The following is a 72,089-nucleotide window of genomic DNA, read 5'->3' as shown; positions in this document are numbered from 1 at the left end:
TCGATCGTTCAGCAGATTGTGTCGATCGGGGGGACTCAGGAAAGCATCGTTTGGGGGAGATTGAGGAGCAGGCCCGGCCGGTAGTGCCAAAGACTAGCTGAGGAAGCCCAGTTACGTGCTAGGTCTGAAGAAAGGGCCCAAAACGAAAAACAATATACTAAGGTATTGGCCCAAATCGGGGGCCCCTGAAATTTGGGGGCCCTGTGCGGGTGCACAGCCTGCACAGGCCCCTGGACGGCCCTGTACATGAGGCTTGCGGACTTGTCGAGGAGGAGCACCGTATAGCCGTTAGGTCAGTGGGGTTGGCCGATAGAGTACACCCGGCCCTCATAGGCGGGTTCGTTAGAGATGGCAGGGTGATCTTGTTATTGTCGTTGGGAGCAGCATGTGGGTCCCACAAGAAGGTGGTGAGGGTGTCCGGATCCCACACGAGTACCCAGCCGTGCGAGGTCACCCAGCTCCGCTTGCTGCTGCGCAACTCGTCGACGTCGCAGGGGTGGCGCGCGCCATCGGACACGCTATAGAGCGTGGCCGGTTGCCTGTCGCCGTAGTCCAGGAAGAGGCACGGCAACGACGAGGCCACCGGCCGCCGGGTCGTCGACGATGTCGCCATGATGGATTTGGATGCTTTTTGTTCTTCTTTGAGGTATATATATATACCTAACCGCTGCTGGGTTTTCCTTGTTCAGCGGCTTGGGTGACGATCCCGTCGTTTTAAATAGACTCATTGTGTCAGCTCCGGCCGTGTCGGTTTCAGGCTGCCGGCATGTGTTTACATCTCGTGTTCGGTTTCAAGCTGCCGACTAGTAGTATATGGTTAAATCACGTGCAAGATATACGTGTGTTCAGTACGTTTCGTGTTCCACGTGACCACCCATAGGCCGTTTCACATGACTTGGTGACCACGTCAGGTCTCCTTCCGGTCACCGTGGACTTGTTCGGTTTGTTCGGCTCGGCGGGTGACGGGACTGACTGACCTAGCGACTGGTACGTGCGTGCCCGACACGTCCTACGCCAAAACATAATCTTCAACATCTATACCCCATACCTATACCACCTTGCTAATAAAGTCTCCAACGCTGACCTGTAAATTTTCTCTGCCATCCGTCCGTGGACAGGGTGGAACCAATCCACGGACACGGATGCGGCAGTTGGCCATCAAGCGTTGCATGCATACATTTCGAATATGGTTTAAATTAACTGCACGAAATTCAGGCAAATCGGGCGAATTTCATTCAAATTCGGATATAATTTATATAAAATAGCCAATACTTTGACCGTTTAACTAAAAACTAAAAAGAATCCTAAACTCTATAATGGAAAAGCAAGCGTGGTCATCCTGTCCTGCCGCACCACCGTCGCCGTCCGTGCCGCCGCCGCCGTCATCCCTACATCGGCGGAAGGGCACCCGAGGGCCGTGGCAGCATTGTCCGACGGTTACCTGTCGCTCGTGACGTAGCCCCCGCTCTGCCTCCTGCTGCGCGGTGCGACTGCCACCGAGGTCACTACCGACGCCGACGGAGCCCTCTGGCCGCCTTGCCCTTGCTGGTGTAGGTGGAGGTCTGGCCAAGAGACCACTCCTAGCTGTACTTGACGATCTCGCTGTCGAGACGACGGCAGCGCCTGGTGCCCTTCCGACTGGTGATGACGGAGTGGTCATGGGCCCATGCGGCGGCGAGGTCCGATTCGTTGCGGACCCTTTCCGGCTCCGTGTTGGCCTTGGCGAACGAGAGCGACAGACGGCGTTGCGCCAGTCTTACCGCACCCGCTGCCGCGCCACACGCTCCTCCTCAAAGACGACGGCCCTCAAGCTCGAGGAACCGTCGACACGGCCACCTTGAGCTAATGGAGGATGCGGCCACGCGCCTTTCTTATCGCCGGCAGTAGCTCCTCCTTGATGGACCAAATGTTCGAGCATCCAGCCGACGAGCGACCAATGCGATATTATCTCTGAGTATCCCGCCAACCAGTGAGCAAGGAGTGATTGTTGGTGCTAATCTTGTTACAAGATCAGGTTCAGATATTGCATTAGTCATTAGCTCCGTGCACTAGTTGTGTAGGCTAGTTTGTACGTGCATGTGTTTTCAATTTGTAGCCTAAAACGTCTTGAGATTTACGAAGTCACTGTAGATGCCTCGTCGTCGACGGAAACGTCTTCTCCCACTGAAAGCGCATCGCCGGAAATCCTGAAATAAATTCAGGAATAATGCAAGCACCAGGATTTGAACCCTGGTGGGTTGGGGATATCACTGTCCACCTAACCAACTCAATCACAGATTGATTCGCGTTCGCATTGAGGGTTGCTTTCTTCTGTTTTGTGTTCAGTTTGCATGTAGTTGACACTGTACATGTAACGTGCTGCATGCATTCGTTATGGGCTGACGTGGGAGTGCACGTTTGGCCGGGTCGTGCGTGTGTTGTTGGGCCACAACGCCAAGTCATGAGATGACACGATTCATCTGGAATTGTGGCGTAATTATAGGATCTCAATCCCAGTTTGTTTTCTCGTTGAATAAAAGGAAAGAGGAGGGTAAGCCGAGAAGGATACGCGACACAAATATCATCTCCTTCGTTGTGTCATTCTGCTGTGTGCGTCTCTTGCCGTCACCGTGATCATGTGTGTTTACTGCCTGCGATCTGACAGTGATATCGTGGAAATAATACCATCTTTTTGTATTGAGCGAAGACTATCTTAAACCGTGTGCTAGAGCGAAGTTACACTAATAGAAAAAGGCTTATACATAAAAGTTTATCAGTAGCGTGTGTTTATGACCCAACGCTACTAGTAGTTAGTAGTAGCGCTGGCTAGAAAGAGCGCTACTGGTATACGTTAGCAGCAACGCTTGTTATATAAACCCACGCTACTGCTAAGTGTAACACACCACAATATCTGATCAATAAATATTACCAGCGTTTGTCACTCAACCAGCGCTACTGTTAGTTCTGGATCTATGGCGCCTGTTGGTATAAGCGCGCTACTGCTATTTTTTCTATTTATAAAATTTTACCAGTACCGTGTTTTTTTTCCGCGCTATAGGTAGTGCACCACCAGCCATAGATATTTTGCAAGCTGCCATAGCAGTAGCGCGCATAGGAGACCCGCGCTACTGCTATGCCCGCCACCCACCTACCACCTTTCCCCTCCTTCCTCCCCTTTCTTCTTCCCCCCTTTCCTTGCACCTTTCTTGTTCCAATGCTCCCCCTCCACCACCCCTCCATTAGAGCCCTCCCTTCCCCTCTTCTTTGCCCTTCCATCACCCCCCTCTTCTTTGCCCCTCCACCACACCCCTCCATTAGAGCCCCCTCCTTCCCCTTCTTCTTTTCCCTCCACTACCCCCTTCCATTAATGCCTTCCCTCTTCTCCTCTCCCTCTCCTCCCACTCTCTCCCTAGCTAGCTAGCTAGTTAGAGCTATATATATATATATATATATATATATATATATAGCTACTAGGTATACGAAAATGCCTTTTGGAGCTCGGCCTTCATGGAGGCCGGTTTTTGAAAAACACAAAAATCATGAAAATTCATATTTTTACAATTCAAAAAAATCTGAAAAAAATTACAGATATACATGGAGGCATAACACACATGTGTGTAAATTTTTAGGACGAAATACGTTGAAATGAAGGCTGTGCAAAAAAGACAAATCTGAGGCCTTTTAACACATGTTACTATTCATCCTCAAAGTCCAGAAATTTGTCTTTTTTCTATAGGTCGCATTTCGAAGTATTTCATCTTGAATTTTTACACACACATGCATTTCATCCGTGTATAGTTTCATATTTATTTTCAGAATTTTTTGAAGTCAAAAAGTTTGAATTTTGAATTTTTCAAAAATAAAGGGCTTCATGGAGCTCGGTCACCAAAACGAGCAAAAAATGTGTTTGTGTGGATAGGACCGAAACTATATATATATATATATGGGCGATATGAGAATATACCGAATTGTGTGTGGCATAATTTGGGTTGCCTACATTGTGTATTTGATGAAATAATGTGGGTGACATGAGTTGCCTATGTTTTGCCGAATTGTCGATTCAATTCCGTTTCGGCGAATTTTGGGCAAACTCAATATGTCCTATGTTTAGGGAAGGTCATGCCGAAATTTTGTATGAATTTGATCCATGCATGCATATATACGTGGTTATAATATTTGCTCCGCCCGCAGGTGATCATGAAGGTCAATGGAAGGAAGGTGGAAAGATACTGGCAATCCGCTGTAGATGACATGTATGAAAAAAGACTGAAGGATGTTTTATGTCCGTGTCGAAAATGCAAAGGAAGAGTCAGGCTCGACCCCTTTAAGGGTGGTAAATTCAAGGCGCACCTGCTCATGCATGGTTTCATGCATGGCCATACTCGATGGATAAGTGAAGACGATGATGATGATGATGATGATGATGATGATGATGATGATGATGATGATGATGATGATGAGGACGTCGACGGGGCAGGAAATAACTACATGGGGCCACCAGACGAAGAGATGACCGATTATGTGCCCGAAGAGGAAGACGGCCTCGGAAATGTCGATGGCGAAGAGGCAGTTCAAGGCAGAGAAGACACGGACACGCCACCGTCTTCGTCGCTACTAAATTCAGCCATGCAGGACCTGCATGTTCGAGACCTGCTTCGCAAGAAGACGACTAGCGACAGAGCTGCTTCTAGAGAGGAGGCCAAACTGGCGCAACTGGAGGTAGACTCGATGACTCCTTTGTATGATGGTTGCAATAATCCTGAGGTGATCCGCTTGAGTTTCACACTAGAACTTCTAAAGATGAAGGCAAAAAACAAATGGACAGATACAAGCCTGGATGAGCTTCTGAAGTACCTAAAGAAGATTCTTTCCGCGGGAAGCCTGTGTCCTACTAGTGTCGAGGAGGCAAAGAAAATCGTGTGCCCTCTTGATCTGCCACATATTAGATATCATGCATGCATCAATGATTGCATCATATCGGAACGAGCACGCAGAAAAAACCGTCTGTCCAAAGTGCAATGCTTCACGATATAAAAAGGCTGGAAAGAAAGCTCCACAGAAAGTTGTATGGTACTTTCCGATCACTCCGCGTCAACAGCGGTATTTCGTAGATCCTAAGGAAGCAAAGCTTATGCGCTGGCACACGGAGAGGGTGAAGCCAGATGACGGAGATGAGCCGAAGCTGAGACCTCGTAGATGCTAGCCAGTGAAGAGCATTAAATGCTGAATTTGATTTTTTCGCAAATGATCCAAGGAACATCGTGCTTGGCGCTAGTAGTGATGGCATGAATCCATTTGGCAACCAGAACACCAATCATAACACATGACCCGTGTTTGTATGGATGTACAACCTCCCCCTGGTTGTGCATGAAGGAAAAATACATACACATGGCTATGCTTATTCATGGGCCGAGACAACTGGGAAATGATATAAATCTGTATCTCGGGTTACTGAAAGAGGAGTTACAGACCTTATGGACAACGCCGGCCAAGACATGGGATGCAAGCAAAGGAGAGTATTTCTACATGAGAGTCACGCTGATCACGACGGTGCAGGACTATCTCGGTTACGACTATCTCTCCGCCCAGGTGTGCCACGAATATTGCGGATGCACGAGGTGCATGGATGATACAACTTCTCTGCAACTATCGAAAGATGGCGGGTCTTCGAAAATCGTGTACATGGGGCATCGAAGATGGCTCGAGAAGGATGTCCCATGGAGAAAGCGTGGAGATCTATTCAATGGTAAGGCTGAGCATCGAGGTCCTCCACGTAAGCATAGCGGTGCAGAAATATATGAGTTATTGAAGAACTGGAAAGAGTGCCCCTCGCCGGGAAAGACGAAGAAAAAGGCGCCGAAGCCCCTGCTGAAGGTATGGAAGACGAGATCTGTTTTCTGGGACTTGGAATACTGGCCCATACTCGACACGCCTCATACCCTTGATCAAATGCATATCACAAAAAATATCCTTGAGAGTTTGCTTGGAACATTGATGAACATGCCGGAGAGGACCAAGGATGGGCCGAAGGCAAGAAAAGACTTGGAATTTTTGAAAATCAGGAAAGATCTCCAAATGCCCGGTAAAATGTCGTCAGAGGAGACCGAGACAGAGACGGAGACAGAAGATAGGGGCAAAAAAGTAAACAAGAAGGAAGAACAATATTGCCCCCCCTCTTGCTTCACCTTAGATCCGAAGGAGGTCGATCAATTGTTCAAGTGCCTTGCCGGAATCAAAGTTAGTTCCGGATAACTGTGGGAAGATAAGCAGATATCTGGACACTAAGAAAAAAAGGTTCAGTGGGATGAAGTCTCACGACTGTCATGTGATGATGACGCAGTTACTCCCCGTTGCACTTAGAGGGATTATGGACACACATGTGCGTGAGACGCTTACTGATCTATGCCACTTTTTTGATGCTATCTCTCGAAAGTCGATCAGTGTGAAGCAACTCCATAGGCTACAGGAAGAGATTGTTGTCATACTGAATGAGCTAAAGATGTACTTCCCGCCTGCGTTCTTTGATGTCATGGTGCATCTATGTGTCCACATCGTGGACGACATCATCGACCTAGGGCCGACATTCCTGCATAGCATGATGCCGTTCGAGGGGATGAATGGGGCCATCAAAGGATTCGTTCGTAACATGTCCCGTCCAGATGGAAGCATAGCCCAGGGATATCTGACCAAAGAGTGCATCTCTTTCTGTGAGAGTTATCTGACCAAAGACCGTGTTGTTGGTTTGCCCGTCAACAAGCATTGTGGAAGGCTCGAAGGCGAAGGTCACACCAACGGTCATAGGGATGTGAATGTGTTACGCTCGGGCCGACAAAACGACATTGACAGGGCAAACTTAGTAGTGGTACAACACCTAGATGTGCTAGAAGATTTCGTGACACTGCACAAAGAGACCATCGCAAACAAATACCGTGACCGTGGGGTGCACAGGACGGACGCTGAAGTTATTAGAGAGCACAACTCCACTTTCGTGCGTTGGTTCAAAGGGTGAGTTCTGGCTAATCCCCGGGAATAGGGTTGTCCGAACGGAACACTCATATACGCCTTAGCACATGGCCCCTCGACCAACCTCGCGACTTATCAAGCATACGATATCAACGGATACACGTTCTACATGGAGAAGAAATATATAAACAGTGATGACCAAAACTTAGGGGTGACGATGGAAGCCATGACCGGGAATGTAATTGAAAGATATTACGAAAGGGCCGAAGAGATATGGGAGCTTAACTACTCTGGATTGCATAGCGCGATGATGTTCCATGTCAGATGGGCTAAAAATGTACATAGAGAAAACCGACATTTCACTACCATGTGCATACCCGACTCCGATGATAGCGGTACCGTCAACGCCATCGCCAAAAATGAGCCATGGGTACACGCTAAACACGTGACACAATGTTTCTTCATAACTGATCCGATCAATTCCAGCCGTGTTGTCGTGAGGAGAAGCAAAAGGAGCATCGCCGGAATGGATGGAGTCGCCAACGAGGACGACTATGACCAGTACGGTGATCCGATGAGGGAAGATGATGCTGATGACGACGAAACATATGTCAAAAGAAGAACGAAGACTACATTACCTACGAAAGATCGTAATCCTGGAGAAGGAAAAGTCAAGACCATGGGCTCAATTATTCGGCAACGAACAAAAGAGGGAAGAAGATCAGTCTGAAGCGTCGTCGTCGCCCAAGCTGACAAACTAATTATTATCCGGAGGGTAACAGTGGTATTGCTCTAACGACATACCAAATTAAATGAAGGAAAGTGCAAAAGAAAGATAATAAAATGAAATGCAAGAAAAATAAAAATAGAAAAATAAAAAGGAACTAATAAATTGTGGAAAACGAAATGCAAGAAAAATAAAAAAAAGAAAAAGAAAAATAAAAAAAGAAAAAGAAAAAGTTAGCAGTAGCGTGTTTTATCCTGGGAAGCGCTATAGCTAAGAAAAAGTTTTTTAAAAAAAAAAACTAGCAGTAGCGCGTTTTTTCTGGACAAGCGCTATAGCTAAGAAAAAGAAAAAAAATTAAACAAACTAGCAGTAGCGCATTTTTATGGACAAGCGCTATAGCTAACTTAGCTATAGCGCGTTTTGCCAACAAGCGCTAGCTAATTTAGCTATAGCACCGATCCGCTAGCCCCCTCTTTCTGTCTCTCTCACTCGCGCCGCTCGTCGATCCCCTCTGACGCCACCACCGACGCCAGCCCTGCCCCGCCCACGCCGCCGCCCACGCCAGCCCCGCCCGGCCCCGCCCCGCCCACTGACGCCAGCCCCGCCCCACCCCACCTCGACCCCATCCCGCTCCGGTATGCCTCCTGCCCCCTCGTCCTTCCTCTCCGACCCCTCAGCCCTGGCTCTCTCTCTGACCCCCTCCCGCTCTCTGCAGATCAGCGACCCCGGCGACCCTGACGCCGGCCATCGACCCCGACCCCTTCAGCGCCTCCCTCCGTGAAGCAGCCGGCAATGCCCAGCAACGCCAGCGAGCACTAGACAGGTTAGTTTGCTTAATTTGCTTAATTTGCTCTTAGTGTTAGTTAGCTTAATTTGCTGTTAGTGCTAGTTAGTTAATTGTTGTTAGTGTTAGCCCAGTGATAGTTAGTTAGTGTTAGTTAGCTTAATTTACTGTTAGTGTTTGTTTTTAAATGAAAATGGAAATGAAAATTACAGTTTTTGAAAATTAGCTTATGTAGTTGCTGTCCATTTTGAAAATGAGGATTTTTAATGGAAGTGTTTGAAAATTTGGTCACTCTCTCTCTGCAAACCCCCCCGGCCCCCTCTGCCCCGGTGAACCCGACCCCGAGGTGCGCCACCCCCTGTTCCCTCCCTCTTCATATGTCAGCACATAATGATGCAAGGGGGAGTGTTCATAATGTGGCTGTTAAAGTGTTCATAATGATGCAAGGAGTGGAGCTGTTAGATTGGTATAGTTGATCCTTTTTGCATCAGTTGGGCAGCAATGTTCATGATTGTGTATATGTCAGTAGCAACAAAGTGACCTATGTTTTGCCGGAAATGTTGATTCATTTCCATTCCGGCAAATTTCAGGCGCTCTATATGTGCACTTTCTAGCAAAGGTCATGCCGAAATTTTTCGTGAATTTCGGCATGACTTGTGCTAGAAAGTTGGACATATCGAGTGCTCGAGATTTGTCGCTTCGGGAATGAAATGACATTTCCGGTAAAACAAATGTCACTTTTTTGTCATTATTCACTTTATTATATAAAGCTCGATAATTAAACCACTACGACATTGAACCCTAGGAAACATGACCGACACCGATGAGGCCGGAGGTTCTCAGTCCCAATTAGGTCAAGCACACGCCTACCTCGACTTTCTGGCGGATCAGGAGAGACAGGAAGCTGGGTGTCCGAACCGCCTTGTCATGACGGATGACGACGTTGGTGGCGCCAACGCCGACACTGATGCCACCAACAACACTGACACTGAGACTGGCGCTGATGATGTTCCTAACTGCAGCACGGAAGGTGGGACCTCCCAAGCCAGTGAGGGACAGAAGGAAAAGAGGACACGACGCCCAAATGAGCTCGGCACCAGAAGAATGGTGGTCATGGCAGTGCACCCTGGCGAGTTCAAGCCAATAGAGCCGCGAGAAGTGGCAGCGTGTTACGGCAACCGACTAGGATGCATCCTACGGGATACTGTTAACATCAATGCCACAAAAATACGGAAGGATTAACATTTGAGGAAGCTGCTTCTAACTAGGTTGCACGCAAGATTCCAGTTCCCCGGTCGGAATGACGATGTCGACCCATGGGCTGATGAGGGCATGAAAAAAATCAACAACAAAGCCCTAGGGAAGTTCAACAACGCATTGAGCGCTTGGAAAACTAGGGTGAAAAGGGCGATTCAAGTAGACCATGAAACCTATGCCGAGATTGTTGCAGACAATCTGAAAATTACTATAGAGGACTTTGAAAGGTTCAAGGAGACTTGCAATGAAGAAGCTGCCAAGGCCAGGTCGGAGAGAGGCAAGCAGCTGCAGGCAAAGAACATGGGGAACCACCGCCTTGGAAGTCGTGGTTACACAGGAAAGAGGCCCGTGTGGGCTAAGGAGGACGCATAACTTGAACGTCAGGGGATCCCAGACCCATTGGCTGAGTTCACTGACCAGCAGGAGCACGACTTCATCAGGGCCCGATTCTCGTGGGACCCCAAGAAAAAGATTTTTTTCACCGACGGGCCGACTAGGAAATTCATGAGATTACTGGTAATTATCCTTTTTACCACCTTACATATTCACTAGTAGAAAACAGGGCTATGGTCCAGGCCGGCTCAGCCCATTAGTCCCGGTTCAGTGTAGAACCGGGACCAATGTGGGCATTGGTCCCGGTTCGTTAGCCCAGGGGGCCGGCCGGGCCACGTGGGCCATTGGTCCCGGTTCGTCTGGACCTTTTGGTCCCGGTTGGTGTGACGAACCGGGACCAATGGGCCTCGCTCCTGGCCCACCACCATTGGTCCCGGTTGGTGGCTTGAACCGGGACCAAAGGCTCCCCTTTAGTCCCGGTTCATGCCACCAACTGGGACCAATGAGGTGCCTATATATACCCCCTCGCGCAAGAGCAGAGCACAGTGCTCTGTTTTTTCTGGCCGAGGGGGAGAGGGCTTTGTGGTGCTCTAGCTCACCTCCTATGCACATGAGGTGTTCGATGGAATGCCCGAGCCACACTACTTAAGCTTTCTCCTCTCGAAGCTCGACCTCCAAGCTCCATTTTCCTCGAGATTTGTCTAGATTTAGCGGTCCGTCACGCCCCGTCCCCGTCTTCACCGCCGTCGATCACCCGCGCCGATCTCATCACCGGCACCACCGTGGTGAGCCTCTTGTTCTTATCTTCTTTCTGAAAGGAAAAATATTCTTACTTGTATGTTTAGATAGATACTTGTATCATTTTCTTACATTTATTATTGCATCTTATATAGTGCGATGGTTTTGGTATCCGCCCCCGTCGGCCCTCGTCCTGTCTATGATTCGGATTTGGTATGTATATTATCTTTATAACTATTGATTCATTTATTGTTTATGAAAATTATGCCGACCAACGTGACATAGATTTTATTTATCTAGGATGTATGTGAATCGGAAATGCCAACCGACCCTATTGTCGAGAGGTTAAATTTAGTTGAAGAAGAAAACAATTTGTTGAAGGAAAAAATAAAAAAAATTGAGGAGGAGAAGATGATATTGGAGTTGCATGTTGCGGATGTCGTCGATGATCACAAGATCAAGATGGATGCAATGCGCTTGAAGATTAGAAAGATTAGAAAATATGCCATTCATACCGAGGCTTGGTATCATTATGCCGTTGGATCAATTGTTACCTTGGTTGCGATTATGATCGCATTTGTTTTCGCATTAAAATGTTTTACATAGTTTCAATGTATGGTTTAATTAATTAGATGCTCTGGAGAGCTATATGTTGTTAGATGAGAACTATGTATGCACTTTGGTTTTAATGTGATGATGAACTTCTATTAATTTGGACACTTGATTATATATAATGCACGCAGATGAACCGGCAATGGATGTACGGTGACAGACACACCCGCGAGTACATTAAGGGCGTGCATGAGTTTCTTGATGCGGCTGAGGCAAACAAGCAGAATGGTTTTATGTGTTGTCCATGCACTAAATGTGGGAATACGATGTCTTACTCTAACCGGAAAATCCTTCACTCCCACCTGCTTTACAAGGGTTTCATGCCACACTATAATGTTTGGACGAGGCACGGAGAAATAGGGGTTATGATGGAAGACGGCGAAGAAGAAGAGTACGATGACAACTATGTGCCCCCTGAATACGTAGATGCTGCAACGGGGGGAGCTGGTGAAGATCAAGAGGAACCAGACGATGTGCCCAATGATGCTGCAACGGGTGAAGCTGCTGAAGTTCAAGAGGAACCAGACGATGTGCCCGATGATGATGATCTCCGCCGGGTCATTGTCGATGCAAGGACGCAATGCGAAAGTCAAAAGGAGAAGCTGAAGTTCGATCGCATGTTAGAGGATCACAAAAAAGGGTTATACCCCAATTGCGAAGATGGCAACACAAAGCTCGGTACCGTACTGGAATTGCTGCAGTGGAAGGCAGAGAATGCTGTGGCTGACAAAGGATTTGAGAAGCTACTGAAAATATTGAAGAAGAAGCTTCCAAAGGATAACAAATTGCACGACAGTACATACGCAACAAAGAAGGTCGTATGCCCTCTAGGATTGGAGGTGGAGAAGATACATGCATGCCCTAATGACTGCATCCTCTACCGCGGTGCATACAAGGATCTGAACGCATGCCCGGTATGCGGTGCATTGCGGTATAAGATCAGACGAGATGACCCTGGTGATGTTGACGGCGAGCCCCCCCAGGAAGAGGGTTCCTTCGAAGGTGATGTGGTATGCTCCTATAATACCACGGTTGAAACGTCTGTTCAGAAACGAAGAGCATGCCAAGTTGATGCGATGGCACAGTGAGAACCGAAAGAAAGATGGGAAGTTGAGAGCACCCGCTGACGGGTCGCAGTGGAGAAAAATCGAGAGAAAGTACTGGGATGAGTTTGCAAAGGACCCAAGGAATGTATGGTTTGCTTTAAGCGCGGATGGCATTAATCCTTTCGGGGAGCAGAGCAGCAATCACAGCACCTGGCCCGTGACTCTATGTATGTATAACCTTCCTCCTTGGATGTGCATGAAGCGGAAGTTCATTATGATGCCAGTTCTCATCCAAGGCCCTAAGCAACCCGGCAACGAAATTGATGTGTACCTAAGGCCATTAGTTGAAGAACTTTTACAGTTGTGGAATGGAAACGGTGTACGTACGTGGGATGAGCACAGACAGGAGGAATTTAACCTTAAGGCGTTGCTGTTCGTGACCATCAAGGATTGGCCCGCTCTTAGTAACCTTTCAGGACAGACAAACAAAGGATACCATGCATGCACGCAGTGTTTAGATGACACTGAAAGTATATACCTGGACAAATGCAGGAAGAATGTGTACCTGGGCCATCGTCGATTTCTTCCAACCAACCATCAATGTCGAAAGAAAGGCAAGCATTTCAAAGGTGAGGAAGATCACCGGAAGAAGCCCGCCATGCGCACCGGTGATCACGTTCTTGCTATGGTCAATGATTTACACTACGTAATCTTTGGAAAGGGTCCCGGTGGACTAGCTGTTCCGAATGATGCTGAGGGACACGCACCCATGTGGAAGAAGAAATCTATATTTTGGGACCTACCCTACTGGAAAGACCTAGAGGTCCGCTCCTCAATCGACGTGATGCATGTGACGAAGAACCTTTGCGTGAACCTGCTAGGCTTCTTGGGTGTGTATGGGAAGACAAAAGATACACCTGAGGCACGAGAGGACCTGCAACGTTTGCACGAAAAAGACGGCATGCCTCCGAAGCAGTATAAAGGTCCTGCCAGCTACGCTCTTACGAAAGAAGAGAAAGAAATCTTCTTTGAATGCCTGCTCAGTATGAAGGTCACGACTGGCTTCTCGTTGAATATAAAGGGAATAATAAATATGCCAGAGAAAAAGTTTCAGAACCTAAAGTCTCATGACTGCCACGTGATTATGACGCAACTGCTTTCGGTTGCATTGAGGGGGCTTCTATCGGAAAACGTCCGATTAGCCATTGTGAAGCTATGTGCATTCCTCAATGCAATCTCTCAGAAGGTGATCGATCCAGAAATTGTACCAAGGCTAAGGAGTGATGTGGCGCAATGTCTTGTCAGTTTCGAGCTGGTGTTCCCACCATCCTTCTTCAATATCATGACGCACGTCCTAGTTCATCTAGTCGATGAGATTGTCATCCTGGGGCCCGTATTTCTACACAATATGTTCCCCTTTGAGAGGTTCATGGGAGTCCTAAAGAAATATGTCCGTAACCGCGCTAGGCCAGAAGGAAGCATCTCCATGGGCCATCAAACAGAGGATGTTATCGGGTTTTGTGTTGACTTCATTCCTGGCCTTAACAAGATAGGTCTCCCTAAATCACGGTATGAGGGGAGACTGACTGGAAAAGGCACTCTTGGAAGAGACTCAATAATATGCAGGGACGGATATTCTTGGTCTCAAGCACACTACACAGTTCTACAGAACTCTACCTTGGTGACCCCGTATGTCGATGAACACAAGAACAGTCTGCACTCCAAACACCCAGAGCAGTGCGACGACTGGATTACATGTGAACACATCAGGACTTTCAGCAGTTGGTTGGAAACACGTCTCAGAGGTGACAACACTGTTTGTGATGAGTTGTACTTGTTGTCCAGGGGACCATCTTTGACTGTATTGACTTACAAAGGATACGAGATAAATGGGAATACATTTTACACGATCGCCCAAGATCAAAAGAGCACCAACCAAAATAGCGGTGTCCGCTTTGATGCAGCAACCGAGAGCGGAAAGGACACATATTATGGTTACATAGTGGACATATGGGAACTTGACTACGGACCTGATTTTAAGGTCCCATTGTTTAAGTGCAAATGGGTCAATCTGTTAGGCGGCAGGGTACAGGTAGACCCACAGTACGGAATGACAACAGTGGATCTGAAAAATCTTGGGTACACTGACGAACCGTTCGTCCTAGCCAATGATGTGGCACAGGTTATCTATGTGAAGGACATGTCTACCAAACCGAGAAAAAGAAAACATCAGGAAGCGAATACATCATACGATGAGCCAAAGCGCCACATAGTTCTTTCAGGAAAAAGGGACATCCTGGGAGTGGACGGCAAGACAGACATGTCTGAAGATTATGAAAAGTTTCATGAAATTCCTCCCTTCAATGTCAAGGCTGACCCAAGCATCCTGATAAACAATGAAGATTATCCATGGTTACGGCGCAATAAGCAAATGACACAAGCGAAGAAAAAGTGAAGACTTTCTCCCGCAACTATTATGATGATACCATGCCAAATTTGTAACAGACGAACATGCTACCATTGTCCGTTTTGTACATGCACATCCTATGTGGGTGAAATTATGATACCATCCCAACTTTCAACTTTTTCAGAGTTCATTTGAAATGCTTTCATGTCTTATGGTTTGAAACTTTGATACTTCGAAAGTGATTGTCCATTTTGTACACGAAGTGCATCAAGTTTTTGTCGTAACCCTCTCTACTTTTTGGAACATGCTATGTGGGTGAAATGATGATACCATGCCAACTTTCAACCTTTTCAGAGTTCATTTTGAAATGCTTTCCAATTTCAGAGTCATTTAGCTCAAAGAATGAATTAATAGCAAACAGAATAAACTACAAAACTTTTATGAAAATAAAAACAATCAATTAAAATATTATGTTATGATCAACTAAAATAAAACTATAATATTCTTCAATAGCAAAAAGAATATAATTTTTGTGACCTAAAATCAAACTATAAGTATTTAATTGTAAGTATAAATAAAAAATAAATAGCAAAGAAGAAAAAATTTCTAATTTTATAGTAAAGTTATTCATAAACTAGTGATTCACACAAATTTTTAAAAATTCAAATTTAAACTATTTAAAATTTAAAACTAATGGCACTAACAGAAAGTTTATAATTTTTGTGACCTAAAAGCAAAAAGAAATCACTAAAAAACTGTAAGTATTTAGTTGTAAGTAGAAATAAAAAATAAATAGAAAAAAATTTCTATTTTTATAGTAAAGTTATTCATAAACAAGTGATTCACACAAATTTTGAAAAATTCAAATTTAAACTATTTAAAATTTAAAACTAATGGCACTAACAGAAAGTTTATAATTTTTGTGACCTAAAAGCAAAAAGAAATCACTAAAAAACTGTAAGTATTTAGTTGTAAGTAGAAATAAAAAATAAATAGAAAAAAAATTCTATTTTTATAGTAAAGTTATTCATAAACTAGTGATTCACACAAATTTTTAAAAATTCAAATTTAAACTATTTAAATTTTAAAACTAATGGCACTAACAGAAAGTTTATAATTTTTGTGACCTAAAAGCAAAAAGAAATCACTAAAAAACTGTAAGTATTTAGTTTTAAGTAGAAATAAAAAAATAAAAAACCAAAAAAATATAGAAATAAAAAAGAAAAAACTAAAAAAATGCCTCCTACTGGGCCTCCACGGCCTAAATACGACTAGAAACCCTACATGGGCCAGGATTCAGGCCCGCAGAAGGCCCAATAGGCCCACAGGCAGTAGCAAGTTTAGGTCCGAAAGCCTGCATTAGAGAGGAGCTCGAATTGGTAGGAACACCAGCGCTTATAAACCAGTGCCGGCGCCCTTCAGCTAGCGATGTGGGACTAAACTTTTTGGCTCGGGGTAGCAAAGGGCATTGGTCCCGGTTGGTGGCACCAACCGGGACTAAAGGGGGCATTGGTCCCGGTTCGTGGCACGAACCGGGACCAATGCCCCCTTTAGTCCCGGTTGGTTCCACCAACCGGGACTAAAGGCCGCCGCTTCCCGTCCTTTGGGCTGCTGAAAATTGGCCTTTGGTCCCGGTTCGTGGCACCAACCGGGACTAAAGGGGGCATTAGTCCCGGTTTGTGCCACCAACCGGGACCAATGCTCCGTCTATATAAGCCACACTTGCGAAAATTTTGGTTCAGTTTCTTCGATCCCGCCCCGATGTCGCCGCCAGGCTGCCCCTGTGCTCGCCTCGCCGTCGCCTCCGTTGCCCCTGCCCCGCCCCCGAGCGCGCCCTGCCTCGCCGTCGTCGCCGGCCGCCCGTCCACCGCCCCCGAGCACCCCCTGCGCCGCCGAGCCCATCCGCCGCCCCCGAGCACCCCCTGCGCCCCCGAGCCCGTCCGCCGCCGCCGAGCGCGCCCCGCCGTCGCCCTCGCCCTCGCCGACCCCGAGCCCGTCCTCGTCGCCGTCGCCCCCGACGCCGGCCGCCCGCGTCTCCTCCCCGATCCCTCCGGGAGAGGTAGCTACCGCCCCATCCTCCCCCTTCCTTCCTTCACTGCTCCTTAATTTGCAAAATATTGATATGATGTAGATGTATGTATGTATGTATGTATGTATGAGTTGGGGAGAAAGTTTATAATTTTTGTTCATATATACTGTACATGTATGTATGATGAATTTTGATATTTTTTTGTTCATATATAATGTAGATGTATATGTATGTATGGAATGATATCGATGGATGTATGTATATAGACCATTCGTAGAAAAAAATGTCCCCCTCCGGTTCACTCGGGAACACTAACTATCTCGGAGAAAAAAATGTTATCGGGGAAAAAAATGTTATCGGGGTCGAGGGTCGTCGAACATGAGAGGAAGAAGAGGATAAAAAAGAAGAGGAAGAAGAAAAAAAAGAGGAGAAGAAAGAATAGAGGAGCTTCTCCTCTATTCTTTCTTCTCCTCTTTTTTTTCTTCTTCTTCATCTTTTTTTTATCAGGAGGGGTCGACGGTCGCCTAGGGGTCGAGGGTGGGGGGGGGGTCGAGAACGCCGGACATTCATGAGAGAGGCGAGGAAGAAGGGGAAGAAGAGGGAGAAGAAGAGGAGAGGAAGAAGAGGAAGTCTTCTCCTCTATTCTTTCTTCTCTTTTTTTCTTCTTCTTCTTCCTCTTTATTTTATTGGGAACGAGGGTCGTCGAGAGGTCGAGGAGCGGTAGAGGAGAAACCCTAAATAGAAAGTATCGTCGGTGTGAGATACATGTACCGTCGGTGTCGGACACTACACCCACATCCCACAAGTGGCGCGGGCTTCGACGCCCACGTCACTTGTCGGACGTGGAAGTAGTGTCCGACACCGAAGGCCACATGTATTTCACACCCACGATACTTGCTAGCTATTTAGAGTTTCCTCTACCGAAAAGAAGAGGAGAAATAAATAAGAAGAAGAAAAAAGAAGAAAAAGAAGAGGAGAAGAAGAAAGGAATAGAGGAGAAGAAGAGAAAAATAGAATATATATTCTATTTTCTCTTTTCTCCTCTATTCCTTTCTTCTTCTCCTCTTTTTTTTTCTTCTTTTTTTTCTTCGATACGTGGGGGGGGGGGTCGAGAACGCCGGACATTCATGAGAGAGGCGAGGAAGAAGGGGAAGAAGAGGGAGAAGAAGAGGAGAGGAAGAAGAGGAAGTCTTCTCCTCTATTCTTTCTTCTCTTTTTTCTTCTTCTTCTTCTTCTTCCTCTTTATTTTATCGGGAACGAGGGTCATCGAGAGGTCGAGGAGCGGTAGAGGAGAAACCCTAAATAGAAAGTATCGTCGGTGTGAGATACATGTACCGTCGGTGTCGGACACTACACCCACATCCCACAAGTGGCGCGGGCTTCGACGCCCACGTCACTTGTGGGACGTGGATGTAGTGTCCGACACCGAAGGCCACATGTATCTCACACCCACGATACTTGCTAGCTATTTAGGGTTTCCTCTACCGAAAAGAAGAGTAGAAATAAATAAGAAGAAGAAAAAAGAAGAAAAAGAAGAGGAGAAGAAGAAAGGAATAGTGGAGAAGAAGAGAAAAAAGAGAAGAAATCCATGCCTTCCTCTTCTTTTTCTTCTTTTTTCTTCTTCTTCTTCTTCTTCTTCTTCTTCTTCTTCTTCTTCTTATTAGCCGGAAGTAGAGAGAGGTTTCCTAGTGTCAAAGTATTGAAGAAATCCATGCCTTCATCATTAGCCGGAAGTAACCAGGGCATGTTGGTACGAAGTTCTGCAAAGTTGTTCTGGAATGGAGTCCCGGATAGAATAATCCGCCTTTTGGTACGAATTCAGCAAAGGCCTTCCAAATAGCGATATTCGGAAGGCTCTTGCTGAACTTTGTACCAAAAAGCGAATTATCCTATCCGGGACTCCGTTCCAGAACAACTTTGAAGAGCTTCGTACCATCATGCACATGTTACTTTCGCCTAATGATGAAGACATGGTTTTGTTGAATCCCTTGACACTAGGCAACCTCCCGACCCCTCGGCGATCCTATCGAACATGAGAGGAAGAAGAGGATAAAAAAAGAAGAGGAAGAAGAAAAAAAAGAGGAGAAGAAAGAATAGAGGAGATCTTCTCCTCTATTCTTTCTTCTCCTCTTATTTTTCTTCTTCTTCCTCTTTTTTTATCGGGAACGTGGGTCGTCGAGGGACATAGATGTAGTGTCGTCATTGTCGATATATACCCCCTCCCGATAGCTTACTATGATTAGGTAGCTAGTTCTACGTTTGGAACTAATATATCCATCTGTCATGTTTGAATAATAATTGCCATGTTGTAAATATTTGTAGAAACTATGGACACCGCCCTAGACGAAGCAACAAAAGAAGCGTTGTTGAGGGACATAATCGCAGAAGGAAGTGATGCCATCTCGTTGTTTCTCAACAAAACCGATGGTATGGAAGGAGAGGGTGAACAAGCTGGCTACGGTGACCTAATGCCGGTGCAAGAAGAAGAACATGAGGACGGCTCCGGTGACCCAATGCCGGTGCAAGAAGGAGACCGTGATGACGACTCCGGTGACCGAACCGAGTCCGGCCAGGTATATATATTAGTTAAGCCTATGCTGACTAGTTGATTGATGCATTCATTGTTTTGGTATGTACACATATTAATTAAGTCTTTGTTCTTTTTTCTAGCCCTCCGAATCGAGCACAACTTCGGTAAAGAGACGAGGCCCGAAGAAAAAGTTGAGCTCGGATGAAAAGTTTGAGATCATAGCAATCGCGCCCGACGGCCAACCTATTGAACCCCTCCGGACAAAGAGCGCATTTGTTGCTCAGTGCGGGGTTCTGGTTAGGGACAAGATCCCGATAAGCATCCAACAATGGTTTAAGCCGGCTACAGAAGACCCTGAGGTGTCTTATGTCAATGATATGCAGAAAAATGATCTTTGGACTGAGCTGAAGTCAAATTTCACCCTACCGCCTGAGGATAATCCAGAGAACCCAGTTAAAGAGAAATTAATCAAGTCTTTTGCTCCAAAGAGGATGGCAGAACTATTCAGGAGGTGGAAGAAAGAGCTGAATAAGTTTGTCGAAAATAATGAGACACCAGAATTCAAGGGCAGATATGAGAAGATCAGAGATCACTGGCCCGCATTTGTGGCCCACAAGACATCAGAAAAGAGTAAGAAGATGTCGGCGACAAACAAGCAAAATGCTGCGAAGAAGAAGCTTCACCATCACACGGGGTCAGGTGGCTACCTCGTAGCCCGGCCTAAGTGGTCCAAGACTAAGAATGATCTGGTTCATAAAGGGATCGAACTAGAGACAATTAACTGGCCAGACCGTTGCCGGACTTGGTTCTTCGGGGCTGGCGGAACACTGGACCCTGTAACAGGGAAGTGCATTTGGACGAACGATCAAATGGACATACCAGTCAGTAAGCTTAAGCAGTATATCGAAGCAGCGCAGGAAGGGACGTTCTTTCCAGACAGAGAGAACGACGAGCTCACAATGGCCCTCGGGAATCCTGAGCACCCTGGACGGACACGAGGCACGCCAGGCTCCATTCCGTGGAAGGTTGGGTTTCCGGACGCAGGCGGTTACAAATCCCATGAGAGGAGGAAAAAAGTGCAACAGACCCAAATACAGGCGCTACAAGCAAGGGTAGACGCGATAGAGGAACGAGAAGCAAATCACAGCAAACGTACTGCCGAAGCCTCCCCCGAAGCTACCCCGCCATCTCAGCGCAGAAGCAGCGTGGCTTCCACCGAGCTGCTTCAGCTGGAGCATGCCTTGACGGCTCCTGCCAGCTATCCCGTGGATGCTATAACGGAGTCTCAAAATTGCCACCTTATGACGCAATGGATGAATTTGAAGGTCAAGGCGGCTGTTGGCTCTGTTTATCCTACTGAACCCAGCGCAACTTTTCACTGCCGGCCGATTCCAGAAGGATATGCTAGGGTGATGGTGGATGAGATAACAGGGGGATTTGAGGACCTCTAGCTTGAGCACCCTACCGGTGAAGGGGAGACTCGGCTGGGGTCTGCTCTGAAGACTCCATGCCTATGGAAGAAGGAGCTCATCAACCTTCCGAACTGGACGCCACCGCCTCCTCCTCCTTCTCCGGCGAGTCAGGGCACTCCGCCTCCACCGCCTCCTCCTCCGGCGAGTGACGATCAGGGCCCTCGGCCGGCTCCTTCTCCGGCGCGTGGCGGCACTCCGCCTCCTTCTCCGCCTGCACCGACGCGCCCGAGCAGCCAGCCTCCTCCTTCTCCGCCTCGTCAGCAAGGGCGGAAGAGACCTGCCGCCGCTCCAGCTGCTCCAGCGCGTCGTAGTCCTTCTCCTCCGCCGCTTAAGCAAGTAAAGAAGACAACCGCTCCGTCTGCTCGGTCGGCGTCTAGCAGTACAACCAGAGGCGGGAGGACATACAGATTCAGTCCTTCTCTGAAGACTCCAGAGAAGTTACCATATGAGAGGACCCTGGAGGAGAACGCCGAGATCGCGCGAGAAGAAGTGAGGAAATTCTTTGAAGGGGTGAAAGCAAAGAAACATCCACCTCCGGAGGAGAAGGTAGATCGGGTGAAAGTGAAGCACACTCTGGCTGCCCTGACAAAACCACCGAAGTCTGATCCGCCGAAAGGAAACTATGACCGCATTATTGGAAAGGAATTTGCCGAAGCGGAGCGGTCGGGAAGTACTGTCAGTGATCAAAGGCTAAAAGAACGACGAGCTGGGAAACAAATTGCCTAGCTCGGCGAACAAGCGAAGCAATCGTGCCCCCCGCTCAAGGTGCCTAGCCACAACGTCGATAATGATCCGAGGATGGTGCCCGGTTATAGCAATCTTGCAGATTACCTGCCCGACGAAGTACATTATGAACCCATGGAGGTGCAGATACAAAGATACAAGTACGGGAAGCCTCTCGTCAAAGATGAAAGATCTCTATCAACGATGATGCGAAGATTGCATGATTGGTACTTGAAAATCTGCAGAGACTCTGGGGGGAGGAGTACTTTGTATGTGAAAGTTAAAAAGGAGCATGACCTCGTTGGAATTGATCTGTTGCCTGTTCCATTTGAGGAGTTCTATCAGTTTTTCAATCAATTGGCCCTTGATAAAACAACGGTCACCTGCTACTGTCTGTAAGTAGTACTACTTCTGTCATTAAGTTTCTCTATATAGCTTAGCTCTTTCATTGCATGTATTTATAATCATCCTCACTATATTATGCAGATTGAAGATCGCCGAATTGAAGAAAAGACAAGTCGGTGATATTGGATTCATTAACACATATCTCATAGATGCAACTCAGGTTAAACTTCATGCCGCAGCTACCGAGGCCAACTTGCTACGATCGTTCGTAATAAATCAAAACAAAGATATAATACTCTTTCCTTACAACTTCAGGTGAGTGTTACTGTCTTGTGCGTATTCGGTTTCCCTTATATATTAGTCAAGGTTATAGTAATGTAATTCATGAGTTATGCATGTGTGTGCAGTTTCCACTATATTCTCCTAGAGATTAAGCTTGAGCAGGGAGTAGTAACCGTCTTGGACTCTAAACGAAAAGATCCCAAGGAGTATGCGGACATGACTGAAATCCTCATGAAGTAAGTTAAATCGATCATTATCCACCATATCAGCAACTTTGTTCATTTCCTGATATCAAGTAATTGTTTTCTTTGTCCGGCAGGGTTTGGAGAAAATTCACCAAAACAGTTCCGGGACTGCCGAAGGAGCTGGAATTTAGACACCCAAAAGTAAGTACTATAGTAGCATGTTCCGTGCATCTCCTAGTGATTCAAGCGCTAGTTTCATCAATACCATTTAGCATTCTTGCTTATCAGTTTGATTGACCTCTATTTCTTGTAAAGTGGTTGTGGCAGGAACAAGGGAATGATTTCTGTGGATACTACATCTGCGAGTCCATCCGCCACACGACCTGTGAGCGGGGCGGGTACTCTAACGAACAATATGAAGTACGTAAATAACAACATTCACAATTTTATTTTATTACCATCATTTGTGTTGAGTTTCATTCATTTATATATATATATATATATATGTATTGACCCCCTTCTTCAAATTAGATGTTTTGGAAGCGGGATGAACTCCTAGCACCAGCTCGCATGCGAGCAATTCAAGAGGAATTGGCGGCATTCTTTCTTGACCACGTGATCCCTGAAAACGGAGAATTCTATGTGGACCCTGAGTCCGTATGATTATATTTGTAAGAGATAATTATTGTATATATGTAGCCGGTAGTGTCAGATAGATATACGAGAACTTGTTGTTCGACCAATCTCTCGGAGAAGGAGAGGTGGTCGATATCACTTCTCTCTGTATATATGCATATATGTTCATGACGATCTTCTGTTTCCTTCGTTTGCTTACTAGCTAGCTAGCGTGTCTAGTCCTCTCTATATACGTATGTATAGTACGTAGCGTCGACCAAGCACGGACATAACAGAGGACACTTCTCTCTATTAATTATAACTAGTTAACACAATATATGAAACACCTAAATTAACCCCCCAAAACCCCCAACCCCCCCCCTTTAAAAAAAACAAAAACCCCAGCCACAGAAGTGCTGACGCGTGGATGCCTATTGGTCCCGGTTGGTGCCACCAACCGGGACCAAAGGGTCTCCTGACTGGGATCTGCGCACTGCCCACGTGGAGGGCCTTTAGTCCCGGTTCTGGATTGAACCGGGACTAAAGGGGGAGGTATTAGTACCGACACTTTAGTCCCGGTTCCGGAACCGGGACTAAAGGCCCTTACGAACCGGGACTATAGGCCCTTTTTCTACCAGTGATTAGGTTCTGATCAACGAAGTCTACTACATTCTAGTTGCATTCGTACATGATTCACGGTCCATTTTGCAGAGAGAGCAACACAAGCTTGCGGCCGAGAGCGACTCGTCGACTCAGTCGACTCATTCATCGGCGAAGTACAAGTGGGACACTCCTTTCAACCGGGCCATGAACATAATGATGGGACACCCGCCCGGCCAGCGGCCGCAATATGGACGTGTGCATGGCGCCGGGGATGGGGCCACTTGGAAGTACTATTCTAACAAGGACCCCGAGGACAAAAGACAGAGAAAGAAGTTCAGTCAAGTGACTATCGACGAGAAGGTGGCATGGGTGATGCAGAAAGCAAAAGCTGAGACCAAAGCTGAGATAATCGCTGCCTGTAGAGATGTTATGGTGGCTGCCTTTACAAGCTTGATTCCAACAGTGGTCACATGGGTGCAAGAAAACCCAAACGCGCCACCAAGTGATTTTCCCATGCCCAGCTTCACCGGGAGAAACACAATGAACACCACACCCATACCCATACCTAGTATGGCAACCGCACCCGCACCTCCTCTAGCACCTGCTCCTGCACCCAGTTCTCACAACAGCCCTAGCTCCGTCTCTGGCTTGAATGTCGGGCCGTCGACATTGGTTGAGCTCGACGCCCTCACGGTAAATACGCGTCGTCGCACCTTCATCAACTCAACTAATTAATTAATCATCAGTTGCCATTCTTTTTGGATCTCTGACGCCGCACGTATATGTCTTTGTAGGCCGACTCCACTCCGTGCACCCTCCTTTACAACATGAAGGGCGGGTTGGTGGATGTGGGGAAGGGTACTATAGTGAAGCCTAAGGATCGATTGTTTTACCGCCGGCAGATGCCTGATAACGCCTTAAGGGTCTTCGTGGCGAGTGTGAAAGCGGGCTACGAGGGTCTCCCTCGTCCGATACAAACCGATGGAGAGGATGACGAGACCCCCACGCAGGTTGGGCAATGCAAAAATTGGCCAATCCTGTGGCCGAAAAATCTTCTTCGTGTCGAGGTGGCTGGGAGCACACCAACGGGACCTTAGGAAGGTATGACCACAACACCACCTACACAAGTACAACCATCGTCTGTGCTACTTGCTGAGATCGAGAGACATGAGGAAGGAGGGCCAACCGTTCCGCCGGCAGATGATGCCATCTGCCCCATGGAAGAGGATAGGGATCATGACATGAAGGAGGCTGACGATGACCCTAACCAGTATATCAATACTGCCTTTGACAACGAAGTAACAATGAGTCAACCATATGAATATGAGATGCATGTACCAGAGCCGGAACGTCCTCGGGAGTGCAAGAAGTCTTTGTTCATGCAATCCTCGGAGGACACGCCTCTAGATGCCGGCTCCACCCAAGCTCAACTGATTAGCCAGAGTCGTCCAAAGCTGAGCCCGACAACACTAGGGGTGGTACTCAAGGAGGGTCTAACAGACCCACCAGCACCTGAGCCCAAGAAGAAGCAGAGGAAGAGACCGGCGGCGAGAAAATCCAGTAAAGCTGGCAATGTTGGTTCTAGCAGCCAGCCGCCTTTGACCAAGGTTGACCGTGTACCGATGAAACATGCGCCATTAATCCATGTCGCGGGACAGCCAATTGTACCAGCGAATGCACTAGCTGCCATAGAAGGGGATCTCAGGAGACTCCATGACCATGTGCTTTCGACAGAGAGAAGCCTCCTCACCTTGGATGATCTAGGATACCCACTTTATACGGTTCATGTGCCGAGCAGTTGCAAGATGTATGTCCACACATGCCCCGCGAACCTCTTCTTCCTGAGGTTTGATTACATCTTCAAGATGTTTCAAATGAGGACACTCGATTTTACCTTCGTCCGCCTGTATGCGCTGCACACGAACTACATCGTCAGGAGAGAGCAAGTAACCGGTCTTGCGGTCGCGGACCCATACTACATGCATGAGGGCTTCTTGTCAATCAACGACGCCAATCGTCAATATGCGAGTCAGTACATCAAAGAATTCTTGCTCAGCAATAAAGACAAAGAAACGATTCTCCTACCTTATCATCCCAGGTAAGTCATCCGCGGATGGCACTATAACACATACATCCTTTCGTGCATTTCAATAGTTACTTTGCACGCATGGAGGCTAAACTTGATCGTGTATTTTGTGCAGCGGGGGGGTGTCGTGCCGTTCTCATTGTTCTTTACCTGCGTTACTCCCGCGCTCTATATTTAGACCCGTCGAAGAACATGCAGAAGAAAGATTACACACACATAAAGTATGTTCTGGACAGAGCTATGTTGGGCTTCAGCATGCGGGGTGGCTACATCCAATGCAAAAAGAAAATAAGGCCGGGCTTTATTTCAGCCACAAGACTGACTTCTGTTGCATCTAGCAACCGGCAAGAAGTGAGAATGATGGATTCTACGTCATCCATCTAATGATGGAGTACAGAAGGGATGTGCAATCACTTTGCATGAAATCTTTATCCGATACCCATATCCAGAGATGGGCCGAAGCCTTTGGAGCCGTGCCGGATAATCGACTTTGAAATGATTTCTACTGGATCCAACAGGAAATTGCGTCCATCATCATCAAAGATGTCCTCGAAGAGAATGGGATGTTCTACGGCGGCCCAATATCGCGAGCTGATGTCCGAACCCGCATTGCCCTACAGCGTCAGGACGTGACGCCTTTCACTAAGCTTGGGTGCACCCTTCCGGATATGGACAGATGGGAAGAGTGCACTGCTTAAAAACAATGTGTCTGTTTTGTTACTTGTTACTTTCTGTACGAGGAAACTTCGAATCTCTCAGTACGACGAAACTATTAGATGTATGGTGTCGCGCTCTAGTTAATTACTTTCGGTACGATGGAATTTGTTAACTATGTTTACTATATATGTTGCTTCTATTTCATAACTGTTTTGTTGAATTCACTTCATGGTATATATATATGTGCATCTCTGACAGGTATATAAATCAACGATGGCGAGGAAGTGGTATGCCGTGTATGTAGGGTATGTTCCGGGTGTGTATGATGAGTGGCCAGAGTGTCAGGCCCAAGTCTCTGGCTTCTCCGGCGGAAGCCAGAAAGGGTTTGATAGCAGAGCGGAAGCCGAAGCTAGTTACTTGAGATTCATAGCACAACAGGGGATTCAGAACCAGCGCCGCTGCAAAAACTACTACATCATACCGCTTTTGATCATCGTGATCGCTCTTATCGTGTATGTCTTAGTTTAGGTAGATGATGAAACATGTGTCTACGGTGACAATGTAAGAAACATGTGATCATTAACTTGTATCGCTATTTCGAGATGATGATGAGATCGACATCATTTATGTTGAGACTATGTTGATATGATGAGACTATGTTGTACCACTTCGATGATGATGATGAGACATTACTTTTTCATATAGTTCCAGTGTATGTGTATGTTGTAACTGTATAAAACCTGAAAAAAATATGAATACAGCAACATAAAAAAAAAGAAAATACTAGCAGTAGCGTGGGGTATTGGAGTAGTAGCAGCGCTACTTACCAGTAGCGTTTTTTTAAGGGACACACTACTAGTATTAGCAGTAGCGATGGACAGATCCGCACTACTGCTAGATACAGATAGCAGTAGCGCTGGTTCAAACAAGCACTACTGCTAGAAAATAGTTGTAGTGCCGTAGCAGTAGCCCGCCTGCCCGCGCTACTAATTGCCAAAAAACCAGCGCTACTGGTAAGGATTTTTCCTAGTAGTGTTATTCTCAGACTTTTTTTTCAGACGAGCTCGTAATGGGTCATAAGCAGCACACTGTAAAGGGCAAGCACCAGAGCATCAATGGAAAAAGGAGAAGTCTACGATGGCATAGTAGCTTGCGATCAGTTCCTGACGTCTCTCAATCCCAGGACTCATTATTTGGCCCCCATCCAAAGGCCTCGGCAGACCCTTGGCAAAAAACTTGCTTTGTCTCTCCTCGATCTCAGATGGTAGTGTGTCATATTTTATCAATGCTACTCTATCCACATTTTATAACATGGGTTCACTGGATACAGATGCACACCACTTCACCTTTTTGTTTTTATTTTTCCTCAAGCTACGATGTTTCACTAAATGAAGGCTATTAAGTATTTATCATGGACATGAGCAGCGAGCATGTGGTTCCTACCAAGGACCACTTTTTTTTTCTCCTGTGAAGTTTTGGTCTTTATGAAGCTTAGGCCGCTAGTCACTAGTAGAAAACGGAGCTTTAGCGCCGGTTCGTAAGGGCCTTTAGTGCCGGTTCCATAACCGGCACTAAATGGTGGGCACTAAAGGCCCCCCCCTTTAGTACCGGTTCGGCACGAATCGGCGCTAAAGTGCCACCATGTGGCGTGAGCTCGCGCCCTGGTATGGGGGACCTTTAGTACCGGTTGGTGTTACCAACCGGTATTAAATGTTTTTTTTGAATTTTTTTTGAAAATTTTGGAATTTTTTTTTATTTTTAATTTTTTGAATTATTTGATGATTTAGTCTCTAATCACCTCTCTTAACTGCTCAAGTGTGGATCACTCATTCCAAATCATCTAACTTCCTGACCGGTCACCCATCCGTCTCACTACTCCAGCCCGAGCACGCTTAACTTTCGGGTTCTATTCTCCTTCGTTTTCGAGTCTGCACTTGTTGTTTTCCTGACAATAGTAAGATGTCAATCGTATTAACCCTCAGGAGTTTAGCTTGATCATGAAGTCACACATTTCACCATTTGAGTTTGAAACTATTATTCTAAAAAACAGTAATTATTTAGTAACGCTAATATTTCTTGAATAAGTTTGACCATAGTTTGACCACAGTTTGACCATAGTTTGACCAAATTTGACCAAAATTCAAAAAATTGAAATAATTATTTAGTAACACTAATATTCTTGAATAATTATGTAGTAACATTAATACTTATTGAATAAGTAGTTTGACCAGATTTAACCAAAATTTTTTAAACAAACTGAAATTTGACCATATCTTTTATTCCTTTTGGAATCTGAGGATTCTAAAAAATTCCAAACAGGCCGTAGGCAGTCTTCATTAGATGCGGATTTTCGTGTTGAATTTTTTGATATATTATACGTTTTTTTCCGACATCGTATGCAAAAGTTAGTCGTTTTACATTTTCCCTACACTTTTTGCAAAACATGTCCAAATTGTAGTTTTTAAATTTTCCTAACTAGTAGATGTAGTAATATAACTACCTCTCGAAGGATTTTATTTTTTGAAGTTTTTATCATTTTCTTTTGATTTTTTCATAACTGAAATGGCGACACACGGGGGGGGGGGGGGGGAGGGGGGTAGAGTTTGAAAATTGCCCTATAGTGCCGGTTTGTGTCACAAACCAGTACTATAGGTCAGACCCTTTTAGTACCGGTTCATGGCACGAAGCGGTACTAAAGGTTAGACCTTTAGTACCGGCTCGTGCCACGAACTGGTACTAAAGGTGATCGTGGGGCCCCGGCCTGACGCCAGCCTGCCACCACCCCTTTAGTGTCGGTTCGTGCCATGAACCGGTACTAAAGGTTCAACACGAACCGGCACTAATGGTACCATTAGTATCGGGCCAAAATGAAACCGGCACTAATGTGCTTCACGTTTGACCCTTTTTCTACTAGTGAGTGCATTGCAGAACAAATATCCAAAGTGCAAGATCAATGATGATTAATTAGACACAAGTGTACGATATCTAATGATTAAAATACATCCATGGTGTACCTAAACTTGGCATGAGGGTTTATTGTGTAGCCGTACGCGATTCGCGCGCGCTGACCAACACACCAGTGAACCACTCGTGTTAGATTTGAGGCCAACGAAAGCAGCTGCGGGATATTTAATTGTGAACTGCCTAAACTGCCCCTCACATCTAAATATACTACAGGAATTATTGTGTAGTATTGACATATCTGGACCGTAGGATCACAAAAATAAACGGCGTAAATTATTTTGATGTACTGTAAAGGGACTCAAAAAAAGGTTAATGATGCAAATTTTATGAAAGTGGTTACACTAAAAGGCAGCTTAAATTCTTGTTATTCAAAAATCCTTTTCATTCTTGTTGTTTGCTATTAAGACTGAAATTTCATCATCACATACCTGAATCTATTTTATCTGTGCCAAAACTCATAATCAAATACACATCAAGAACATAAATAATGAAGCCTACAACTTTATAACATGTTAATTAAATCTTGTCTTGTATGGTTTCCAAATTAAATTGTTGTATTAGTTGAATTAAATGGGGATAACATATATTTTCTCATACAAGTTTGGTAAAACCTTAACACATTTTGTACAAAATTTGAAATAACAGTCAATGACAAATAGCAAAATACTCAAAATTTGCTGAAATGGCACTAAAGGCGAGCTAAATGCCACCGTATCCGGATAGGACTCCTAAATTGTACATGGATGGCATTTAGCTAGACCCTACTAAAACCGCTATCACAATGTTATAGTGGTGTTATATCCTGTCATTTTAAACTTTAATTTTCTTGGGTCGGCCATGTGTAACTTCGTCCCATAGCATGTTGGTTGTGCGGAGACATAGATAGGAGACGCATCATATCAACTCACACAAACACACACACACTACCAATGGAGTCATGGTCAATGAAGGCATCACAATGTATTGGATTAGGGATAGCTTGCACATTGTGGGTTGTCGACCTTCTTGGGTAATTATTCTTATTTAGGTAAGGTTTATCCTTCCATAGAACAGATGTGTACTTAGTGTAAAATAATAGTGTGTATATTTAGGCTATTGGTAATTAAAATCCCATTTTAAAATTTTAATTTAATTATGTATTTGTATGCATAACTTATCTATATGTATAACAATATAAAAAGCTCTAATTAATCTTGATCATCGAATCATGTCAATATAACGACCTATATTGCATCATTGGTGAGTGCTCAACATGTTTAGCCTGCAACTAATATCATATGAAATATTGATGTATGTGTTAATTAACTAATTAATACAGAATTGATATCCTATCTAATATGAACTTGCAATTATTTTTCTCTCTAATGTCAGTGTGTATTGCACTTACGCATTTACTACTCAAAACTTTTTCTCGAATACGCACGAGTGTGCATACTATATATTAAAGAAGGGGGTGGGGATTAGAAGACCCCTCCACGTTGGTGTTACATAGTGTTACATAACCCAACTCCACTCAGATTGCCCAGGCTAACTACTCGCGTCATGCCCCACCTCTATGGCTGCTATGACTCTACCCATGTCAGATCTAAACAGGCATGCCGCCTTCCACGCCCTACATTCTACGTCAATCCGGTTAATTACAAATGAGCTCGAAGGAGCATCTCCATCAAAAACAATCCCGTTCCTATGCTTCCAAAGCTCCCATATTACCAATAACAACATGGCCCGGGCATCCTTGCCTCCCACGGCACTGTCCGTGTTACTCATGCACCATGCTCCCAAATTTGACGTAGAGGTCGGTGTCCAATCTGGTTTGTCCCAAGCGGCGCAGACGCGCGCCCACACATCCCTCGCAAAGACGCATTGGAGTAGGATATGGTTTTTGCTCTCTTCTTCTTGGTCACAGAACAGGCACATCTCTTGGTGATCCAGCCCTCGTCTTTCCAACCTGTCGGAAGCAGCATCGGTTCTGCAAGGCAAGCCAAGCAAAGAAGTGACATCTAAGTGGTGCTTCGAACTTCGATGTGAATTTCGCCGTTGGCACTGTGTCCTTTGTCCAGAACTTCGCCTTATATGATGATCTTGTGGAGTAGGATCCACTGTCCTCCCTAGTCCACCGAATCGTGTCTACCACCCCTGGGTTTAGCTGCACCATTGCAAGCCTATCCCAAAGCCGCAGGTATTCATGGAGCATTTGTGTAGTAACCTCTGGCCCGACGTACAGCGCCCAAGTTCCATTCGTTACCCCTTGGCTGACCGTGCGATTGTCACGGATCCTTTTCCTCACTGAACCGTAGATTGTTGGTGCTAATCCCTCCACCCTGAAGCCATCCAGCCATCGATCTTCCTAGAATAAGGTGCTCTCGCCATTTCCTACCATTGCATGGGTGGCTGCCTGAAATAGTTGCCTCGATCTTTTTGGCACTGTTATATCAAACTCCGCCTAGGGCCTAGTCAGATCCACACGTTTGAGCCATGGCCATCTTGCCTGCTTGGCAATGTTGAGCCACTTTAGGTTTGTGATGCCCAAACCACCCGCCCATCTTGGTGAGCAAACGGCCTCCCAAGCCACATGGCACTGCCCACCAGTCGCCTGATCTTTGGCGCACCAAAGAAATCCTTTGCAGATTTTATTCATGGTTGTGATAGTCTTCTGAGGTATGTCGAGGGCCATCATCGCATGTATAGGTATGGCACATAGTACGGATTGAACCAGAACCATTCGCCCGATCTTCGGCATATTTGCAGCCTTCCAACATGGGAGACACTGCGCTAGCTGATCAACTAGGCCTATGAGCTGTGCGGCCGTCGGCTTTCGTAGGGTGATCGGGAGTCCCAGGTACTTGCAAGGAAATGATCCTGCTGGGCATCCAAGGATTTGGGTCACTTGTGCCATCACTTCTGAGTTGCACCGGATTGGTATAGCTGCACACTTTTGGAGGTTGGCCTTGAGGCCCGAAGCCTCCCCAAAGAGCCTTAGAATTGATGCACATGCATTCAGATCTCCTTCCTCCGGTTTCGGGAATATCATGACATCGTCCGCAAACATAGAAACCATCTTCGTAAGTCCTCTCTACGCTAGTGGGGATAGGGCGCCTCGCTCAATAGCGAGGTTAAGCATTCTCTGCAAAGGTTCCATGGTGAGGATGAAGATCATTGGAGATACCAAATCACCTTGCCGCAGACCTTGGCAGTTGTAGATAGGCTTGCTCGGCACTCCATTCACCACTATTCGTGTTGACAATGTTGCTAGAAGTCCACAAATCCAATATGTCCACCTCTGGCTAAAACCCATGCGCTGCATTACTTCCACAATGAACGGCCACTGCACCGAGTCGAAGGCCTTTGATATATCAAGCTTGAGCATGACAACTGGTTCTTTCAATGCATGCAGCTTTCTTGCCATGCCTTGGACAAGCATGAAGTTGTCGTGGATGGAGCGTCCCTTCACAAATGCACTCTGGTGATTTCCAACCAGACCCGGTAGCTCCACTGCCAGCATAGTTGAAAGTACTTTGTTGAAAATCTTTATGGCCCCGTGAACCAAACTGACCGGTCTGAAGTCTCGCACATCCGAAGCACCGACCACCTTTGGCAGCAGCTAAACTATGGCCTTGTTGATCGCATGCAGTCCATGCATGTCTCCACGGAAAAAGCAATCCAGTGCGGCCATGAAACCTACCTTAATAATTTCCTAGCACGTCGCATAGAAGCGGCCCGTGAACCCGTCCAGACCCGGGGCTTTGTCCAAAGGCATTGACTTGACGATCTTCCTTACTTCCTCTTCTATGAATGGAGCATCCAATCAGGCATGTCTCGGTGCGGGAGCCCAAAGATATCTAGGTTGATAGAAGGAGACCTGAGCGGGGCCGTTGCAAGGAGCTCATTGTAGTAACTGTCCACCATTAGCGCAATTTCCTCCTGGCTCGTCGCCAACTCGCTGCCATTCGTCAGGGTGGTGATCATATTCCTACGTTGCCGATGGCAAGCAGACTGGTGAAACAATCTCGTGTTGCCGTGCCCTTCATTGAGATAAAGAATCCTGGACCGTTGACGCGCAATGGATCTCTCAAGAGAACATAGACCCAGCAGCTTCTGCTTCAGCAGCCGACGTAGCTCCCTCTCACCCTCGGAGAGGTTTCTCAGTTCCATTGCCTTGTCAAGACGAAAGATGATCTCCAACGCCACCGCGATATGGAGTTTTACATTACCAATGCAACGGTCACTCCACTTTTTGAGGCTTTTTGCCGTCGCCCGTAGCCTTAAATCTAAAACTCTGAAGGGATTTTCTTCCCTAGGCACCGAGCCCCAGGCCTAGTTATGAGTTGTGAGTGGCCGTTGTGAGTTATGACGTTGTGATAGTGGCGTTGTGAGTTATGACGCTTCATTTAAGTAGAAAATCAGTGATAATGGACATTTCGTTGGATGCCGAGAAACCCTCAGCCAGAACCCTAACCCCCATACAATTAACCTTTAATGTTGCTTTTGCTGTCGTGACCACATACGCTCTACCAGAAATGTCTGTATTGTCGCCACCTATGGCCTAGTGCAATCCTTTTCCGGGCTCGATGAACAAAAATAATGAAAGAATCATATAGTCTACAAATTGATTACATGCCGCAAATTTGCAATTGCACGAGCTTAGGAAAACCAGGAAATTAAGATGACATATAGAGCAGGAAACCATGATTCATGCAAATTTCGGCAGGGAATAACAAACCCCCTCACTTGTCTGCGGGCATGCTTGTCATGGGCGCTATGACGTTCTTTGCTTGCCACACACCCCTTGTCGACCTCATCATCACCCAAGATCCTCCTTGTCATTGTGCTCCAAGAAAACCTAGTGGGAACAACTATGCGAGTTATGGGCCTTTATTACAAGATGGACATTCTAGATAGCTTGCACATTACGGGATGTTGATTTTCCTTGATTATAATTCCTATTTACTTAAGGTTTATCCTTCAATAGCAAGTAGCAACGGATGGGTACTTAGTGTAAAAAAAATAGTGTGTGGACATTTAGGCTATTGAATAATTAGAGTTGCCCTTTAAGTTTTACTCTATATTTGTACGCATAACTTATCAAACAAAACATTACGATACTTAAGTAGAAAATCAGTGGATAGTAGCCGTTGGGAGTTATGACCTTCCGGTTCATGCTATATACCCAAGCAATTTTCCATGTGATCGCCATTTAATATTACCCAATTAGATTCCTTAGCAGTACATTAGTAATAACCAAACGATTCAATATATAATTTAAGTAGGAATTAAATCAATGAAACGAATACATGTGAGCTGCTAAGACCAGCGCTATATATACAGTGTGCAGTTTCCAGCATACTGCATATATACAAGAAAAAGGAAAAAAATATACAAGGGAAGAAAATAGTAGAATTTCACCATGGAAACCAAGAATATTGCAGCTCTCGTCTTCCTCATCGCTGCCCTTCTTTGCCACCTGCGCACAGGTTCGTCTCTATCCCATATGCATAGTAGTCACTGCTATATTGATCCATCGAGATCAATCATACTTAACCTCTTGATCTACTGTGCAGGTTACGCCCAGCGATCCTGCGGAAAGTCGGACATCACGATCGCGGTGCGCAAGACGGGGAAGGTGGTGGGCAGGCAGCCGGAGTACGAGGCGACGATCGGGACGTCGTGCTCGTGCCCGATGAAGGACGTGCGCGTGTGGTGCGGTGGCCTGGAGGACAGCGCAGTGCTGCTGGACGGCGGCAAGGTGGAGGTGGACGAGGGGATGTGCGTCCTCAAGCAGCCTGTCGTGAGGGGCTCGCCGCTCGTCTTGAGGTACTCATCGGTGGTGCCGGTGAACTTCAGGGTGTTCAACGCGGCCCCTTACTGCTAAGCGAGCGCGTGTGTGCTTCAAGCATTAACCAGGTGCCATGGAAAAGTTGTGGTATCCCTCGCAAATAAAGCAGCACTCAGTATCCTTTTTTTTGTGGTAGTAATAGTATGCGTACCAAGTCATTTACTCAATTTGAGTGGTTTTGTTGTGTGGGTGCGTGGTCGCAATTTTTTCAAATTACTTTGTGTGCATCTGGATTAAAAAAAATCCCCTCTCCAACATCTAGAATCGCATGAGAGGAACTTTCTTCACCTTAAGCGTCGCCGCCACTGCCATTGAGTTTGATGCCGGCGGCACCGCCAATAAAACGCTCCCACCTCCGCCGACGCCTTGCCACCGTCGTTATCCCGCACCTCCTCCCCTCATAGGTGGAAGAGGATCCCTCGTTGGAATCCCAGCCTCGAATCATGATGTCAATAGCATTTAAATTCATAGGTAACTTTTTTTTTAAAAAAAATTTCAATCTATTCATCTACAACCATGGCAGTACAACGAATAAGAGGAATAAAAAAATTACATAGGTAACTGACTCGACACATTTCAGTATAAGTTCCATAAATGGATCGCAGGAACCCCTTTTCAGCATTATGACACGATAGAAACTCCACTCAACTATGTCATAAGTCTACTCATGTCAAGCTTCAAGGTTGCGTAATGTTCCCTTCCAGTTCCGGGATTTTTTGCGTAAAGGACTACCTACGCCAACGAAATCTCAGAAAAGACCACACCCCAAAACAATCGATAGAATTACCATGGCGGCAAGCGAATGATCCCTTCCAGTTCTCCATTTATCAAGAAGTCAGACAATTCATATGCCAATAAGGTGTTATATTAGATGAGCCTGAGGCCGAGGATATCCTTGAAGAAGTTGAAGTTGACCTCCCTACCGAATCAGAGGAAGTAGTATACAGAAACATAAGAAGGGCATACCTTGTGGCCAGTCAGGTGCCGGAACTAGGACGGGCGACTAATACTAAGCCTCCCTCTCACATCGCCTCCCACGCGGGCGGCTTGGGAGGGCTCAGCCGCCGCCGCCGCCGCCTAGTAACCCTCTAGCGCCCTTCTTCCCTTCTACCGCTGTCGATGGTCGGTGCCGGGCAAAGCCTGTGCGTGCGACGGCGGCGGCGGAGGGCCTCTCCTCCCTCTCCTGGATCCGCGGCGGTGCGGACGTCCTGATCCACGGGGTGCGGCCTTACCGACGGTGTGGCGAATCTCGGAGGCGACGGGCTCGTGGCGGTGCACAGGCGTCCACATCCATGGGTTTGGGACTCCCGACAGCGTGCGGGCTCCCGGCGGCGGCGGGATCGGTCGATGGCGGGCATGGGCGATGGCGTCGGCCGCGTGGTGCCGGATCTCGTCGCTCGTGGCGGATCTCGCCACTCCGGCCATCATGGAGGAACTTGGACCTAGGGCGGCGGCCCCGTTAGGCATAGCGACGGCGCCCTTGGCTGGCGACGTACGCGGGGGGTGGATGGGCGGCGTCTTGACCACGTGGGTGATGAGGTGCCGGTGGATCTCCTCCGCGCTGCAGGCTCTCTCCCGCTGCACTTGCTAGCTTACGATCGCGGTCGTCGGCCTTGGTGCATTCGCGGGGGTTGGTAGAGGTGCCATGGGACCGAATAAAACTCTGGATGACTCGTTCATCCCAACAGTGGCAATGACCAGGGTCGCCGTTCTCCTCCTTGCAGGCGCCGTCGAGGTTCCTGCCCTCCACCCCGACCCCAATGCCCGGGTGAAAACCCAAAATCTTCTTAGATTGGGCGGCGGCAGCACTGCGTGTGTCGTACCCTTCTTGGAGGCGCCGCCTGGGACGTTTGGGTGCTCGGTTAGAGGAACTGCATGCAGAGGGGATGGGACCAGTGGTAATAGGTGGTGTTTGCGACGAAGGAGCGGCGTGGCATCTGGCACGTCGACAACGGCGGGTCTCAGCGGCATGGAGCAGCAGGGTCTCGCCGGTGGGCATGTGATGATGGACGAGCTTAGGATGGTGGCGTTGTCTGGCATCATGGTGGCGCCGACGACAGTTAGACCGGGCAAGGTAGATGCAGCAGTACAACACTGAAGATAAATTGGTGACAGGCAGTGGCGGAGCCAGGATTGAGTATAGGGGGGGCCGAGTACGTATATTGATCGAATCTTGTTGAAAATTACTAGTTGCTTCTACTAAAATTGTTGATCATTGGGGGGGAGGGGGCCAGGCCCCTGCTCGTCCCCCCTGGCTCCGCCCCTGGTGACAGGTGGCTGCGGCGGCCTCATACCCGGCATGCGTCCTAGTTAAGGAGTGCGTCGGACTGGATGGTGCTTCATACCCGACAGGAGTCCTGGTTGGGACCTTAGGTCTTAAATATTAGGTTTGGCTGCGAGATCTGTTTGGTATTAGGCCCAGAATATCAGGATCCCTTCGTCAACTAGATAGAAGTAGCGATAGATGTTGCCTAGACAGTGGCTGGGGTTCTTTTCTTTTTCTAAAAAAATTAGATGAGCCTGCCTGGTACAAAAGAGCAAGTCCCCAAGAATTACCTTGAGATGATTGGCGAGAACTTCTGGACAAGTTTGTTAAAATAAATTCGAGGCAATCATCGATCATTCAAGGACCAAACAATCACACGAACACGGCATCAAGATTTGTTAACGAGGTTCATCGATATGGCTACATCCCCGGAACCTGACTATGAGCGCTCCTCCCCATAATACCGTTACAACACGGCACCCAGTTGCCCTGGACGCCGGCACATGTCGCTGGCTTCTCATGCATTCCTGTGTTATTATATTGGCATAGGTTACATTGTGTATCTACCCTCGCTATATGAGAGTCCTAGGATACAAGTGTCCTACTAGGACACGACTCCATATCCTATGTAAACACAATACAACTCATAGTCCAACTGTAACCTACCTTGTACATAATATTCGACAAAACTCCAATAAACTCCATCACCTTGGATTCGATCATGTGTCAAACTTTCATGTACATTGAACTTGAGTTTATCCCATGAGCACCGCTGCTAGTCCAAAGACTCCATGTGACACCACCTGCAACTTGTAGTCCCTTCTTGTCTTGATCACAGTCAACACTCGAGCACAATTAAGTTCCTTGTTACTCTAGTTTGTGCTCTCAACTTTCAGAGTATCAGTCCAACTCCATCACACACTAATCAATGACCTGCGTGAAAGTGAACAACTCACATATTGGATGCCACACATAAGAGTTACCTGAACTCAACATCACCGCTCTTTTCTTGACCGTCTGTCTGAAACTTGAAGAAATTTCACCATCGCTTGTAGTCACCCCGAGTCAAATACGCAGTTGTCTCACCACATGTATGACCACCTGAGCTCTGGTCCGTCTCCATGCCCCGTGCGTACTGCACACCTCGCCGCTATTATCGCGTCGAGTCTCCGCTGTTCCGGTCGAGTCTCAAGGGTCGCGAACCCACACCACTCAACCCCCACTACAGAGTACTACCAATCATCATCGACCGATGACGAGTTTCAAGCTTTCATCAGACCACTGGGCTCCAACCCAAACTACAAGTCACTCGCTTTTTCCCCTTACTAAATAGGCTTCAATTCCCTGGATCCTTACATTGTAGCCCCTCAATCCAGCTCCACCTTCAACATGACTTCGTGGTAGATGATCAGTCCACCCTCGCGCCCCGTTTACTTCAAGCTCACATGTGCATCGTCTTGAATCAACCCCACGCCATAGTCTTGTCGAAGCCACACAAGCCCTCGGGCTTGCGCCACGTGTTTCCACGCCCCAGAAGTCGGTCACCATCAGCATGACGCTTCTATGTCATCGTCGCCGATCCCACCACCGTCTTATGTACCAACCGACTTGCGTCGATCCGTCAGACCATCTTGTCCAACCCAGCCGAACTTGTCCGACTGCAAGGACACGCTCAAGGCTCCCAAATCGTCTTTTATGAATTTCCATCCATCACATGATAATTCCATCTCAGCTGCCATGACTTCCCGCAACGCCTTCAAGCATCCTTGTTGTGCCAGCAAATCTTTCACCCGTGCCTGCCATAACCCAAGGTTTCCAGTTCCGGCAAACTTCTCCACCTCAAACCTGATATCCGTTGGCGCCATAGTTCTTTGTACAGCTGGTCCTATGAAAAATTCTGAGCTTTCCATGTGATGCCCCAATTACACGAACACCGTGTACTACTAATAATTCCAACTAGTTGGTCTTCACGTGAAATTTGGCTCCCTGTCTTGGCTCAACCTAGCTATTTGCTTTGTCATACCCTTGCACTATGGATCCGTATCAATGGATGCCTTCTCCGCCGATTGGGTCTGCCATGTGTCGATTTTTTTGGGTCAAATAAATCTCCCGTAGCTTGTGATTGCCGAGCACACACGTACCCTCCAGTACCACTCCAGATCGGACTTAGCACACGCACAGCCAACTCGACTAGTACCTCTCCTGGACCGCAGCCCCACACGTGCGTTACTTGGGCCTCCTCAGATGTTGCGTCGTCTGCGCCTGGTCAACGACCTATCACGCCACGCGCTTCCAAAACGTTTCCCGTGCAACGCGCTTGCCTCACACCGAGTGGACGCCGTGCCCTAGCGCTCTGCCTGCAGCCTGCTTTCACACATGACGCCGTGCCATCAATTATCTCGCCGAGTTACTGCTCTTCGCTTTGGTCTGAATCTTGTCCAGTCATTTGAATGCTTCAGGTTAATTATAAATTCTGATAATTTGGATGTGATCACTGCAATGCAAGATGGTGGTATTTTCTCATAATTGGTTGCTGCTATTTTCGACGATTGTTATCACATGGCTTGCGATTTATCACAAGTCCATTACGAGCACTGTCATAGAAAAGGAAATTTTATAGCGCATGAACTGGCAAGGATTGCTAGATTTTTTCCACCTGGTACTTGGTTTGATGAGGCACCTATTGCCATTGCCTCTATGCTTGTAAATGATGCTACTTTGATTACGACTTAATAAAGGGGTTTTGAATTTTCAAAAAAAAAAATCTCGCCGAGATCCTGCGTCCGATCCAACCTGCCTGTGCCGCCTGCCAGCAATCACAACATGTACCTATGCCGCCTGGCGCCCGCCCAATCGATTGCCTGATCGACTGCCACACGTCTCGCTCGTATTTTCCTCTAGATCAATACGATTCGCAGCCTCCAACCACCTAACTTATGATACCATTTGTTAAAATAAATCCGAGGCAACCGTCGATCATCCAAGGACCAAACAATCACACGAGCACGACATCAAGATTTGTTAACGAGGTTCACCGATATGGCTACATCCCCAGAGCCTGACTATGAGCGCTCCTCCCCATGATACCGCTACAACACTGCACCCGGTCGCCTTGGACGCCAGCACATGCCGCCGGCTTCCCCTGCGTTCCTGTGCTATTATGTTGGCATAGGTTACATCGTGTAACTACCCTCGCTATATGAGAGACCTAGGATACAAGTGTCCTAATAGGACACGACTCCACATTCTATGTAAACACAATACAACTCATAGTCCAACTGTAACCTAGCTTGTATATAATATTCGACACAACTCCAACAAAGTTCGTACACAACACTGCAAATGCTAATAGCAGATAGGTCTTCGGTCCCTTCTGACAGACTGCCAGTTTGCAACACTGCAAGCACGTCTTGTGCCGACCAGGTTAGTTTCAATAAAGTAAAAGGGAATGTGGAAAATACAATAGTCCTACACCTACTGGGTGTTAACAGGATTGTTACACAAGAGATAGTTGTCCCTTTCTTAATACCCTCACCCCCCCCCCCCCCCCCGCGCGAATTTCGTGTTTGTGGGTGGTGGTGGTGGTGGGGGGGGGGAGGGGGGCTAACCAATGATAATTCTCCACGTGAACCGATAATTCATCTCTGCAAAAAATGGCCTGCTCAGAAAAAATATCAAAGCAACAACCACCTTTAATTTCTTGTTCTAGACTAATAGTTTTTTTGGAGGGAGGGTCAATAAAGTTGGTACTTTATTAAAAAATGTACTAACATATTTGACAAGTTGTCGACGAACCACAAACACAGGAAATCATGTCTTCTATCCATCCTTTGTCAGAAAAAAAATGTGTTCTATCTATCAGTCAAATGCCACTGACTGGATGTCACAAGCAGATACAGTTGCATACAAGACCCGGCATCAGTTGATTTCATAATTCAATCTTAAGAAAATCATCTTCTTGCTGATTTTATTCCTGCCATAGGTTGCCCATGCTCTCCAGTCTCCAAGTTCCATCAGATACTATATTGAAGATTTTAACATGGTCTGCTAGTGCATGGAATCCATGATAGAATTAAATGGGTCTTCTACGATGCCAAAGGGAACAACACTCTGCAGCATCTTGATGTTCATGTCCACAACAATGATCCTAACTTCCAGGGATGGAAAATTTTAACATGGTCTCTCTTATCCCCTCTTTTTACATATGAAGTAAGAAGGTAAGAGTTAATTCAACCACTAATTAATGTGATCAACGGTTCAGATCTACTACATACTCTTATCCCTCGTGTGAAAAGAGGGGATAAGAGGGAGCATCCTAAAACTGCTCCGGGATAGGCATGGACCAAGTTGAATCAAAACACATTACATGCACCATATACGAGGACCATTATTTATGAAGAAATTCCATACTAAATATCTCATCCACTCATATATATAGGATAAATGTTTCTCTCCACCACAGCATGAGGGACTAACAATGGCTATTTATATATATATCACAACCAAGCGAGTGCATTCTCTCCCTGGTCCACGAGTTATTTCAATGCATTTTTCTCATACACCAATTCATAGAGTAAAAAAAAACGCAAGGTGAACAGAAAAGTTAGCTTAAGAATAGGCGACATCGGAAAAGGAATACTTAAAATTTGCCTATATTGGATTTAATTATGGCTCAGTTCTGCGGCTGGCAGAACATTCCCTGGTTCACTGGCACTTGGGCTAAACACTTCGTTGATAGCGTTTAGTAATCATGACAAGTTTGTGCACAAGGCTCAAACCATTTCTCTGTCTGTGCAGCTAGTTTGCCTACAAGCTAATGTTAGCCAAGGCTTCGTGGATGGCAACATAAGGAATTAGGCATCGACAAATGGTGCATCATCTTATTGGAGGCTGGTACTTCAGGAGTCTCAATGACATGACGTGTGCCGGGTCATGCTCATGTCGCTTCTTCTTATTCCAATCGGTCAATGAGACGCGAAGACAGACTCGTCGTTGCAGCTGGCCTACTCCGTTGATCGGTCCACACGCTGCCAAGTCACCTGTATACATTCGGACAGCCGAATATAATAAGCCACGACTTAGCCCTAGCGAAGCCTATTTCTTTTTCTTCGGTGGTCCTGTTTTTGTAAAAAAAATTAAAGAGAAACTTCCACTCTATTCCTAATCAATCATGACAGTATAGAGAACACCATAAGTAATGAAAATTACAACAAGTTACATGGATCACCTAGCGACAACTATAAGTATTGGAACGAGTCGAAGGCGCACAGCCATCATCGTCCCTCCTTTACTGGAGATGGACAAATCTTGTTATAGTAGACAGTCAGGAATTCCTCGTGCTAAGGCCCTATAGAACCAGCATACTAGGAGTAAAGTGGAGCTATTACCCACCACTATTGTTAAGCTGCAACCTATAATGTATTTCCTAGTAGTGTAGAGTAGTAATCATCACAGATGAAGAGAGTCGTAGATACAAAGGATCGAACCTAAACACACGAACAAAGACTAGGTTCAAACAGATCCCCTGAAGACCAACACCGATGAAATCCACGAGATCCGACGAAAACACACCTCCACATGCCGTTCGATGATGCTAGATTCACCATTGGGGTGGGGACCATACGTGGCAGATATTATTCCTACAGATTGACATCGTCGCCGTTTCATAAACTCAACCAAGACATTGAACCTAAAAAGAATGAGAGCAGGTCACCTCCTGCCGTAGCCGGGGGGGGGGGGGGGGGGGGGGTAGGTCCTGCACACCTCCATGGCCCAAAGGACATCGGAGGCGTGTCAGATTGGCGGCAGCGGGAGGAGGAAACAATAGAGAAATCTAATCGATGGTCATGTTTTTGTCTTTCACAGACTTTTGCTTATTTGTACTAATACTAACTCTTTGTCAGATGGGTTGGGTGGTCATGAGACCGTCCTTACAATGGACTATTACTTCCTTTCTCTGTCACAATCGTGGGTTAACATCATTTGATTGGACCCTAGTTTTTGTTTCTTTTCAATTAATTGACTCCTCAAAAGGATGTGTACTGATTAGCATTTCTGGACAGTTGTTCTCGTCTCAAGAACTTGGATCACGATAATGGTAGGGTAAGATCTGTTACAGTCACTACTCGCGTGATGTGAAGAAAATTGATTAATCATTGGACATATCAACTTGATTTCTCCACCTAGGCGCAAGCTTTGGCCTCACAAGTCCTTCTACTTCATGATTGGAACATAATCAAACTGGCTTTGATCCCGGGTCTATTTGAAATTGAAATGTTAAAAACATAAATAAGTATATTTTGATCTACTGGGTGCAATATTTTTTTTTGAAGGTCACCGGGGGAGGGCTAAGCGGGGGTGTGATGCAATATATTTTGAAACTAAAACACATCACATGCACCATATACAGTCATTATTTATGAAGGCCTTCAGGACAAAATATCTCACGCATAGATCCAGGATAAATATTTATTTCCAGCACCACATGAGTGGCTGACAATGCTTACATATATAGCAACACCAAATGAGGGGAGTCTCTCCATGCTTCACGGGTTATTTTAACGCATTTCTCCCATACACCAACTGCTTGAAAACAACAATGCAAGGTAGCAAACAGAAAGTTAGTTTAAGAATAGGAGACATCGGGCAAAGAATACCTAGGCTGGCCTAAATACCCTATACTCGTAATGGTCAAGAAACATGAACATTCCCTTGTGCACGGTCACCTCCACCAAACATTTGTTTTATTATCAGTTAGTATTCATAACTAGTTTGTGCACCGGGCTCTAAAAGCAGCGCTGAACCATGCTTAAAGAAGTTCTCGCTCCATGCGGTCAATTTCTCTCCATAGTGAACCCGGAGCACTTGCACGCAATTAGGCATTAAGGTATGGCCGTCATACTATTGGAGGCTTGAACTTTGGGGTCCTCACAGGAGAAGATGATAAATATCGACCTGTGCTTTGGCGGAAACGTCTTACCCGATCTAGGGCGACGTGACACATGTTAAATAGGCAGGCTGCGAACCTGAGATAACGCGTACATGAGTTTGTTTAGATACAACTTGAGGAGAAAGAAAGATAAGAGATAAGCTAGCTAGTAGTTACAACAGAAGATATCCTATGTGCCTAGCTATCTCGAAGATATTCTCAACCTCCTGTACGCCTCCAATACGTGACACATTCATGTGTTTAACACCCTCCCTTAATCACAACTTGGTCAAGTTGAGATTACATTTGAAGTCTTCAAAACTCCGTACAGGCAATGCCTTTGTAAATCCATCTACAACTTGACCTCTAGAGTGCACAAACCGAATGTCAAGTTGCTTCTAAGCAACCATTTCTCTGACAAAATGAAAGTCAATTTCTATATGCTTTGTTCTAGCATGAAAGACTGGATTTGCAGAGAGATAGGTGGCATCAAGGTTGTCACACCATAGGCATGGAGCTTGTGTGATTTTCACACCAAGTTCTTTCAACATAGACTAAACCCATATAATCGCTGCTGTAGCATTTGCTAATGTTTTGTATTCTGCCTCTGTGCTTGATCTGGAGACAGTGGCTTGTTTTCGTGCACACCATGATATCAAGTTAGGTCCAAAGAATACAACAAACCCACCAGTTGATCTCCTGTCATCCAAGCATCCTGCCCAATCTGAATCATAAAATGCACTGACAAGTGTAGAGGGTGACTTGCTAAAATTTAGACCAATGCTCAAAGTATGTTTGACATATCTAACTATGCGTTTTGCAGCAGTTAAGTGAACAGTAGTGAGTGCATGAAGGAATTGATAAACTTTGTTAACTGCAAAGGAAATGTCAGGTCTAGTAAGGGTAAGATATTGTAATGCTCCCACTAAACTTCTGTATCTTGTGCTGTCCTCTTGATTCAAGAGTGTCCCTTCTGTGAGATATAGTTTTTCTAAACTGGATAGTGGAGTAGGAGAGGATTTACAATCTTTCAAACCAGCCTTTTTTACCAGATCAGTTGCATACTTTTCTTGAGAGAGATGGAGTCCATCTTTGTTTCTCTTTACCTCAATCCCAAGAAAGAAATGCAAGTCTCCAAGATCCTTCAAGGCAAAATCTGCACCCAAGTCCTTTAAGATCCCTGTGATTGCTTCATCAGATGAGCTTGTCACAATAATATCATCAACATAGCTGAGGACAAATATGCATGTGTTGGACTTGTTGTAAATAAACAATGAGGTGTAAGACTTGGAAGGGACAAAACCAAGTGCCTGCATCTTGTGACAGAGACGAGAATACCATGCCCTTGGAGCTTGCTTTAATCCATGTAGTGCTTTATCAATTTTGCACACATAAGATAGAGCACTTTTACTTACAAACCCAGGAGGTTGCTTCATGTACACTTCCTCTTCTAGAACACCATGGAGGAACGCGTTCTGCACATCTAGCTGTCTAATACTCCAGCCCCTGGAAACAACAATATACCGGCCCATCATTGCTCAATGATGGCGAATCAGCGCTGGGAGCCGCGCCAGGGCCCGCGTTGGTGGAGCGAACCGGAGCCCGCCGATTGTAGCACACCGGCTGGCCGCGGTAGCATGCGTCGTCTGAGCCATCCACGCGTCGCCAGTTGGCAGCAGGGGATTGGCGCGCCGCTGGGTCCGCGTCGCGACCACCAAGAAGCGGCCGCGTGTCGCCTGTGGAGACGGGCGCTGCGGCGCGTGCGCCTACAGCCGCAGCCGCACCTGCTGCGCTAGATCCCGAGGGAGATCCCGCGTCTGCTGCAATAGATCCCGAGGGGGATCGGATTTTCCTGACGCCGCGTCGATCCCGAGGAGGTTTTGTCTCCTGTTTATGGAGACATGAGATAATTAAGGGCCGAAGTTTGCTCCGTTTTCTTCATTTTTTTGCCATTTGTTCCTGTTTCTGTCCCTGTTTCATCAACACAAGGCTCATGCAACGTATCGGCAGGATTAGTCAACAAGTGATCATCAATATTGTTCCTCCCTTGATCGCGGCCGATGAGATGTGAAGGCAAAAGAAGAATTTTTATGCGAAGAAACGCACCGGCATTAGGATGAAGATCGGCAAAGGGAAATTGTGTTTCATCAAATACAACATCCCTAGAGATGTAGACACGACCCGTGGAGACATCAAGACACTTGACACCTTTGTGTTGGGAACTATAGCCAAGGAACACACATTTGGTGGAACGAAACATGAGTTTACGTTTGTTCTAGGGACGAAGATTGGGCCAGCATGCGCACCCAAAAACACGGAGAGATTGATAGTTTGGTTTTTCATGGAGAAGTCTTTCTAGTGGTGTTTCATTGTTGATGACATGACTTGGAAGGATGTTTAGGAGGTGGACGGCTGTGAGAAAAGCCTCATCCCAGAATTTGAGAGGCATGGATGCTCCTGCAAGAAGAGCAAGGCCAACTTCAACTATGTGACGATGTTTTCGTTCGGCTGAGCTGTTCTGCTGGTGGGCATGAGGGCATGATACGTGGTGTGATATGCCAAGGGTTTGGAAGAAGGAGTTTAACTTCTCATACTCCACCCCCAGTCTGATTGGACAACAATGATTTTGCTATCGAACTTGTGTTTAACAAGAGCTTGGAAGTTTTGAAAAACTTGAAACACTTTGGATCTATGCTTGAGGAGATAAATCCACGAGAATTTACTAAAGTCATCAATGAAACTGGCGTAGTAAGAGTGTCTACCAACCGAGGTGGGTGCCGGGCCCCAAACATCGGAAAATATAAGTTGCAATGGCTTGGTAGAAACACTAGTGGATATAGGATACGGTAATTGATGACTTTTAGCTCTTTGACATGAATCACAAATAGTTTCATTGTATCGCTCACCAACAAGCGGGAGCTTATTCTTCCTAAGTAGTTTTTCAACTAAGGAAAATGAAGCATGTCCTAATCTATCATGCCACCGTGTTGAAGAAAGCTTGGCAACACCATAGACTTGTTTATTGAATCTTCCACGCACCGAAATCAACGGATAAAGCCCTCGAACACATCTACCTCGATAGAGGATTTTCTTCGTTACCTGATCCTTAATCAAAAAGAAATAAGGGTGAAACTCGAGGAAGACATGATTATCTAAGGCAATACAGTGAACGGAAAGAAGACTTTTGGCGGCACTAGGAACATGCAAGATTTTATTGAGATGAATATTGCGACTAGGGGTACTAAATATTGAATGACCAATGTCATTTATCCGCATACCTTCTCCATTGCCTGTGTGAATTTGGTCCTTTCCACGGTATCTTTCCTTCATAGTGACCTTCTCAAGTTCATTAGTGATGTGATTGGTGACGCCGCTATCAACATACCAGTTTGTGTCGATGTCGTAGGAGCCATCCGCCGCCGCAGCGATCTTGTCATCATCTTGAGAGTCATCCTCATCCTCATCATAGCGGTACCAGCAGTCTTTCGCAGTATGGCCTAGCTTGCCACATATTTGACAGCGAGGCGAGTCTGTACGAGTGCGGCCAGATCCACTGCCGCCGCGGCGGCGGCGGCGAGACTTGTTGTTGAAGCGCCCGCCGTTGTTGCCGCTGCCACCAGAGCGCCCCCTGCCACGGGAGGAGCCATGAGAGCGTGCACCACCACGCTCGCGGGTTGCAGCGTTTGCAGACGACTTGAAGGAGTTGCCGCCCGTGGAACTGCGCCATGCGTTGGTCGAAGTTGCTGAGCATGGTGAAGATCTCATCGAGGGAGGCGGGTGACACACGGGCGTCGAGGGCCGAAACCAGGGGCTGGTACTCCAGATCCAGCCCATGGAGGATGTAGGAGATGAGTTCATCATCCTGGATCAGCTTGCCGGCCGCGGCCAGCTCATCGGCGAGGCCACGCATGAAGGCGAAGTAGGCGGCGGTGGATTGAGTACCTTTCTGCGCGTTGATGAGGGAGGTACGGATGTTGTTGACGCGGCTCAGCGATTGCGACGAGTACGTGCCCGCCAGCGTCGTCCAGAGCGCATGCGCCGTGGTGACCGTGGTCACCGTGACCAGCACCTCCTTGGAGAGGTTGCTCAGCAGGTAGCCGAGCACTTGATGGCCCTCTTGGACCCAGATAGGGTGGAGAGGGTTGGGCACGAACGTCTCCTTGTCGTCCTTGTCCTTGGCGACGAGGAGTTTGGCCGGCTCCGGTGATGTGCCGTCGATGAAGCCAAAGAAGGCGGCGCCACACAGTTGGCGTGTGATCTGCGTGCGCCACATCACGTAGTTCGTGCAGGAAAGCTTCTCGATGACCTGCCCATTGAGATTGGACTGGGCGGCGCCGGAGGAGGAAGACATGCACTGGTAGAAAAAGGGCCTGTTGTCCCGGTTCGTAAGGGCCTTTAGTCCCGGTTCCTGAACCGGGACTAAAGTGTCGATACTAATGCCCTGTCCCTTTAGTCCCGGTTCAATCCAGAACCGGGACTGATGGGCCTCCACGTGGCCTGTGCGCGGAGCCCAGGTAGGAGACCCTTTTGTCCCGGTTGGTGGCACCAACCGGGACCAATAGGCATCCACGCGTCAGCATTTCTGTGGCTGGGGTTTTTGTTTTTTTTGAAGGGGGGGGGGGTTGGGGGTTTTGGGGGGTTAATTTAGGTGTTTCATATATTGTGTTAGCTATCTATAATTAATAGAGATAAGTGTCATCTCTTATGTCCGTGCTTGGTCGACGCTACGTACTATACATACGTATAGAGAGGACTAGACATGCTAGCTAGCTAGTAAGCAAACGAAGGAAACAGAAGATCGTCATGAACATATATGCATACAGAGAGAAGTGATATCGCCCACCTCTCCTTCTCCAAGAGATTGGTCGAACAAGAAGTTCTCGTATATCTATCCGACACTACCGGCTACATATATACAATAATTATCTCTTACAAATATAATCATACGGACTCATGGTCCACATAGTATTCTCCGTCTTCAGCGATCACGTGGTCAAGAAAGAATGCCGCCAATTCCTCTTGAATTGCTCGCATGCGAGCTGGTGCTAGGAGTTCATCCCGCTTCCGAAACATCTAATTTGAAGAAGGGGGTCAATACATATATATATATATGAATGAATGAAAATCAACACAAATGATGGTAATAAAATAAAATTGTGAATGTTGTTATTTACGTACTTCATATTGTTCGTCAGAGTACCCGCCCCGCTCACAGGTCATGTGGCGGATGGACTCGCAGACATAGTATCCACAGAAATCATTCCCTTGTTCCTGCCACAACCACTTTACAAGAAATAGAGGTCAATCAAACTGATAAGAAAGATTGCTAAATGGTATTGATGAAACTAGCACTTGAATCACTAGGAGATGCGCGGAACATGCTACTATAGTACTTACTTTCGGGTGTCTAAATTCCAGCTCCTTCGGCAGTCCCGGAACTTTTCTGGTGAATTTTCTCCAAACCCTGCCGGACAAAGAAAACAATTACTTGATACCAGGAAATGAACAAAGTTGCTGATATGGTGGATAATGATCGATGTAACTTACTTCTTGAGGATTTCAGTCATGTCCGCATACTCCTGGGGATCTTTTCGTTTAGAGTCCAAGACGGTTACTACTCCCTGCTCAAGCCTAATCTCTAGGAGAATATAGTGGAAACTGCACACGCATGCATAACTCATCAATTACATTACTATAACCTGGACTAATATATAAGGGAAACCGAATATGCACAAGACAGTAACACTCACTTGAAGTTGTAAGGAAAGAGTATTATATCTTTGTTTTCATTTTTTTTGAATGATCGTAGCAAGTTGGCCTCGGTATCTCCGGGACGATGTTCAACCTCAGTTGCATCTGTGAGATATGTGTTAACGAACCCAATATCACCGATTTGTCTTTTCTTCAATTCGGCGATCTTCATTCTACATAATATAGTGAGGATAATTATAAATACATGCAATGAAAGAGATGAGCTATATAGAGAGACTTAATGACACAAGTAGTAGTACTTACAGACAGTAGCAGGTGATCGTTGTTTTATCGAGGGCCAATTGATTGAAAAATTGATAGAACTCCTCAAATGGAATAGGCAACAGTTCAATTCCAACGAGGTCATGCTCCGGTTTAACTCTCGTATACAAATTACTCCTCCCCCCAGACTCTCTGCAGATTTTCAAGTACCAATCATGTAATCTTCGCATCATCGTTGTTAAAGATTTTTCATCTTTGACGAGATGCTTCCCGTACTCGCATCTGTGTATCTGCACCTCCATGGGATCATAATGTACATCATCAGGCAGGTAATCGTCAACATTGCCATAACCGGGCACCATCCTCGGATCAACGATGTCGCTAGGCACCTTGAGGGGGGGGCACGATTGCTTCGCTTGTTTGCCGAGCTGGGCAATTTGTTTCCCAGCTGCTCGTCATTCTTTCAGCCTTTGATCAGTGACTGTACTTCCCGACCGCTCCGCTTCAGCCCATGTCTTTGCAATAATGCGCTCATAGTTGCCTTTCGGCGGAGACTTGGGTGGTTTTGCCAGGGCAGCCAGAGTGCGCTTCACTTTCACCGGATCTACCTTCTCCTCCGGAGGTGGATGTCTCTTTGCTTTCAACCCTTGAAACCAGTCATCCACTTCGGTTCGCGCGATCTTCGCGTTCTCCTCCGGGGTCCTCTCATATGGTAACTTCTATGGACTCTTCAGAGAAGGACCGAATCTGTATGTCCTCCCGCCTCTGGTTGTACTGCTAGACGGCGGCCGAGCAGACGAAGCGGTTGTCTTCTTTACATGCTTACGAGGCGGAGGAGAAGGACTACGACGCGCCGGAGCAGCTGCTGGAGCGGCGGTGGGTCTCTTCCGCCCTTGCTGACGAGGCGGAGAAGGAGGAGGCTGGCTGCTCGAGCGCGCTGGCGCAGGCGGACTGCCGCCACGCGCCGGAGAAGGAGCCGGCCGAGGGCCCTGATCATCACTCGCCGGAGGAGGAGGCGGTGGAGGAGGCGGAGTGTCCTGACTCGCCGGAGGAGGAGGAGGAGGCGGAGGCGTCCAGTTCGGAAGGTTGATGAGCTCCTTCCGCCATAGGCATGGAGTCTTCAGAGTAGACCCCAGCCGAGTCTCCCCTTCACTGGTAGGATGGTCAAGCTGGAGGTCCTCAAATCCCTCCGTTATTTCATCCACCATCACCCTAGCATATCCTTCTGGAATCGGCCGGCAGTGAAAAGTTGCGCCGGGTTCAGTAGGATAAACAGAGCCAACAGCCGCCTTGACCTTCAAATTCATCCATTGCGTCATAAGATGGCAATTTTGAGACTCCGTGATAGCACCCATGGGATAGCTGGCAGGAGCCGTCAAGGCATGCTCCGGCTGAAGCAGCTCGGTGGAAGCAATGCTGCTTCTGCGCTGAGATGGCGGGGTAGCTTCGGGGGAAGCTTTGGCAGTACGTTTGCTGCGATTTGCTTCTTGTTCCTCTATCGCGTCTACCCTTGCTTGCAGCGCCTGCATTTGGGTCTGCTGCACTTTTTTCCTCCTCTCATGGGATTTTTAACCGCCTGCGTCCGGAAACACAACCTTCCACGGAATGGAGCTTGGCGTGCCTCGTGTCCGTCCAGGGTGCTCAGGATTCCCGAGGGCCATTATGAGCTCGTCGTTCTCTCTGTCTGGAAAGAACTTCCCTTGCTGCGCTGCTTTGATATACTGCTTAAGCTTCCTAATTGGTATGTCCATTTGATCGTTCGTCCAAATGCACTTCCCTGTTACAGGGTCCAAGGTTCCGCCAGCCCCGAAGAACCAAGTCCGGCAACGGTCTGGCCAGCTAATTGTCTCTGGTTCGATCCCTTTATCTTCGCAGCATTTTGCTTGTTTGTCGCCGACATCTTCTTACTCTTTTCCGATGTCTTGTGGGCCAAAAATGCGGGCCAGTGATCTCTGATCTTCTCATATCTGCCCTTGAATTCTGGTGACTCATTATTTTGGACAAACTTATTCAGCTCTTTCTTCCACCTCCTGAATAGTTCTGCCATCCTCTTAAGAGCAAAAGACATGATTAATTGCTCTTTAACTGGGTTCTCTGGATTATCCTCTGGAGGTAGGGTGAAATTTGACTTCAGCTCAGTCCAAAGATCATTTTTCTGCATATCATTGACATAAGACACCTCAGGGTCTTCTGTAGCCGGCTTAAACCATTGCTGGATGCTTATCGGGATCTTGTCCCTAACCAGAACCCCGCACTGAGCAACAAACGTGTTCTTTGTTCGGATGGGTTCAATTGGTTGGCCGTCGGGCGCGATTGCTATGATCTCAAACTTTTCATCCGAGCTCAACTTTTTCTTTGGGCCTCGTCTCTTTACCGAAGTTGTGCTCGATCCAGAGGGCTAGAAAAAAGAACAAAGACTTAATTAATATGTGTACATACCAAAACAATGAATGCATCAATCAGCTAGTCAGCACAGGCTTAACTAATATATATACCTGGCCAGACTCGGTTCGGTCACCGGAGCCGTCATCACGGTCTCCTTCTTGCACCGGCATTGGGTCACCGGAGCCGTCCTCATGTTCTTCTTCTTGCACTGGCATTAGGTCACCGTAGCCAGCTTCTTCACCCTCTCCTTCCAGACCATCGGTGTCGTTGAGAAACAACGAGACAGCATCACTTCCTTCTGCGATTATGTCCCTCAACAACGCTTCTTTTGCTTCGTCTCGGGCGATGTCCATAGTTTCTACAAATATTTACAACATGGCAATTATTATTCAAACATGACACATGGATATATTAGTGCCAAACGTAGAACTAGCTACCTAATCATAGTAAGGAATCATATATATTAATTAGTGGCCTCGACGCTGCTTCTCTAGGGTTTGGGGTGGCCTCGACAACGCTTCAAGGGTTTGGGGTGGCCTCGAGAACGCTTCAAGGAGGGGGTAATATCGACCCCCCCCCCATGTGTTGAAGCTATCGGGAGGGGGTATATATCGACAACGACGACACTACATCTATATGTCCCTCGACGACCCTCGTTCCCGATAAAAAAAGAGGAAGAAGAAGAAAAAAGAGAGGAGAAGAAAGAATAGAGGAGAAGAACTCCTCTATTCTTTCTTCTCCTTTTTTTTTCTTCTTCCTCTTCTTTTTTTATCCTCTTCTTCCTCTCATGGTCGAGAGGATCGCCGAAGGTTCGGGAGGTTGCCTAGTGTCAAAGGATTCAACAAAACCATGTCTTCATCATTAGGCGAAAGTAACAGGTGCATGATGGTATGAAGCTCTCCAAAGTTATTTTGGAACGGAGTCCTAGATAGGATAATTCGCTTTTTGGTACAAAGTTCAGCAAGAACCTTCCAAATATCGTTATTTGGAAGGCCTTTGCTAAAATTCATACAAAAAGGCAAATTATCCTATCCGGGACACCATTCCAAAATAACTTTGGAGGACTTCGTCATGCCTTGATTACTTCCGGCTAATGATGAAGCCATGGATTTCTTCAATACTTTGACACTAGGAAATCTCTCTCTCAACCCCTCGGCGATCCTCGACCCCTCGAACCCTCGACGACCCTGGAACCCTCGACCCCTCGGTGATCCTCTTCTTCCTCTCATGTTCGAGAGGATCGCCGAGGGGTCGGGAGGTTGCCTAGTGTCAAAGGATTCAACAAAACCATGTCTTCATCATTAGGCGAAAGTAACAGGTGCATGATGGTACGAAGCTCTCCAAAGTTATTTTGGAACGGAGTCCTAAATAGGATAATTCGCTTTTTTGTACAAAGTTCAGCAAGAACCTTCCAAATATCGTTATTTGGAAGGCCTTTGCTGAAATTCATACAAAAAGGCAAATTATCCTATCCGGGACACCATTCCAAAATAACTTTGGAGGACTTCGTCATGCCCTGGTTACTTTCGGCTAATGATGAAGCCATGGATTTCTTCAATACTTTGACACTAGGAAATCTCTCTCTCTCTCGACCCCTCGGCGATCCTCGACCCCTCGAACCCTCGACGACCCTGAAACCCTCGACCCCTCGGCGATCCTCTTCTTCCTCTCATGTTCGAGAGGATCGCCGAGGGGTCGGGAGGTTGCCTAGTGTCAAAGGATTCAACAAAACCATGTCTTCATCATTAGGCGAAAGTAACAGGTGCATGATGGTATGAAGCTCTCCAAAGTTATTTTGGAACGGAGTCCTAGATAGGATAATTCGCTTTTTGGTACAAAGTTCAGCAAGAACCTTCCAAATATCGTTATTTGGAAGGCCTTTGCTGAAATTCATACAAAAAGGCAAATTATCCTATCCGGGACACCATTCCAAAATAACTTTGGAGGACTTTGTCATGCCCTGGTTACTTCCGGCTAATGATGAAGCCATGGATTTCTTCAAGACTTTGACACTAGGAAACCTCTCTCGACCCCTCGGCGATCCTCGACCCCTCGAACCCTCGACGACCCTGAAACCCTCGACCCCTAGACGACCCTGGAACCCTCGACCCTCGATCCCTCGACCCTCTACCCTAGTTCCCGACCCTCGACCCCTCGGCGATCCTCGACACCCTCGTTCCCGATAAAAATTAAGAAGAAGAAGAAGAAGAAGAAGAAGAAGAAGAAGAAGAAGAAGAAGGAGAAGAAGAAAGGAATAGCTAGAGGAGAAGATCGAAGAAAAAAATAAGAAAAAAAAGAGGAGAAGAAGAAAGGAATAGTGGAGAAGAAGAGAAAATAGAATATATTCTATTTTCTCTTCTTCTCCACTATTCCTTTCTTCTTCTCCTCTTCTTTTTCTTCTTTTTTCTTCTTCTTATTTATTTATCCTCTTCTTCCTCTCCTCTTCTTCTTTCTAAGTCATGCTTATATACACAGAGTATTGGTCCCGGTTCGTACCCCTCTCGACCCCTCGTCCCTCTCTCGACCCCTCGACGACCTTCGTCCCTGATAACATTTTTTTCTCCCCTCGACCCCTCTCGACCTCTCGTCCCCCTCTCGACCCCTCATCATCATCTATCACCCCCCTCGTTTTCTTTAGCATATATCCATGAACAAAAAAATAATTCATATATAGAAAAAATGCTATATGAACATACATACATATGAGCATATACAGAGAGCATATACATAGCCAAATCCATATACAGAGAGCATATACATACATACGTACATACATATGAGCATATACATACATACATAGCCAAATCCAAATACATATGAGCATATACATACACATATGAAAAAAATTATCACACACAGAGAGCAGCGGCGGCGGCGGCGATGGTCAGAGCGACAGGGATCGATGGGAAGGGGCAGGGAGCTCACTGGGGGCGCGACGGGGAGGAGGCCAGGGACGGGGAGGAGGCCGGCGACGGCGCGGGGGAGGTCGGCGACACGGCGCGAGGCGACGGGGAGGGGGCCGGAGATGGCGCATGCAACGACGAGAAGGAGGCCGGCGACGGCGCACGCATCGACGGGGAGAAGGCCTGCGGCGGCGCGGGGCGACGGCGACGGGGAGCGGGCGACGACGGGCTCGGGGCGGCGACAACGATGACGAACGGCCTGGCGGCGTCGGGGGCGAATGGGAGCGGTTGGCGAAATTTTCACAAGTGCTACCTTATATACCCAGAGCAATGGTCCCGGTTCATGGCACGAACCGTGACCAATGCACACCATAGGTCTCTTTTCAGCAGCCGAAAGGGCGGGAAGCAAAGGCCTATGGTCCCGGTTGGTGGCACCAACCGGGACTAAAGGGGGGCATTGGTCCCGGTTTGTGCCACGAACCGTGACCAATGCCCCCTTTAGTCCCGGTTGGTGCCACCAACCGGGACCAATGGCCTTGTGCTGCCCCGCGCCCAAAAGTTTAGTCCCACCTCGCTAGTTGAGAGGGCTCGGGAGTGGTTTATAAGCGCTGCTGCGCCCACCCTCCTGAGCTCCTCTCAACTGCAGGCTTTTGGGCCTAATCTGTTACTGCAATGCCTGTGGGCCTACTGGGCCTGCTGCGGGCCTGAATCCTGGCCCATGGTAAGGTTTCTAGTCGTATTCAGGCCGTGGTGGCCCAGTAGGTGGCATTTTTTTGTTGCTTTATTTATTTTTATTTTGTTTTTTGCTTTATTTTTAATTCTTTATGCTTTTAGTTTTAGAAAAATTATAAACTTTTTGTTAATGCCATTAGTTTTCAAATTTGAAAACACTTTTTTTGTTTTTTTGTTTTCTTTGTTGCTTTATTTATTTTATTTTGTGATTAACTTTACTATAAAAATAGTTTTTTCCTGTTTTTTTTTATTTTTTTCATTATTTATTTTCTTTTGTTTTTTGCTTTAATTTTTAATTCTGTTTGCTTTTAGGTTAGCAAAATTATAAACTTTCTGTTAGTGCCATTAGTTTTAGAAAAATTATAAACTTTCTGTTAGTGCCATTAGTTTTCAAATTTGAAAACACTTTTTAGTTTTTTTGTTTTCTTTGTTTCTTTATTTATTTTATTTTGTGATTAACTTTACTATAAAAATAGTTTTTTCCTGTTTTTTTGATTTGTTTTTTGCATTATTTATTTTCTTTTGTTTTTTGCTTTAATTTTTAATTCGGTTTGCTTTTAGGTTAGCAAAATTATAAACTTTCTGTTAGTGCCATTAGTTTTAGAAATATTATAAACTTTCTGTTAGTGCCATTAGTTTTCAAATTTGAAAACACTTTATTAGTTTTTTGTTTTCTTTGTTGCTTTATTTATTTTATTTTGTGATTAACTTTACTATAAAAATAGTTTTTTCCTGTTTTTTGATTTGTTTTTTGCATTATTTATTTTCTTTTGTTTTTTGCTTTAATTTTTAATTCTGTTTTCTTTTAGGTTAGCAAAATTATAAACTTTCTGTTAGTGCCATTAGTTTTAGAAAAATTATAAACTTTTTGTTAGTGCCATTAGTTTTCAAATTTGAAAACACTTTTTTAGTTTTTTAGTTTTCCTTTTTGCTTTATTTATTTTATTTTGTGATTAACTTTACTATAAAAATAGTATTTTCCTGTTTTTTTGATTTGTTTTTTGCATTATTCATTTTCTTTTGTTTTTTGCTTTAATTTTTAATTCTGTTTGCTTTTAGGTTAGCAAAATTATAAACTTTCTGTTAGTGCCATTAGTTTTAGAAAAATTATAAACTTTCTGTTAATGCCATTAGTTTTCAAATTTGAATAGTTAAAATTTGAATTCTTTGAAAATTATTTGAATCACAAGTTTGTGATTAACTTACTAAAAAAATGAGAATAGACGCGCTTATAGAGAAAACTTGATGCACTTCGTGTACAAAATGGACAATCACTTTCAAATGAACTCTGAAAAAGTTGAAAGTTGGGATGGTATCATAATTTCACCCACATAGCATGTGCATGTACAAAACGGACAATGGTAGCATGTTCGTGTGTTACAAAGTTGGCATGGTATCATCATAATAGTTGCGGGAGAAAGTCTTCACTTTTTCTTCGCTTGTGTCATTTGCTTATTGCGCCGTAACCATGAATAATCTTTATTGTTTATCAGGATGCTTGGGTCAGCCTTGACATTGAAGGTAGGAATTTCATGAAACTTTTCATAATCTTTAGACATGTCTGTCTTGCCGTCCACTCCCAGGATGTCCCTTTTTCCTGAAAGAACTATGTGGCGCTTTGGCTCATCGTATGATGTATTCTCTTCCTGATGTTTTCTTTTTCTCGGTTTGGTAGACATGTCCTTCACATAGAAAACATGTGCCACATCATTGGCTAAGACAAACGGTTCGTCAGTGTACCCAAGATTTTTCAGATCCACTGTTGTCATTCCATACTGTGGGTCTACCTGTACCCCGCCGCCTAATAGATTGACCCATTTGCACTTAAACAAAGGGACCTTAAAATCAGGTCCGTAGTCAAGTTCCCATATGTCCACTATGTAACCATAATATGTGTCCTTTCCGCTCTCGGTTGCTGCATCAAAGCGGACACCGCTGTTTTGGTTGGTGCTCTTTTGATCTTGGGCGATCGTGTAAAATGTATTCCCATTTATCTCGTATCCTTTGTAAGTCAATACAGTCAAAGATGGTCCCCTGGACAACAAGTACAACTCATCACAAACAGTGTTGTCACCTCTGAGACGTGTTTCCAACCAACTGCTGAAAGTCCTAATGTGTTCACATGTAATCCAGTCGTCGCACTGCTCCGGGTGTTCGGAGCGCAGACTGTTCTTGTGTTCATCGACATACGGGGTCACCAAGGTAGAGTTCTGTAGAACAGTGTAGTGTGCTTGAGACCAAGAATATCCGTCCCTGCATATTATTGAGTCTCTTCCAAGAGTGCCTTTTCCAGTCAGTCTCCCCTCATACCGCGATTTAGGGAGACCTATCTTCTTAAGGCCAGGAATGAAGTCAACACAAAACCCGATAACATCCTCTATTTGATGGCCCATGGAGATGCTTCCTTCTGGCCTAGCGCGGCTACGGACATATTTCTTTAGGACTCCCATGAACCTCTCAAAGGGGAACATATTGTGTAGAAATACGGGCCCCAGGATGACAATCTCGTCGACTAGATGAACTAGGACGTGCGTCATGATATTGAAGAAGGATGGTGGGAACACCAGCTCGAAACTGACAAGACATTGCGCCACATCACTCCTTAGCCTTGGTACGATTTCTGGATCGATCACCTTCTGAGAGATTGCATTGAGGAATGCACATAGCTTCACAATGGCTAATCGGACGTTTTCCGGTAGAAGCCCCCTCAATGCAACCGGAAGCAGTTGCGTCATAATCACGTGGCAGTCATGAGACTTTAGGTTCTGAAACTTTTCCTCTGGCATATTTATTATTCCCTTTATATTCGACGAGAAGCCAGTCGTGACCTTCATACTGAGCAGGCATTCAAAGAAGATTTCTTTCTCTTCTTTCGTAAGAGCATAGCTGGCAGGACCTTTATACTGCTTCGGAGGCATGCCGTCTTTTTTGTGCAAACGTTGCAAGTCCTCCCGTGCCTCAGGTGTATCTTTTGTCTTCCCATACACGCCCAAGAAGCCTAGCAGGTTCACGCAAAGGTTCTTCGTCACGTGCATCACGTCGATTGAGGAGCGGACCTCTAGGTCTTTCCAGTAGGGGTAGGTCCCAAAATATAGATTTCTTCTTCCACATGGGTGCGTGTCCCTCGGCGTCATTCGGAACAGCTAGTCCACCGGGACCCTTCCAAAGATTACGTAGTGTAAATCATTGACCATAGCAAGCACGTGATCACCGGTGCGCATGGCGGGCTTCTTCCGGTGATCTGCCTCGCCTTTGAAATGCTTGCCTTTCTTTTGACATTGATGGTTGGTCGGAAGAAATTGACGATGGCCCAGGTACACATTCTTCCTGCATTTGTCCAGGTATATACTTTCAGTGTCATCTAAACAGTGCGTGCATGCATGGTATCCTTTGTTTGTCTGTCCTGAAAGGTTACTGAGAGCGGGCCAATCGTTGATGGTCACGAACAGCAACGCCTTAAGATTAAATTCCTCCTGTCTGTGCTCATCCCACGTACGTACACCGTTTTCATTCCACATCAGTAAAAGTTCTTCAACTAATGGTCTTAGGTACACATCAATTTCGTTGCCGGGTTGCTTAGGGCCTTGGATGAGAACTGGCATCATAATGAACTTCCGCTTCATGCACATCCAAGGAGGAAGGTTATACATACATAGAGTCACGGGCCAGGTGCTGTGATTGCTGCTCTGCTCCCCGAAAGGATTAATGCCATCCGCGCTTAAAACAAACCATACATTTCTTGGGTCCTTTGCAAACTCATCCCAGTACTTTCTCTCGATTTTTCTTCACTGCAACCCGTCAGCGGGTGCTCTCAACTTCCCATCTTTCTTTCGGTTCTCACTGTGCCATCGCATCAACTTGGCATGCTCTTCGTTTTTGAATAGACGTTTCAACCATGGTATTATAGGAGCATACCACATCACCTTCGCAGGAACCCTCTTCCTGGGAGGGCTCGCCGTCAACATCACCAGGGTCATCTCGTCTGATCTTATACCGCAATGCACCGCATACCGGCATGCGTTCAGATCCTTGTATGCACCGCGGTAGAGGATGCAGTCATTAGGGCATGCATGTATCTTCTCCACCTCCAATCCTAGAGGGCATACGACCTTCTTTGCTGCGTATGTACTTTCGGGCAATTCATTATCCTTTGGAAGCTTCTTCAATATTTTCAGTAGCTTCTCAAATCCTTTGTCAGCCACAGCATTCTCTGCCTTCCACTGCAGCAATTCCAGTACGGTACCGAGCTTTGTGTTGCCATCTTCGCAATTGGGGTATAACCCTTTTTTGTGATCCTCTAACATGCGATCGAACTTCAGCTTCTCCTTTTGACTTTCGCATTGCGTCCTTGCATCGACAATGACCCGGCGGAGATCATCATCATCGGGCACATCGTCTGGTTCCTCTTGATCTTCAGCAGCTTCACCCGTTGCAGCATCATTGGGCACATCGTCTGGTTCCTCTTGATCTTCACCAGCTCCCCCCGTTGCAGCATCACCGTATTCAAGGGGCACATAGTTTTCATCGTAGTCTTCTTCTTTGCCACCTTCCATTATAACCCCTATTTCTCCGTGCCTCGTCCAAACATTATAGTGTGGCATGAAACCCTTGTAAAGCAGGTGGGAGTGAAGGATTTTCCGGTTAGAGTAAGACCTCGTATTCCCACATTTAGTGCATGGACAACACATAAAACCATTCTGCTTGTTTGCCTCAGCCGCATCAAGAAACTCATGCACGCCCTTAATGTACTCGCGGGTGTGTCTGTCACCGTACATCTATTGCCGGTTCATCTGCGTGCATTATATATAATTAAGTGTCCAAATTAATAGAGGTTCATCATCACATTAAAACCAAAGTGCATACATTGTTCTCATCTAACAACATATAGCTCTCCAGAGCATCTAATTAATTAAACCATACATTGAAACTATGTAAAACATTTTAATGCGAAAACAAATGCGATCATAATCGCAACCAAGGTAACAATTGATCCAACGGCATAATGATACCAAGCCTCGGTATGAATGGCATATTTTCTAATCTTTCTAATCTTCAAGCGCATTGCATCCATCTTGATCTTGTGATCATCGACGACATCCGCAACATGCAACTCCAATATCATCTTCTCCTCCTCAATTTTTTTTATTTTTTCCTTCAACAAATTGTTTTCTTCTTCAACTAAATTTAACCTCTCGACAATAGGGTCGGTTGGCATTTTCGATTCACATACATCCTAGATAAATAAAATCTATGTCACGTTGGTCGGCATAATTTTCATAAACAATAAATGAACCAATAGTTATAAAGATAATATACATACCACATCCGAATCATAGACAGGACGAGGGCCGACGGGGGCGGATACCAAAACCATCGCACTATATAAGATGCAATAATAAATGTAAGAAAATGATACAAGTATCTATCTAAACATACAAGTAAGAATATTTTTCCTTTCAGAAAGAAGATAAGAACAAGAGGCTCACCACGGTGGTGTCGGTGATGAGATCGGCGCGGGTGATCGACGGCGGTGAAGACGGGAACGGGGCGTGACGGACCGCTAAATCTAGACAAATCTCGAGGAAAATGGAGCATGGAGGTCGAGCTTCGAGAGTAGAAAGCTTAAGTAGTGTGGCTCGGACATTCCATCGAACACCTCATGTGCATAGGAGGTGAGCTAGAGCACCACAAAGCCCTCTCCCCCCTCGGCCAGAGAAAAACAGAGCACTGGGGTGCTCTGCTCGCGAGCGAGGGGTATATATAGGCACCTCATTGGTCCTGGTTGGTGACATGAGCCGGGACTAAAGGGGAGCCTTTGGTCCCGGTTCAAGCCACGAATCGGGACCAATGGTGGTGGGCCAGGAGCGAGGCCCATTGGTCCCGGTTCATCCCATCAACCGGGACCAAAAGGTCTAGATGAACCGGGACCAATGGCCCACGTGGCCCGGCCGGCCCCCTGGGCTCACGAACCGGGACCAATGCCCACATTGGTCCCGGTTCTGGACTGAACCGGGACTAATGGGCTGACCCGGCCTGGACCAAAGCCCTGTTTTCTACTAGTGATGGTTTTGGCACAGATGGAGTCGATGGAGCTAGATGGGAAGTAGGAAGGCTCTGATTACCATGTGCATTGGCGGAAACGTCTTACCCGATCCAGAGCGATGTGATGCGTGTTAAATAGGCAAGATGCGAACCTGAGATAACACGTACAGGAGTTTGTATAGATACAATTTGAGGAGAAAGAAAGATAAGACATAAGCTAGCTAGTAGTTACAACAGAAGATATCTTATATGCCTAGCTATCTCGAAGATATTCTCAACCCCTGTACGCCTCCAATACGTGACACATTCGTGTGTTTAACACGACCCACTGTGTTCTGGTTCCTACTGATACGGCTTCTGCTTCTTACAATCAATGAGACGCGAACAATGGTCGTCGCAACTGGCCTCTATGATCAAATTGATCCATACTCCACCGAGTTCCCCTGTCGAGACACGGAATCGCACACACTGCCGGTAGCAGGATAGCCTGACAACCAGATCAAATAAGTCGTCTTAGCCTTGGACCATGGTTTTATGTCCTAATCAACCTTAATTTCTCCGACCTGTCTTTTAGTTTCATATTCAAATTAAGCTTGCTGTTGTGAGTACATAATTAATTGATTTATTTGTAGTTTATCTTTGATACAATGTCATACTGCCACACCATACTACAGGATTTAATTCTGAATTCTGAATAATAAATCCAATAGATTGTAAATATTAAAAGCTATCACTCTTGCTATTTTATTTAAAAACTTTATTAGAAAATAATCTTGAGTCAAATTATTTCTGTTACTCCTTTCGTTTCAAAATATTTGTCGTGGTTTTAGTTCAAAATCACAACAAGTATTTTGGAATGGAGGAAGTACCTTATAAATTGGAGTTGAAGGTGGTGGTGCTAAGTTCACTCCTCATTCCACCCCCAATTTTTCTCATCTATCTAGAACTCACCGGACCTTGGGATTGGGAAGAGTTCACTCGCCACTCCACCCTTGGAGGAGTTCACCCCCTCCCCCACCAGACCCTCCTGGTTTCGAAGAGTTCACCCCCACTTTATCCCAACATCTCTCGTCCATATAGAACCCATCAAACCGCTCAAGTTTCAAAAAGATCAAAAATAATGCAATTATGGAGCCTCGTAACTCACACCTGCCTATGCTTCCAATTCAATCAGAGCAGCAAGAGTGACACCTCACTCATGTTTCGAAGGAAAAATATTTCAAAAGGTCTCAGCCAACCAATCCGCCAATTAATTCATTACCTGTCGTGGCTCATCCCAATTCCATGTCCTCTGTCCGGCCCAACTCCTAATTCCAGTCATCCCAACTCTCAATTTTCAAAATTTAGCCATGACTTTTCTGCTACAAATCTTGCACTAGTGTTGCCATGGCCCTGCAGTTATGCAAGTGCAGTCTAGCCAGTTTGCTTGGATTTCTCTTCACGGTGTTTGCAAAGTGCATTTGGTTGTCATATACTACTAATCCAATACTCTGGCGAACTATGTGTTGCTATGGAACCTGCACCTGCCACCCTAATGATAGATAGTGGGATTGCTTCTTCCCCTGTGCTGGTGGCCTCGGCGTCTCCTTCTCCTTCTTCCTCTCCTTCCCCTTCTTCCTTCCGAAATCAATTGAACCAAATTGCACTTTCAGGCGACTAACGTGCAGCTAAACTGTTAAATTCTTTTCCCAATATTATCTTTAATTCCTTCGTTTTGGTAAGGTTAACGGCAACAGCTCGAAGAAACACAGTGGAGCTATCGTTGTCTACGTGACTATGCTCATCAATGTTCATCATACATAACTCTTCCGTTCCTTGGTCAACCCCAACCTGCACAATATCCATTTTAGACGTGGGCAGCAGAAGAAGGCATGATTTATACTCTCGCAGTCACACAGTATAAAAGGGCATTGCGAGGAGAGAGGCGTTTTGGAGGCCGAGTTCCATGGAGGCCTTTATTTTTGAAAAATTCAAATTCAAACTTTAATGGTTCAAAAAAATCTGAAAAAAATATGCATGTATGTAAGGATGTAATCCACATGTGTATCAAAATTCATAATGAAATACCTTGAGTTGCGACCTATATAAAAAGACAAATTCATGGCCTGAGAGGATGAATAGTATGTGTTAAATAGCCTTAGTTTTGTCTTTTTTTGCATAGCTCTTATTACAATGTATTTTGAACTGAAAATTTACACACAGGTGTGTTATGCCTTCATGTATATCTATATTTTTTCAGAATTTTTTGAAATATAAAAATATGAATTTCGATGAAATTTAAATTTTCAATTTGGAGGCCTCACTGGAGGCCGAGCTCCAAAAGGGATTTCTGCATTGCGAGCTCCTTTGCATATGGCAACTGGCAAGAACGCGGTAACAAGAATTGCACCCAGAATAGTTCTCCAGCAATGATTTTTTTCGAAATGACAGGATTCCTGCATTCATTAAAAAGAAAAGAGTTGGTTAGTTAGTTAGGAAAAACCGAGCAGAAAACTAGACTGCCTAATTAATTATGAAAAACCAGGCGAAATCTTCACAACCGCTAAGCGGCACATATAAGAAAGCACACACGCATCCCACTCCAGAAAAGTCCTTGCCAAGACATCACACATGTGTCATTGTCATCACTCTTCCCCTAGAGGCGTCAATGCCATTCCTAAACTCTGAGCAAACTATTCCGACCTAACCGTAGGCGATCGTGGACTCAACCAACACCATAGCGGACGCGTGAAGTTGTATAAAGATTTGTGCCAAAACTCAGCCACCTGTAGCCAGACAGCGCACCTCCGACTCTGATGAAGAACTCTGAAAGACAAAATCAAGCATGGTTGGCGCCACGGAAGATCAGCTACAGCCGGTCATCGCATACCATAGGGCCCCGCCACGCAGCTTCAAATCTAAAACAAACAAACTAAGGCAAAACCACGAACACGCCCAAGAAGAGTTGATTACCGCAACCAATGCCACGTTGCCGACATTGCTTCCACCATCATGTTGCCACAGAAGTTGTACGCTACAACCGCCGCAAAACCACCAGTCCCTCTTGCCGATGCTGAGCTCCAAGATGATGCCCCCAGGAGGGGAAACGACAAACCAAAGGACCGCCATCGTTCGATCACAAGATCACGGGTTTCCCCTGGAGAGGCCACACGATGGCTGGAAACGTGTGGCAGGGGTGTGGCAACAAAGCAGCGATGCCTCCAGAAAGATCAACGACGGGCACAACTCATGCCATTGGTAGTCATGAAACAAGGCTGAGACGGAGTCTTCACCCAAGCCCCCACACCACCTCGGCCGCACATCATCTCGCACCGGCTCCGGCAAAGCCCACCAACCGCCACCACCATCGAAGCTGCTCTTCGACGAAGCGGCACCGAGAGCGTCGCAACCAACCACAACTCGCGGAGACCACCAACAGTCAACCTCCAACACGAGGGCCCACCAACCACCTCTGCCACCACCACCGAACATGCCACGTTGCAGCTGACGTAAGCCACCCGCAGCTCACGGAGGCCATCGGCCGCACAGGCTTTGCCTGGCGATGCCGTTCGGCGGAGGCGAGAGGAGGTGGGTTTGACGCTGGCGGCGGTGAGCCGTCTGATCGAAACATGTGGATAAAAGGATGATCGAACGGATAAGGAGGCGGTCAACGCGCTTGTGCAGTCGGGTGAGAGCAAACGGTTTTGCAATCCGAAAAAAAATATAGCAAGGCAGGAAAGATGCTGTGCTCGGCCTCATCGCCGTCCCCTTCCACCGCCAGCCAGTCGACCACCACGCGTGCCTGAGGTCCGTGGCCGGGTGCTCCAGCCTGCAGGGCGCGCTCGGCATTGGTTACTATGCTTTCCTCCAGGCCAGCGTGCGTGTCCGCTTCCGGCGCCGTCCTCCAAACCTTCACCTCGCTCAAGCACTGCGTGGCGCGCGCAGACCTCGCGACCGACTGCGCCGTCCACGGGAATCTCGTGGCGCAGGCCCTCGCGTCCACACCATTGGCGGCTGGCGAACATGCACACCAAGCTCCGACGCGTGTAGGGTGTTCGACCTTATGCCCGTCGGGGACCACGTCGCTCGGAACACGCTCGTGGCCGGGTACACACTGAACGGGATCGCCGGGCCGCCCATTGAGATTGTTGCTTGGATGGAGGAGGTGAACGGGCAGCGCCCTGACTCTGTCAACCTCGTACACGTGTTTGCGGTCCGCGGTAGCTTCGACGAGCTCATGAATGTATCCATGGTGATCCTTGACGTGTAATGCAAGTGCGGGGCGGTGGAGGTGGCGAGGGCAGTCTTTCTCGAATGCCGATGAAGAACTCCGTGTCTTGGAGGGTCATGATCAACAGGTATGCTGAGAATGAGGATGCCACCGAGGCTCTGGCCCGTTTCAAGAGGATGGTGGGGGAGGGCGTGGATGTGATGGATGTGTCTGTCTTGGCAGCATTGCATGCTTGCGGGGAGGTTGGGTATCTTTACGAGGGGAGGCGTGTGCATGGGCAACTTGTGAAGATTGGATTGAAGTCAAATGTTTCGGTGATGAACGCGCTGATCAGCATGTTGTCCGAATGCATGAGGGCCGACCTTGCTGCCCAGCTGTTTGATGAGTTGCGCTACAAGACACGGATCTCCTGGAATGCCATGCTGGTGCAGGCACAATGGAATGACGATTGACGAATGATGCCATGAGGCTCTTTTCTAGGATGCAGCTGAAAATTGTTAAATCTGATTCGTTCACTCTCGTCTGTGTCATTCCTTTACTTGCAGACATTTCAGATCCATTGCAAGAAAGATAGTATCCATGTATACTCTTGTCAGGATGCACCTCAGGATGGTTATATTCTGACAGCCCTTATTGACATCTACGAAAAATGTGGCCGTGTCGGTATAGCTCGGAGTCTCTTTAACTCAGCAACGGAGAGACATGTTATCACATGGAATGCTATGATCCATGGGTACGGCTTACATAGTTTTGGCCAGGTCGCAATTTCTGGCACAGTGCCCAACGAGACAACACTCCGTTCGGTCCTCTCGGCATGCAATCATGCTGGTTTGGTTGATGAAGGACAGAAATATTTTGCAAGTATGAATAAGGACTATGGGCTTGAACTTGGGATGGAGCACTATGTAGTATGGAACCACAGTGGATCGAGTATTGTGCAGCTCAAAAATGAGATTCATACCTTCTATTCAGGAAGCACAAATCACCAGCAGGCAAGGGATATATTTATGCAAGGTTAGCTAAGCTAATAGAAGAGATCAAACCTGTTGGATATGTGCCAGATACTGACTCGATACATCATGTAGAAAATTGTGTCAAGGCTAAGTTACTCAACACCCACAGTGAGAAGCTTGTGATTGCATATGGGCTCATTCGCACTGCTCCCGGTACAACAATTCAAATAAAAAGAACCTCCAAGTCTGCAACGACTGTCACAATGCAACCAAGTTATATCTGTAGTGACATGACGGTAAATAATCATGAGAGATATTCAACGATTTCACCATTTTAAGGACAGTAAATGTTCATGTGGAGACTACTGGCAGTGAAGTGTTGAAGGCAGTCTGACTCTGAATATGGATTCTGAGATGTAGAACTTCACACAGCTAATATACAAGTAAGACTATAAGATCAGGTTACCAAACTATTAGGTGGACTTAAATAAATGTCACATATCCTAAGGTAATTGCTGAATTTTATCTGTGGCACACCGCACACATCATGTACAATGGCAGTCTCTACAAATGATTTTCTGTTCCTGATGGTCAGACTTTTAGTGCTTGATGAAGCTATGTACCTGGGGTAGGGGCACGGACCGTCCAAAGAGTCCTATGCAAGGACATCCCTAGAAGAAATCACCTATCAATCGACTTGAAGGTACTCCACTCGACAGGTTCAAGACACTCGACCAAGAAGCTACCACTCGACCATGAAGCTAATCACTCGACTGCCAGGAGACCTACAGTCACTCCGTAGGCAAACGGTCAGCTGTTAAGTAGTCTTCATGGTCATTATAGCGCTTTATTAGAGGCGTTACCAGTAACGCCCAATCTTAAATGTACTTTAAACCCTGCATTACTGAGGGCAGGAAGGGGCCGGCGAACTCTATATAAGCCACCCCCCTCCTCAGTAGGAAGGGTTCGCACCCCTGTAATCCATACACGCATAATCCAGTCGACCGCCTCCGGGCTCCGAGACGTAGGGCTATTACTTCCTCCGAGAAGGGCCTGAACTCGTAAACCTCGCGTGTAACAACTTCCCAATAGCTAGGATCTAGCCTCTCCATACTCACCCTCCTACATCACTGTCAGAGTTAGAACCGCGACAGTTGGCGCCCACCGTGGGGCCGGAATCTTAGCGCTTAATTGGAGAAGTTGCGATCTTTTCCGATCCCTTTGATCATGGTTTCTTGCGGAGTTTTGGTGGAGGGCCGCGTGATCCGTCTCGGCGCGCTCACCTTCATCGCCGATGACTCCGCCTGGCTTCAGGAGGCACCACTCGACATCGATGCGCTCCCCATCCGCGGCGCGACGCACTTCCGCGCATGCATTCGTGGCGTCCTCCTGCGGCAGCCGTCGACCCAGTATCGGTCGACCCCTGCGTTGTCTCCCCGCCCTGTCTCCCACCAGCGCAAGCGCTCCGGTCGGTCGAGACTCCAGCGGTGGATGAGGCACGCCGTGGCCCGCCAGTCGGCCGCCCCACAAGTTGCGGCAATCGAGCCCGTCGAGTCCCTCTATGGCCTGTTCGACCTGTCGACTGGCTCCGTGGGAACCGCATCCGAGTGCGACAGAAGCGACCCAGCAGCTGAGGTTCTGGCGGTCGATGGAACACACAGTCCCCCCGGTTTCCCTCGCGCTGACGGAGCTACGGGCGGAGGCGACCCGTCGTGTTCCCACGATGAGTATCTGCCCGAACCTCTCACGTCGTTACAGCGGGAGGAGCTTCGCCGCCGGAACATGGACGCACTCCACACTCTTATTGTCGGAGAAACCCCCGAGGCCCAGGCCTTGGAGGACGTGCGCCTTGCTAACCTGGCCGAGCGCACTCGACTGGAGAATCTCCAGCGAATACTCGACGAGCAAGCGCGTCGGCGGGCTCCCGAGTCCAGTCGACGTCCGCTAGCTCCCGAGTCCAGTCGGCGCCGGCCCTTCTCACCGCCTCAGGTATATCGAACCCCAGTTCAGAATTTGGCCGCCGCAGCCTGCATAGCAGAATCAATTCAGCCATCCCAGTCAGAGGCAGGCAGGGGCTTGTTGCAGATCAGAGCATTGCTCCGGGCGGCAGGAAACCAGAATTCCGCCGTTTCTCAGTCGCGGGATAGGATCCACAGTCGATCCGTTGCGGCGGACACAGTCCAGTCAGCCCACAGCCCGAGATCGCCCCCGAGGCGTGAGGGACGTGATGACCGGCATGATCAGTACCGGAGGAATGAGCAGTATGATCGTCAATTCGATCGAGATGATCGACGTCGAGTGCCAACCCCTCCCCCGAGGAGCGGGTCATATGCGCCTCGACGGCAAGATGACAGACGCCCTCACAGTGTTGGGCAGAGGATTCCAGTCGACCCCAGAGACCCAGGCTTTGATGCGAGGTCTATCCTCGTTCAAGGTTTGATCGACAGGAACAGGGCTCATCGAGAGGGCCACAACAGAGATGCGCCTGCCAGCAGCAGCAGAGTACGTGTTTCAGGGCCGGAGTGCTTCAGTCGAGCCATCAGGGCCGCAGTGATTCCTCCCAATTTCAGGCTGGCAACTGGATCAGCAAGTTCACCGGCGAGTCCAAGCCTGACACTTGGCTCGAAGATTACCGAGTGGCTGTACAGATTGATGGTGGCAATGATGAAGTGGCCATGAAGCATTTGCCTCTTATGTTGGAGGGCTCAGCCAGAGCGTGGTTGAATCAGCTGGCACCTAGCAGCATTTACACCTGGGAGGACCTCTCCTGAGTGTTTGTCACGACCTTTGAAGGAACATGCAAACGACCTGCAGGCCTCACAGAGTTACGGTCTTGCGTTCAGAAGCCGAATGAAACACTGAGGGATTAGATCCAGAGGTGGATCACGCTGCATAGAATGTGCCAGACCATCAAGCAGTTTGCGCCTTCAAAGAGGGTGTTAAATACAGAGAGTTGAATCTGAAGTTCGGTCGGACTGAAGAGATGTCTCTGAATCGGATGATGGAGATCGCCACCAAGTACGCTAATGGTGAAGACGAAGACCGACTCCGAAGCGGCAAGCTCAAAGCAGTCGCCCAAGAAACTGGAGGAAACTCCACTCGGAAACAGAAGCGGAAGGCCGAGCCAGCTACTCCCGGGGAGGCCCTGGCCGTTGCCCAGGGAAACATCAAGGGGAAACCTAAGGGCACCTGAAAGCCCAAGAAGGTCAAAGATCAAGACGGGAATGATGTTTTGGACTTACCGTGTCACATCCACACCAAGAAAGACGAAGAGGGTAATTTTATTTACCCAAAGCATACCACTCGACAGTGCTGGCTCCTGATCCAGCAGTTCCAGGGCAAGCAGCCCAAAGATAAGGAAAAAGAGCCAGACAGGAGTGAAGACAAAGAAGACAGTGACGATGGATACCCCCAGATCAATTCCACCCTGATGATTTTTGCTGATGTTGAGAGCAAGAGTCGACTGAAAGTCATTAATCGTGAGGTGAACATGGTTGCCCCGGCAACACCCAATTACCTGAAGTGGTCGCAGACTGCCATCACATTCGACCAGTCGGATCACCCGACGCACATTGCCACCCCTGGGAGGCAAGCTTTGGTGGTCGACTCAGTTGTCGAAGGCACTCGACTGACCAAAGTATTGATGGACGGCGGTAGTGGCCTGAACATACTGTACTCTGAGACTTTGAAAGGGATGGGCATTCCGATGTCCAGGCTTAGTACCAGCAACATGAGCTTCCATGGAGTCATTCCTGGGAAGAAAGCCGAGTCACTCGGCCAGATTGCTCTTGATGTAGTTTTCGGTGATTCAAAGAATTACCGCAAGGAAAGGTTGACATTCGAAGTTGTGGACTTCCAGAGTGCCTATCATGCCATTTTGGGTAGGCCAGCTTACGCGCGCTTCATGGCTCGACCATGTTACGTGTATCTCAAACTGAAGATGCCTGGCCCCAAAGGTGTGATCACTGTTACTGGCAACCGAAAGAAAGCAGAAAAATGATTTCAGAAAGGCTCAAAGATCGCTGACGCTTAGATGGCAGTAGTCGAGCTGAAAGAGTACCAAAAGACTGCCGATCCGAGTGATTTGCTGCGAGCCAAGAAGCCCGCCTCAGAATCAGCTTTCCAGTCGGTTGGCGAAACAAAGACAGTCCACATTCACCCGACCGACCCCGACGCTGCTCCGACTCACATCTCGACGACACTCGACTCCAAATAGGAAGAAGCGCTCATCCAGCTCCTCCGTGAGAACTGGGATATCTTCGCATGGAAACCCTCTGACATGCCTGGAGTTCCCAGAGGGCTGGCTGAGCACCGTCTACGAGTCGACCCAAAATTCAAGCCTGTGAAGGAACATCTTCGACGGTCCGCCGTCCAGAAGAAGCAAGCCATTGGCGAGGAAGTGGCTCGGCTCTTAGCAGCAGAGTTCATCCGAGAGATTTACCACTCCGAGTGGCTCGCCAATGTCGTCATGGTCCCCAAAAAGGACAAGTCACTCCGCATGTGCATTGACTTCAAGCATATCAATCG

General features: G+C 46.8%; 3 protein-coding genes and 1 pseudogene across 3 annotated transcripts in view; 2 read left to right on the top strand and 2 right to left on the bottom strand.

Annotated features, from left to right (window-relative positions):
- The window catches only part of LOC147957659 (uncharacterized), a 1,839-nt gene extending 1,226 nt beyond the window's left edge, over nucleotides 1–613 (bottom strand). The window contains exon 1 of the mRNA XM_087531801.1: nucleotides 279–613. Within this exon, the coding sequence (XP_087387927.1) occupies nucleotides 279–613 (335 nt within the window). The remainder of the gene's footprint in view (nucleotides 1–278) is intronic.
- A 31,797-nt stretch (nucleotides 614–32,410) lies between these two features.
- On the bottom strand, nucleotides 32,411–32,839 carry LOC147957658 (secreted RxLR effector protein 78-like). Its single transcript, XM_087531800.1, has one exon. It carries the CDS (start codon nucleotides 32,837–32,839, stop codon nucleotides 32,411–32,413), a length of 429 nt encoding a protein of 142 aa, XP_087387926.1.
- Nucleotides 32,840–34,709: 1,870 nt separating this feature from the next.
- On the top strand, nucleotides 34,710–35,312 carry LOC147957657 (uncharacterized). The gene is made up of 2 exons (XM_087537718.1): nucleotides 34,710–34,808; nucleotides 34,896–35,312. Exons 1-2 carry the CDS (start codon nucleotides 34,742–34,744, stop codon nucleotides 35,204–35,206), a joined length of 378 nt encoding a protein of 125 aa, XP_087393844.1. The 5' UTR covers nucleotides 34,710–34,741; the 3' UTR covers nucleotides 35,207–35,312.
- A 20,290-nt stretch (nucleotides 35,313–55,602) lies between these two features.
- LOC147957656 (pentatricopeptide repeat-containing protein At1g11290, chloroplastic-like) lies at nucleotides 55,603–67,628 on the top strand (annotated as a pseudogene).
- Nucleotides 67,629–72,089: the final 4,461 nt, after the last annotated feature.

Source organism: Triticum urartu, chromosome 7A (assembly GCF_056163025.1).
Source record: "Triticum urartu cultivar PI428250 chromosome 7A, HENAU_Tu73, whole genome shotgun sequence".
Lineage (NCBI taxonomy): Eukaryota > Viridiplantae > Streptophyta > Magnoliopsida > Poales > Poaceae > Triticum > Triticum urartu.
Note: the sequence above shows the minus strand (reverse complement) of the source record. Positions and strands in the feature narration are given on the sequence as shown.

What these genes read in the sequence shown, in the direction of transcription:
- LOC147957658 (XM_087531800.1), bottom strand. Translation starts at nt 32,839, where the DNA reads ATGCTGGCAGTGGAGCTACCGGGTCTGGTTGGAAATCACCAGAGTGCA.
- LOC147957657 (XM_087537718.1), top strand. Translation starts at nt 34,742, where the DNA reads ATGGAAACCAAGAATATTGCAGCTCTCGTCTTCCTCATCGCTGCCCTT. An exon ending in TCTTTGCCACCTGCGCACAG is followed by an intron (nt 34,809 to 34,895) that starts GTTCGTCTCTAT and finishes TCTACTGTGCAG; the next exon opens with GTTACGCCCAGCGATCCTGC.